Source organism: Salmo salar, chromosome ssa07, assembly GCF_905237065.1.
Source record: "Salmo salar chromosome ssa07, Ssal_v3.1, whole genome shotgun sequence".
Taxonomy (NCBI): domain Eukaryota; kingdom Metazoa; phylum Chordata; class Actinopteri; order Salmoniformes; family Salmonidae; genus Salmo; species Salmo salar.
Window position 1 is genome coordinate 1,245,876 of NC_059448.1, and position 69,125 is coordinate 1,315,000.

The 69,125-nt window shown below is 44.7% G+C and overlaps 1 protein-coding gene across 2 annotated transcripts; it reads right to left on the reverse strand.

The window, feature by feature from the left end:
• Positions 1–21,989: 21,989 nt before the first annotated feature.
• Positions 21,990–57,647, reverse strand: LOC123743719 (beta-enolase-like). 2 transcript variants are annotated; one of them, XM_045721393.1, is made up of 11 exons: positions 57,542–57,647; positions 44,569–44,658; positions 44,260–44,355; positions 37,162–37,290; positions 36,365–36,498; positions 35,578–35,797; positions 34,743–34,940; positions 34,292–34,368; positions 24,478–24,602; positions 23,594–23,761; positions 21,990–22,274 (listed from the first exon to the last, which is right to left on the reverse strand). In XM_045721393.1, exons 2-11 carry the CDS (start codon positions 44,651–44,653, stop codon positions 22,205–22,207), a joined length of 1,302 nt encoding a protein of 433 aa, XP_045577349.1. In that variant the 5' UTR covers positions 44,654–44,658; positions 57,542–57,647; the 3' UTR covers positions 21,990–22,204. The 2 variants fall into 2 exon arrangements, with proteins under 2 accessions (XP_045577349.1, XP_045577350.1); XM_045721394.1 differs by having other exon boundaries at positions 44,569–44,654; positions 57,542–57,560.
• Between the last annotated feature and the right edge of the window lie 11,478 nt (positions 57,648–69,125).

A 69,125-nucleotide genomic window follows, 5' to 3' on the forward strand; every position in this document is an offset into this window, starting at 1 on the left:
TATGTAGTGGTGATGGACCCTGGTCTATATAGTTATAGATCATATGTAGTGGTGATGGACCCTGGTCTATATAGTAGTAGATCATATGTAGTGGTGATGGACCCTGGTCTATATAGTAGTAGATCATATGTAGTGGTGATGGACCCTGGTCTATATAGTAGTAGATCATATGTAGTGGTGATGGACCCTGGTCTATATAGTAGTAGATCATATGTAGTGGTGATGGACCCTGGTCTATATAGTAGTAGATCATATGTAGTGGTGATGGACCCTGGTCTATATAATAGTAGATCATATGTAGTGGTGATGGACCCTGGTCTATATAGTAGTAGATCATATGTAGTGGTGATGGACCCTGGTCTATATAGTAGTAGATCATATGTAGTGGTGATGGACCCTGGTTTATATAGTAGATCATATGTAGTGGTGATGGACCCTGGTCTATATAGTAGTAGATCATATGTAGTGGTGATGGACCCTGGTCTATATAGTAGTAGATCATATGTAGTGGTGATGGACCCTGGTCTATATAGTAGTAGATCATATGTAGTGGTGATGGACCCTGGTCGATATAGTAGATCATATGTAGTGGTGATGGACCCTGGTCTATATAGTAGTAGATCATATGTAGTGGTGATGGACCCTGGTCTATATAGTAGATCATATGTAGTGGTGATGGACCCTGGTCTATATAGTAGTAGATCATATGTAGTGGTGATGGACCCTGGTCTATATAGTAGTAGATCATATGTAGTGGTGATGGACCCTGGTCTATATAGTAGTAGATCATATGAAGTGGTGATGGACCCTGGTCTATATAGTAGTAGATCATATGTAGTGGTGATGGACCCTGGTCTATATAGTAGATCATATGAAGTGGTGATGGACCCTGGTCTATATAGTAGATAATATGTAGTGGTGATGGACCCTGGTCTATATAGTAGCAGATCACATGTAGTGGTGATGGACCCTGGTCTATATTGTAGATCATATGAAGTGGTGATAGACCCTGGTCTATATAGTAGTAGATCATATGTAGTGGTGATGGACCCTGGTCTATATAGTAGTAGATCATATGTAGTGGTGATGGACCCTGGTCTATATAGTAGTAGATCATTTGTAGTGGTGATGGACCCTGGTCTATATAGTAGTAGATCATATGTAGTGGTGATGGACACTGGTCTATATAGTATATCATATGTAGTGGTGATGGACCCTGGTCGATATAGTAGATCATATGTAGTGGTGATGGACCCTGGTCTATATAGTAGTAGATCATATGTAGTGGTGATGGACCCTGGACTATATAATAGTTGATCATATGTAGTGGTGATGGACCCTGGTCTATATAGTAGTAGATCATATGTAGTGGTGATGGACCCTGGTCTATATAGTAGTAGATCATATGTAGTGGTGATGGACCCTGGTCTATATAGTAGTAGATCATATGTAGTGGTGATGGACCCTGGTCTATATAGTAGTAGATCATATGTAGTGGTGATGGACCCTGGTCTATATAGTAGTAGATCATATGTAGTGGTGATGGACCCTGGTCTATATAGTAGTAGATCATATGTAGTGGTGATGGACCCTGGTCTATATAGTAGTAGATCATATGTAGTGGTGATGGACCCTGGTCTATATAGTAGTAGATCATATGTAGTGGTGATGGACCCTGGACTATATAGTAGTAGATCATATGTAGTGGTGATGGACCCTGGTCTATATAGTAGTAGATCATATGATGTGGTGATGGACCCTGGTCTATATAGTAGTAGATCATATGTAGTGGTGATGGACCCGGGTCTATATAGTAGTAGATCATATGTAGTGGTGATGGACCCTGGTCTATATAGTAGTAGATCATATGTAGTGGTGATGGACCCTGGTCTATATAGTACATCATATGTAGTGGTGATGGACCCTGGTCTATATAGTAGTAGATCATATGTAGTGGTGATGGACCCTGGTCTATGTAGTAGTAGATCATATGTAGTGGTGATGGACCCTGGTCTATATAGTAGTAGATCATATGTAGTGGTGATGGACCCTGGTCTATATAGTAGATCATATGTAGTGGTGATGGACCCTGGACTATATAGTAGATCATATGAAGTGGTGATGGACCCTGGTCTATATAGTAGATCATATGAAGTGGTGATGGACCCTGGTCTATATAGTAGTAGATCATATGTAGTGGTGATGGACCCTGGTCTATATAGTAGATCATATGAAGTGGTGATGGACCCTGGTCTATATAGTAGATAATATGTAGTGGTGATGGACCCTGGTCTATATAGTAGCAGATCACATGTAGTGATGATGGACCCTGAACTATATTGTAGATCATATGAAGTGGTGATGGACCCTGGTCTATATAGTAGTAGATCATATGAAGTGGTGATGGACCCTGGTCTATATAGTAGTAGATCATATGTAGTGGTGATGGACCCTGGTCTATATAGTAGTAGATCATATGAAGTGGTGATGGACCCTGGTCTATATAGTAGTAGATCATATGTAGTGGTGATGGACCCTGGTCTATATAGTATTAGATCATATGTAGTGGTGATGGACCCTGGTCTATATAGTAGTAGATCATATGTAGTGGTGATGGACCCTGGTCTATATAGTAGTAGATCATATGTAGTGGTGATGGACCCTGGTCTATATAGTAGTAGATCATATGTAGTGGTGATGGACCCTGGTCTATATAGTAGTAGATCATATGATGTGGTGATGGACACTGGTCAATATAGTAGTAGATCATATGTAGTGGTGATGGACCCTGGTCTATATAGTAGTAGATCATATGATGTGGTGATGGACCCTGGTCTATATAGTAGTAGATCATATGTAGTGGTGATGGACCATGGTCTATATAGTAGTAGATCATATGTAGTGGTGATGGACCCTGGACTATATAGTAGTAGATCATATGATGTGGTGATGGACCCTGGTCTATATGGTAGTAGATCATATGTAGTGGTGATGGACCCTGGTCTATATAGTAGTAGATCATATGTAGTGGTGATGGACCCTGGTCTATATAGTAGTAGATCATATGTAGTGGTGATGGACCCTGGTCTATATAGTAGTAGATCATATGATGTGGTGATGGACACTGGTCAATATAGTAGTAGATCATATGTAGTGGTGATGGACCCTGGTCTATATAGTAGTAGATCATATGATGTGGTGATGGACCCTGGTCTATATAGTAGTAGATCATATGTAGTGGTGATGGACCCTGGTCTATATAGTAGTAGATCATATGTAGTGGTGATGGACCCTGGACTATATAGTAGTAGATCATATGATGTGGTGATGGACCCTGGTCTATATGGTAGTAGATCATATGTAGTGGTGATGGACCCTGGTCTATATAGTAGTAGATCATATGTAGTGGTGATGGACCCTGGTCTATATAGTAGTAGATCATATGTAGTGGTGATGGACCCTGGTCTATATAGTAGTAGATCATATGTAGTGGTGATGGACCCTGGTCTATGTAGTAGTAGATCATATGTAGTGGTGATGGACCCTGGTCTATATAGTAGTAGATCATATGTAGTGGTGATGGACCCTGGTCTATATAGTAGATCATATGTAGTGGTGATGGACCCTGGTCTATATAGTAGTAGATCATATGTAGTGGTGATGGACCCTGGTCTATATAGTAGTTGATCATATGTAGTGGTGATGGACCCTGGTCTATATAGTAGTAGATCATATGTAGTGGTGATAAACCCTGGACTATATAGTAGATAATATGAAGTGGTGATGGACCCTGGTCTATATAGTAGTAGATCATATGTAGTGGTGATGGACCCTGGTCTATATAGTAGTAGATCATATGTAGTGGTGATGGACCCTGGTCTATATAGTAGTAGATCATATGTAGTGGTGATGGACCCTGGTCTATATAGTAGTAGATCATATGTAGTGGTGATGGACCCTGGTCTATATAGTAGTAGATCATATGTAGTGGTGATGGACCCTGGTCTATATAGTAGTAGATCATATGTAGTGGTGATGGACCCTGGTCTATATAGTAGTAGATCATATGTAGTGGTGATGGACCCTGGTCTATATAGTAGTAGATCATATGTAGTGGTGATGGACCCTGGTCTATATAGTTATAGATCATATGTAGTGGTGATGGACCCTGGTCTATATAGTAGTAGATCATATGTAGTGGTGATGGACCCTGGTCTATATAGTAGTAGATCATATGTAGTGGTGATGGACCCTGGTCTATATAGTAGTAGATCATATGTAGTGGTGATGGACCCTGGTCTATATAGTAGTAGATCATATGTAGTGGTGATGGACCCTGGTCTATATAGTAGTAGATCATATGTAGTGGTGATGGACCCCGGGTCTATATAGTAGTAGATCATATGTAGTGGTGATGGACCCTGGTCTATATAGTAGTAGATCATATGTAGTGGTGATGGACCCTGGTCTATATAGTACATCATATGTAGTGGTGATGGACCCTGGTCTATATAGTAGTAGATCATATGTAGTGGTGATGGACCCTGGTCTATGTAGTAGTAGATCATATGTAGTGGTGATGGACCCTGGTCTATATAGTAGTAGATCATATGTAGTGGTGATGGACCCTGGTCTATATAGTAGTAGATCATTTGTAGTGGTGATGGACCCTGGTCTATATAGTAGTAGATCATATGTAGTGGTGATGGACACTGGTCTATATAGTATATCATATGTAGTGGTGATGGACCCTGGTCGATATAGTAGATCATATGTAGTGGTGATGGACCCTGGTCTATATAGTAGTAGATCATATGTAGTGGTGATGGACCCTGGACTATATAATAGTTGATCATATGTAGTGGTGATGGACCCTGGTCTATATAGTAGATCATATGTAGTGGTGATGGACCCTGGTCTATATAGTAGTAGATCATATGTAGTGGTGATGGACCCTGGTCTATATAGTAGTAGATCATATGTAGTGGTGATGGACCCTGGTCTATATAGTAGTAGATCATATGTAGTGGTGATGGACCCTGGTCTATATAGTAGTAGATCATATGTAGTGGTGATGGACCCTGGTCTATATAGTAGTAGATCATATGTAGTGGTGATGGACCCTGGTCTATATAGTAGTAGATCATATGTAGTGGTGATGGACCCTGGTCTATATAGTAGTAGATCATATGTAGTGGTGATGGACCCTGGTCTATATAGTAGTAGATCATATGTAGTGGTGATGGACCCTGGTCTATATAGTAGTAGATCATATGTAGTGGTGATGGACCCTTGTCTATATAGTTATAGATCATATGTAGTGGTGATGGACCCTGGTCTATATAGTAGTAGATCATATGTAGTGGTGATGGACCCTGGTCTATATAGTAGTAGATCATATGATGTGGTGATGGACCCTGGTCTATATAGTAGTAGATCATATGTAGTGGTGATGGACCCCGGGTCTATATAGTAGTAGATCATATGTAGTGGTGATGGACCCTGGTCTATATAGTAGTAGATCATATGTAGTGGTGATGGACCCTGGTCTATATAGTACATCATATGTAGTGGTGATGGACCCTGGTCTATATAGTAGTAGATCATATGTAGTGGTGATGGACCCTGGTCTATGTAGTAGTAGATCATATGTAGTGGTGATGGACCCTGGTCTATATAGTAGTAGATCATATGTAGTGGTGATGGACCCTGGTCTATATAGTAGATCATATGTAGTGGTGATGGACCCTGGACTATATAGTAGATCATATGAAGTGGTGATGGACCCTGGTATATATAGTAGATCATATGAAGTGGTGATGGACCCTGGTCTATATAGTAGTAGATCATATGTAGTGGTGATGGACCCTGGTCTATATAGTAGATCATATGAAGTGGTGATGGACCCTGGTCTATATAGTAGATAATATGTAGTGGTGATGGACCCTGGTCTATATAGTAGCAGATCACATGTAGTGATGATGGACCCTGAACTATATTGTAGATCATATGAAGTGGTGATGGACCCTGGTCTATATAGTAGTAGATCATATGAAGTGGTGATGGACCCTGGTCTATATAGTAGTAGATCATATGTAGTGGTGATGGACCCTGGTCTATATAGTAGTAGATCATATGAAGTGGTGATGGACCCTGGTCTATATAGTAGTAGATCATATGTAGTGGTGATGGACCCTGGACTATATAGTAGATCATATGTAGTGGTGATGGACCCTGGTCTATATAGTAGTAGATCATATGTAGTGGTGATGGACCCTGGTCTATATAGTATTAGATCATATGTAGTGGTGATGGACCCTGGTCTATATAGTAGTAGATCATATGTAGTGGTGATGGACCCTGGTCTATATAGTAGTAGATCATATGTAGTGGTGATGGACCCTGGTCTATATAGTATATCATATGTAGTGGTGATGGACCCTGGTCGATATAGTAGATCATATGTAGTGGTGATGGACCCTGGTCTATATAGTAGTAGATCATATGTAGTGGTGATGGACCCTGGTCTATATAGTAGATCATATGTAGTGGTGATGGACCCTGGTCTATATAGTAGTAGATCATATGTAGTGGTGATGGACCCTGGTCTATATAGTAGTAGATCATATGTAGTGGTGATGGACCCTGGTCTATATAGTAGTAGATCATATGTAGTGGTGATGGACCCTGGTCTATATAGTAGTAGATCATATGTAGTGGTGATGGACCCTGGTCTATATAGTAGTAGATCATATGTAGTGGTGATGGACCCTGGTCTATATAGTAGTAGATCATATGTAGTGGTGATGGACCCTGGTCTATATAGTAGTAGATCATATGTAGTGGTGATGGACCCTGGTCTATATAGTAGTAGATCATATGATGTGGTGATGGACACTGGTCAATATAGTAGTAGATCATATGTAGTGGTGATGGACCCTGGTCTATATAGTAGTAGATCATATGATGTGGTGATGGACCCTGGTCTATATAGTAGTAGATCATATGTAGTGGTGATGGACCATGGTCTATATAGTAGTAGATCATATGTAGTGGTGATGGACCCTGGACTATATAGTAGTAGATCATATGATGTGGTGATGGACCCTGGTCTATATGGTAGTAGATCATATGTAGTGGTGATGGACCCTGGTCTATATAGTAGTAGATCATATGTAGTGGTGATGGACCCTGGTCTATATAGTAGTAGATCATATGTAGTGGTGATGGACCCTGGTCTATATAGTAGTAGATCATATGATGTGGTGATGGACACTGGTCAATATAGTAGTAGATCATATGTAGTGGTGATGGACCCTGGTCTATATAGTAGTAGATCATATGATGTGGTGATGGACCCTGGTCTATATAGTAGTAGATCATATGTAGTGGTGATGGACCCTGGTCTATATAGTAGTAGATCATATGTAGTGGTGATGGACCCTGGACTATATAGTAGTAGATCATATGATGTGGTGATGGACCCTGGTCTATATGGTAGTAGATCATATGTAGTGGTGATGGACCCTGGTCTATATAGTAGTAGATCATATGTAGTGGTGATGGACCCTGGTCTATATAGTAGTAGATCATATGTAGTGGTGATGGACCCTGGTCTATATAGTAGTAGATCATATGTAGTGGTGATGGACCCTGGTCTATGTAGTAGTAGATCATATGTAGTGGTGATGGACCCTGGTCTATATAGTAGTAGATCATATGTAGTGGTGATGGACCCTGGTCTATATAGTAGATCATATGTAGTGGTGATGGACCCTGGTCTATATAGTAGTAGATCATATGTAGTGGTGATGGACCCTGGTCTATATAGTAGTAGATCATATGTAGTGGTGATAAACCCTGGACTATATAGTAGATAATATGAAGTGGTGATGGACCCTGGTCTATATAGTAGTAGATCATATGATGTGGTGATGGACCCTGGTCTATATAGTAGTAGATCATATGTAGTGGTGATGGACCCTGGTCTATATAGTAGTAGATCATATGTAGTGGTGATGGACCCTGGTCTATATAGTAGTAGATCATATGATGTGGTGATGGACCCTGGTCTATATAGTAGTAGATCATATGTAGTGGTGATGGACCCTGGTCTATATATTAGTAGATCATATGTAGTGGTGATGGACCCTGGTCTATATAGTAGTAGATCATATGTAGTGGTGATGGACCCTGTTCTATATAGTACATCATATGTAGTGGTGATGGACCCTGGTCTATATAGTAGTAGATCATATGTAGTGGTGATGGACCCTGGTCTATGTAGTAGTACATCATATGTAGTGGTGATGGACCCTGGTCTATATAGTAGTAGATCATATGTAGTGGTGATGGACCCTGGTCTATATAGTAGATCATATGTAGTGGTGATGGACCCTGGACTATATAGTAGATCATATGAAGTGGTGATGGACCCTGGTCTATATAGTAGATCATATGAAGTGGTGATGGACCCTGGTCTATATAGTAGTAGATCATATGTAGTGGTGATGGACCCTGGTCTATATAGTAGATCATATGAAGTGGTGATGGACCCTGGTCTATATAGTAGATAATATGTAGTGGTGATGGACACTAGTCTATATAGTAGTAGATCATATGTAGTGGTGATGGACCCTGGTCTATATAGTAGTAGATCATATGTAGTGGTGATGGACCCTGGTCTATATAGTAGTAGATCATATGTAGTGGTGATGGACCCTGGTCTATATAGTAGTAGATCATATGTAGTGGTGATGGACCCTGGTCTATATAGTAGTAGATCATATGTAGTGGTGATGGACCCTGGTCTATATAGTAGTAGATCATATGTAGTGGTGATGGACCCTGGTCTATATAGTAGTAGATCATATGTAGTGGTGATGGACCTTGGTCTATATAGTAGTAGATCATATGTAGTGGTGATGGACCCTGGTCTATATAGTTATAGATCATATGTAGTGGTGATGGACCCTGGTCTATATAGTAGTAGATCATATGTAGTGGTGATGGACCCTGGTCTATATAGTAGTAGATCATATGATGTGGTGATGGACCCTGGTCTATATAGTAGTAGATCATATGTAGTGGTGATGGACCCGGGTCTATATAGTAGTAGATCATATGTAGTGGTGATGGACCCTGGTCTATATAGTAGTAGATCATATGTAGTGGTGATGGACCCTGGTCTATATAGTACATCATATGTAGTGGTGATGGACCCTGGTCTATATAGTAGTAGATCATATGTAGTGGTGATGGACCCTGGTCTATGTAGTAGTAGATCATATGTAGTGGTGATGGACCCTGGTCTATATAGTAGTAGATCATATGTAGTGGTGATGGACCCTGGTCTATATAGTAGTAGATCATATGAAGTGGTGATGGACCCTGGTCTATATAGTAGATCATATGAAGTGGTGATGGACCCTGGTCTATATAGTAGTAGATCATATGTAGTGGTGATGGACCCTGGTCTATATAGTAGATCATATGAAGTGGTGATGGACCCTGGTCTATATAGTAGATAATATGTAGTGGTGATGGACCCTGGTCTATATAGTAGCAGATCACATGTAGTGATGATGGACCCTGGTCTATATTGTAGATCATATGAAGTGGTGATGGACCCTGGTCTATATAGTAGTAGATCATATGAAGTGGTGATGGACCCTGGTCTATATAGTAGTAGATCATATGTAGTGGTGATGGACCCTGGTCTATATAGTAGTAGATCATATGAAGTGGTGATGGACCCTGGTCTATATAGTAGTAGATCATATGTAGTGGTGATGGACCCTGGACTATATAGTAGATCATATGTAGTGGTGATGGACCCTGGTCTATATAGTAGTAGATCATATGTAGTGGTGATGGACCCTGGTCTATATAGTATTAGATCATATGTAGTGGTGATGGACCCTGGTCTATATAGTAGTAGATCATATGTAGTGGTGATGGACCCTGGTCTATATAGTAGTAGATCATATGTAGTGGTGATGGACCCTGGTCTATATAGTATATCATATGTAGTGGTGATGGACCCTGGTCGATATAGTAGATCATATGTAGTGGTGATGGACCCTGGTCTATATAGTAGTAGATCATATGTAGTGGTGATGGACCCTGGTCTATATAGTAGTAGATCATATGAAGTGGTGATGGACCCTGGTCTATATAGTAGTAGATCATATGTAGTGGTGATGGACCCTCGACTATATAGTAGATCATATGTAGTGGTGATGGACCCTGGTCTATATAGTAGTAGATCATATGTAGTGGTGATGGACCCTGGTCTATATAGTAGTAGATCATATGTAGTGGTGATGGACCCTGGTCTATATAGTAGTAGATCATATGTAGTGGTGATGGACCCTGGTCTATATAGTAGTAGATCATATGTAGTGGTGATGGACCCTTGTCTATATAGTTATAGATCATATGTAGTGGTGATGGACCCTGGTCTATATAGTAGTAGATCATATGTAGTGGTGATGGACCCTGGTCTATATAGTAGTAGATCATATGATGTGGTGATGGACCCTGGTCTATATAGTAGTAGATCATATGTAGTGGTGATGGACCCCGGGTCTATATAGTAGTAGATCATATGTAGTGGTGATGGACCCTGGTCTATATAGTAGTAGATCATATGTAGTGGTGATGGACCCTGGTCTATATAGTACATCATATGTAGTGGTGATGGACCCTGGTCTATATAGTAGTAGATCATATGTAGTGGTGATGGACCCTGGTCTATGTAGTAGTAGATCATATGTAGTGGTGATGGACCCTGGTCTATATAGTAGTAGATCATATGTAGTGGTGATGGACCCTGGTCTATATAGTAGATCATATGTAGTGGTGATGGACCCTGGACTATATAGTAGATCATATGAAGTGGTGATGGACCCTGGTCTATATAGTAGATCATATGAAGTGGTGATGGACCCTGGTCTATATAGTAGTAGATCATATGTAGTGGTGATGGACCCTGGTCTATATAGTAGATCATATGAAGTGGTGATGGACCCTGGTCTATATAGTAGATAATATGTAGTGGTGATGGACCCTGGTCTATATAGTAGCAGATCACATGTAGTGATGATGGACCCTGAACTATATTGTAGATCATATGAAGTGGTGATGGACCCTGGTCTATATAGTAGTAGATCATATGAAGTGGTGATGGACCCTGGTCTATATAGTAGTAGATCATATGTAGTGGTGATGGACCCTGGTCTATATAGTAGTAGATCATATGAAGTGGTGATGGACCCTGGTCTATATAGTAGTAGATCATATGTAGTGGTGATGGACCCTGGACTATATAGTAGATCATATGTAGTGGTGATGGACCCTGGTCTATATAGTAGTAGATCATATGTAGTGGTGATGGACCCTGGTCTATATAGTATTAGATCATATGTAGTGGTGATGGACCCTGGTCTATATAGTAGTAGATCATATGTAGTGGTGATGGACCCTGGTCTATATAGTAGTAGATCATATGTAGTGGTGATGGACCCTGGTCTATATAGTATATCATATGTAGTGGTGATGGACCCTGGTCGATATAGTAGATCATATGTAGTGGTGATGGACCCTGGTCTATATAGTAGTAGATCATATGTAGTGGTGATGGACCCTGGTCTATATAGTAGATCATATGTAGTGGTGATGGACCCTGGTCTATATAGTAGTAGATCATATGTAGTGGTGATGGACCCTGGTCTATATAGTAGTAGATCATATGTAGTGGTGATGGACCCTGGTCTATATAGTAGTAGATCATATGTAGTGGTGATGGACCCTGGTCTATATAGTAGTAGATCATATGTAGTGGTGATGGACCCTGGTCTATATAGTAGTAGATCATATGTAGTGGTGATGGACCCTGGTCTATATAGTAGTAGATCATATGTAGTGGTGATGGACCCTGGTCTATATAGTAGTAGATCATATGTAGTGGTGATGGACCCTGGTCTATATAGTAGTAGATCATATGATGTGGTGATGGACACTGGTCAATATAGTAGTAGATCATATGTAGTGGTGATGGACCCTGGTCTATATAGTAGTAGATCATATGATGTGGTGATGGACCCTGGTCTATATAGTAGTAGATCATATGTAGTGGTGATGGACCATGGTCTATATAGTAGTAGATCATATGTAGTGGTGATGGACCCTGGACTATATAGTAGTAGATCATATGATGTGGTGATGGACCCTGGTCTATATGGTAGTAGATCATATGTAGTGGTGATGGACCCTGGTCTATATAGTAGTAGATCATATGTAGTGGTGATGGACCCTGGTCTATATAGTAGTAGATCATATGTAGTGGTGATGGACCCTGGTCTATATAGTAGTAGATCATATGATGTGGTGATGGACACTGGTCAATATAGTAGTAGATCATATGTAGTGGTGATGGACCCTGGTCTATATAGTAGTAGATCATATGATGTGGTGATGGACCCTGGTCTATATAGTAGTAGATCATATGTAGTGGTGATGGACCCTGGTCTATATAGTAGTAGATCATATGTAGTGGTGATGGACCCTGGACTATATAGTAGTAGATCATATGATGTGGTGATGGACCCTGGTCTATATGGTAGTAGATCATATGTAGTGGTGATGGACCCTGGTCTATATAGTAGTAGATCATATGTAGTGGTGATGGACCCTGGTCTATATAGTAGTAGATCATATGTAGTGGTGATGGACCCTGGTCTATATAGTAGTAGATCATATGTAGTGGTGATGGACCCTGGTCTATGTAGTAGTAGATCATATGTAGTGGTGATGGACCCTGGTCTATATAGTAGTAGATCATATGTAGTGGTGATGGACCCTGGTCTATATAGTAGATCATATGTAGTGGTGATGGACCCTGGTCTATATAGTAGTAGATCATATGTAGTGGTGATGGACCCTGGTCTATATAGTAGTAGATCATATGTAGTGGTGATAAACCCTGGACTATATAGTAGATAATATGAAGTGGTGATGGACCCTGGTCTATATAGTAGTAGATCATATGATGTGGTGATGGACCCTGGTCTATATAGTAGTAGATCATATGTAGTGGTGATGGACCCTGGTCTATATAGTAGTAGATCATATGTAGTGGTGATGGACCCTGGTCTATATAGTAGTAGATCATATGTAGTGGTGATGGACCCTGGTCTATATAGTAGTAGATCATATGTAGTGGTGATGGACCCTGGTCTATATAGTAGTAGATCATATGTAGTGGTGATGGACCCTGGTCTATATAGTAGTAGATCATATGTAGTGGTGATGGACCCTGTTCTATATAGTACATCATATGTAGTGGTGATGGACCCTGGTCTATATAGTAGTAGATCATATGTAGTGGTGATGGACCCTGGTCTATGTAGTAGTACATCATATGTAGTGGTGATGGACCCTGGTCTATATAGTAGTAGATCATATGTAGTGGTGATGGACCCTGGTCTATATAGTAGATCATATGTAGTGGTGATGGACCCTGGACTATATAGTAGATCATATGAAGTGGTGATGGACCCTGGTCTATATAGTAGATCATATGAAGTGGTGATGGACCCTGGTCTATATAGTAGTAGATCATATGTAGTGGTGATGGACCCTGGTCTATATAGTAGATCATATGAAGTGGTGATGGACCCTGGTCTATATAGTAGATAATATGTAGTGGTGATGGACACTGGTCTATATAGTAGTAGATCATATGTAGTGGTGATGGACCCTGGTCTATATAGTAGTAGATCATATGTAGTGGTGATGGACCCTGGTCTATATAGTAGTAGATCATATGTAGTGGTGATGGACCCTGGTCTATATAGTAGTAGATCATATGTAGTGGTGATGGACCCTGGTCTATATAGTAGTAGATCATATGTAGTGGTGATGGACCCTGGTCTATATAGTAGTAGATCATATGTAGTGGTGATGGACCCTGGTCTATATAGTAGTAGATCATATGTAGTGGTGATGGACCCTGGTCTATATAGTAGTAGATCATATGTAGTGGTGATGGACCCTGGTCTATATAGTTGTAGATCATATGTAGTGGTGATGGACCCTGGTCTATATAGTAGTAGATCATATGTAGTGGTGATGGACCCTGGTCTATATAGTAGTAGATCATATGATGTGGTGATGGACCCTGGTCTTATAGTAGTAGATCATATGTAGTGGTGATGGACCCGGGTCTATATAGTAGTAGATCATATGTAGTGGTGATGGACCCTGGTCTATATAGTAGTAGATCATATGTAGTGGTGATGGACCCTGGTCTATATAGTACATCATATGTAGTGGTGATGGACCCTGGTCTATATAGTAGTAGATCATATGTAGTGGTGATGGACCCTGGTCTATGTAGTAGTAGATCATATGTAGTGGTGATGGACCCTGGTCTATATAGTAGTAGATCATATGTAGTGGTGATGGACCCTGGTCTATATAGTAGTAGATCATATGAAGTGGTGATGGACCCTGGTCTATATAGTAGATCATATGAAGTGGTGATGGACCCTGGTCTATATAGTAGTAGATCATATGTAGTGGTGATGGACCCTGGTCTATATAGTAGATCATATGAAGTGGTGATGGACCCTGGTCTATATAGTAGATAATATGTAGTGGTGATGGACCCTGGTCTATATAGTAGCAGATCACATGTAGTGATGATGGACCCTGGTCTATATTGTAGATCATATGAAGTGGTGATGGACCCTGGTCTATATAGTAGTAGATCATATGAAGTGGTGATGGACCCTGGTCTATATAGTAGTAGATCATATGTAGTGGTGATGGACCCTGGTCTATATAGTAGTAGATCATATGAAGTGGTGATGGACCCTGGTCTATATAGTAGTAGATCATATGTAGTGGTGATGGACCCTGGACTATATAGTAGATCATATGTAGTGGTGATGGACCCTGGTCTATATAGTAGTAGATCATATGTAGTGGTGATGGACCCTGGTCTATATAGTATTAGATCATATGTAGTGGTGATGGACCCTGGTCTATATAGTAGTAGATCATATGTAGTGGTGATGGACCCTGGTCTATATAGTAGTAGATCATATGTAGTGGTGATGGACCCTGGTCTATATAGTATATCATATGTAGTGGTGATGGACCCTGGTCGATATAGTAGATCATATGTAGTGGTGATGGACCCTGGTCTATATAGTAGTAGATCATATGTAGTGGTGATGGACCCTGGACTATATAATAGTTGATCATATGTAGTGGTGATGGACCCTGGTCTATATAGTAGATCATATGTAGTGGTGATGGACCCTGGTCTATATAGTAGTAGATCATATGTAGTGGTGATGGACCCTGGTCTATATAGTAGTAGATCATATGTAGTGGTGATGGACCCTGGTCTATATAGTAGTAGATCATATGTAGTGGTGATGGACCCTGGTCTATATAGTAGTAGATCATATGTAGTGGTGATGGACCCTGGTCTATATAGTAGTAGATCATATGTAGTGGTGATGGACCCTGGTCTATATAGTAGTAGATCATATGATGTGGTGATGGACACTGGTCAATATAGTAGTAGATCATATGTAGTGGTGATGGACCCTGGTCTATATAGTAGTAGATCATATGATGTGGTGATGGACCCTGGTCTATATAGTAGTAGATCATATGTAGTGGTGATGGACCATGGTCTATATAGTAGTAGATCATATGTAGTGGTGATGGACCCTGGACTATATAGTAGATCATATGTAGTGGTGATGGACCCTGGTCTATATAGTAGTAGATCATATGTAGTGGTGATGGACCCTGGTCTATATAGTAGTAGATCATATGTAGTGGTGATGGACCCTGGTCTATATAGTAGTAGATCATATGTAGTGGTGATGGACCCTGGTCTATATAGTAGTAGATCATATGATGTGGTGATGGACACTGGTCAATATAGTAGTAGATCATATGTAGTGGTGATGGACCCTGGTCTATATAGTAGTAGATCATATGATGTGGTGATGGACCCTGGTCTATATAGTAGTAGATAATATGTAGTGGTGATGGACCCTGGTCTATATAGTAGTAGATCATATGTAGTGGTGATGGACCCTGGACTATATAGTAGTAGATCATATGATGTGGTGATGGACCCTGGTCTATATGGTAGTAGATCATATGTAGTGGTGATGGACCCTGGTCTATATAGTAGTAGATCATATGTAGTGGTGATGGACCCTGGTCTATATAGTAGTAGATCATATGTAGTGGTGATGGACCCTGGTCTATATAGTAGTAGATCATATGTAGTGGTGATGGACCCTGGTCTATGTAGTAGTAGATCATATGTAGTGGTGATGGACCCTGGTCTATATAGTAGTAGATCATATGTAGTGGTGATGGACCCTGGTCTATATAGTAGATCATATGTAGTGGTGATGGACCCTGGTCTATATAGTAGTAGATCATATGTAGTGGTGATGGACCCTGGTCTATATAGTAGTAGATCATATGTAGTGGTGATGGACCCTGGTCTATATAGTAGTAGATCATATGTAGTGGTGATGGACCCTGGTCTATAGTAGTAGATCATATGTAGTGGTGATGGACCCTGGTCTATATAGTAGTAGATCATATGTTGTGGTGATGGACCCTGGTCTATATAGTAGTAGATCATATGTAGTGGTGATGGACCCTGGTCTATATAGTAGTAGATCATATGTAGTGGTGATGGACCCTGGTCTATATAGTAGTAGATCATATGTAGTGGTGATGGACCCTGGTCTATATAGTAGTAGATCATATGTAGTGGTGATGGACCCTGGTCTATATAGTAGTAGATCATATGTAGTGGTGATGGACCCTGGTCTATATAGTAGTAGATCATATGTAGTGGTGATGGACCCTGGTCTATATAGTAGTAGATCATATGTAGTGGTGATGGACCCTGGTCTATAGTAGTAGATCATATGTAGTGGTGATGGACCCTGGTCTATATAGTAGTAGATCATATGTAGTGGTGATGGACCCTGGTCTATATAGTAGTAGATCATATGTAGTGGTGATGGACCCTGGTCTATATAGTAGTAGATCATATGTAGTGGTGATGGACCCTGGTCTATATAGTAGATCATATGTAGTGGTGATGGACCCTGGTCTATATAGTAGTAGATCATATGTAGTGGTGATGGACCCTGGTCTATATAGTAGTAGATCATATGTAGTGGTGATGGACCCTGGTCTATATAGTAGTAGATCATATGTAGTGGTGATGGACCCTGGTCTATATAGTAGTAGATCATATGTAGTGGTGATGGACCCTGGTCTATATAGTAGTAGATCATATGTAGTGGTGATGGACCCTGGTCTATATAGTAGTAGATCATATGTAGTGGTGATGGACCCTGGTCTATATAGTAGTAGATCATATGTAGTGGTGATGGACCCTGGTCTATATAGTAGTAGATCATATGTAGTGGTGATGGACCCTGGTCTATATAGTAGTAGATCATATGTAGTGGTGATGGACCCTGGTCTATATAGTAGTAGATCATATGTAGTGGTGATGGACCCTGGTCTATAGTAGTAGATCATATGTAGTGGTGATGGACCCTGGTCTATATAGTAGTAGATCATATGTAGTGGTGATGGACCCTGGTCTATATAGTAGTAGATCATATGTAGTGGTGATGGACCCTGGTCTATATAGTAGTAGATCATATGAAGTGGTGATGGACCCTGGTCTATATAGTAGTAGATCATATGTAGTGGTGATGGACCCTGGTCTATATAGTAGTAGATCATATGTAGTGGTGATGGACCCTGGTCTATATAGTAGTAGATCATATGTAGTGGTGATGGACCCTGGTCTATATAGTAGTAGATCATATGTAGTGGTGATGGACCCTGGTCTATATAGTAGTAGATCATATGTAGTGGTGATGGACCCTGGTCTATATAGTAGTAGATCATATGTAGTGGTGATGGACCCTGGTCTATATAGTAGTAGATCATATGTAGTGGTGATGGACCCTGGTCTATATAGTAGTAGATCATATGTAGTGGTGATGGACCCTGGTCTATATAGTAGTAGATCATATGTAGTGGTGATGGACCCTGGTCTATATAGTAGTAGATCATATGTAGTGGTGATGGACCCTGGTCTATATAGTAGTAGATCATATGTAGTGGTGATGGACCCTGGTCTATATAGTAGTAGATCATATGTAGTGGTGATGGACCCTGGTCTATATAGTAGTAGATCATATGTAGTGGTGATGGACCCTGGTCTATATAGTAGTAGATCATATGTAGTGGTGATGGACCCTGGTCTATATAGTAGTAGATCATATGTAGTGGTGATGGACCCTGGTCTATATAGTAGTAGATCATATGTAGTGGTGATGGACCCTGGTCTATATAGTAGTAGATCATATGTAGTGGTGATGGACCCTGGTCTATATAGTAGTAGATCATATGTAGTGGTGATGGACCCTGGTCTATAAGTAGTAGATCATATGTAGTGGTGATGGACCCTGGTCTATATAGTAGTAGATCATATGTAGTGGTGATGGACCCTGGTCTATAGTAGTAGATCATATGTAGTGGTGATGGACCCTGGTCTATAGTAGTAGATCATATGTAGTGGTGATGGACCCTGGTCTATATAGTAGTAGATCATATGTAGTGGTGATGGACCCTGGTCTATATAGTAGTAGATCATATGTAGTGGTGATGGACCCTGGTCTATATAGTAGTAGATCATATGTAGTGGTGATGGACCCTGGTCTATATAGTAGTAGATCATATGTAGTGGTGATGGACCCTGGTCTATATAGTAGTAGATCATATGTAGTGGTGATGGACCCTGGTCTATATAGTAGTAGATCATATGTAGTGGTGATGGACCCTGGTCTATATAGTAGTAGATCATATGTAGTGGTGATGGACCCTGGTCTATATAGTAGTAGATCATATGTAGTGGTGATGGACCCTGGTCTATATAGTAGTAGATCATATGTAGTGGTGATGGACCCTGGTCTATATAGTAGTAGATCATATGTAGTGGTGATGGACCCTGGTCTATATAGTAGTAGATCATATGTAGTGGTGATGGACCCTGGTCTATATAGTAGTAGATCATATGTAGTGGTGATGGACCCTGGTCTATATAGTAGTAGATCATATGTAGTGGTGATGGACCCTGGTCTATATAGTAGTAGATCATATGTAGTGGTGATGGACCCTGGTCTATATAGTAGTAGATCATATGTAGTGGTGATGGACCCTGGTCTATATAGTAGTAGATCATATGTAGTGGTGATGGACCCTGGTCTATATAGTAGTAGATCATATGTAGTGGTGATGGACCCTGGTCTATAAGTAGTAGATCATATGTAGTGGTGATGGACCCTGGTCTATATAGTAGTAGATCATATGTAGTGGTGATGGACCCTGGTCTATATAGTAGTAGATCATATGTAGTGGTGATGGACCCTGGTCTATATAGTAGATCATATGTAGTGGTGATGGACCCTGGTCTATATAGTAGTAGATCATATGTAGTGGTGATGGACCCTGGTCTATATAGTAGTAGATCATATGTAGTGGTGATGGACCCTGGTCTATAGTAGTAGATCATATGTAGTGGTGATGGACCCTGGTCTATATAGTAGTAGATCATATGTAGTGGTGATGGACCCTGGTCTATATAGTAGTAGATCATATGTAGTGGTGATGGACCCTGGTCTATATAGTAGTAGATCATATGTAGTGGTGATGGACCCTGGTCTATATAGTAGTAGATCATATGTAGTGGTGATGGACCCTGGTCTATATAGTAGTAGATCATATGTAGTGGTGATGGACCCTGGTCTATATAGTAGTAGATCATATGTAGTGGTGATGGACCCTGGTCTATATAGTAGTAGATCATATGTAGTGGTGATGGACCCTGGTCTATATAGTAGTAGATCATATGTAGTGGTGATGGACCCTGGTCTATATAGTAGTAGATCATATGTAGTGGTGATGGACCCTGGTCTATATAGTAGTAGATCATATGTAGTGGTGATGGACCCTGGTCTATATAGTAGTAGATCATATGTAGTGGTGATGGACCCTGGTCTATATAGTAGTAGATCATATGTAGTGGTGATGGACCCTGGTCTATATAGTAGTAGATCATATGTAGTGGTGATGGACCCTGGTCTATATAGTAGTAGATCATATGTAGTGGTGATGGACCCTGGTCTATATAGTAGTAGATCATATGTAGTGGTGATGGACCCTGGTCTATATAGTAGTAGATCATATGTAGTGGTGATGGACCCTGGTCTATATAGTAGTTCATAGTAGTGGTGATGGACCTGGTCTAATAGTAGATCATATGTAGTGGTGATGGACCCTGGTCTATATAGTAGTAGATCATATGTAGTGGTGATGGACCCTGGTCTATATAGTAGTAGATCATATGTAGTGGTGATGGACCCTGGTCTATATAGTAGTAGATCATATGAAGTGGTGATGGACCCTGGTCTATATAGTAGATCATATGTAGTGGTGATGGACCCTGGTCTATATAGTAGTAGATCATATGTAGTGGTGATGGACCCTGGTCTATATAGTAGTAGATCATATGTAGTGGTGATGGACCCTGGTCTATATAGTAGTAGATCATATGTAGTGGTGATGGACCCTGGTCTATATAGTAGATCATATGTAGTGGTGATGGACCCTGGTCTATATAGTAGTAGATCATATGTAGTGGTGATGGACCCTGGTCTTATAGTAGTAGATCATATGTAGTGGTGATGGACCCTGGTCTATATAGTAGATCATATGTAGTGGTGATGGACCCTGGTCTATATAGTAGTAGATCATATGTAGTGGTGATGGACCCTGGTCTATATAGTAGTAGATCATATGTAGTGGTGATGGACCCTGGTCTATATAGTAGTAGATCATATGTAGTGGTGATGGACCCTGGTCTATATAGTAGTAGATCATATGTAGTGGTGATGGACCCTGGTCTATATAGTAGTAGATCATATGTAGTGGTGATGGACCCTGGTCTATATAGTAGTAGATCATATGTAGTGGTGATGGACCCTGGTCTATATAGTAGTAGATCATATGTAGTGGTGATGGACCCTGGTCTATATAGTAGTAGATCATATGTAGTGGTGATGGACCCTGGTCTATATAGTAGTAGATCATATGTAGTGGTGATGGACCCTGGTCTATATAGTAGTAGATCATATGTAGTGGTGATGGACCCTGGTCTATATAGTAGTAGATCATATGTAGTGGTGATGGACCCTGGTCTATATAGTAGTAGATCATATGTAGTGGTGATGGACCCTGGTCTATATAGTAGTAGATCATATGTAGTGGTGATGGACCCTGGTCTATATAGTAGTAGATCATATGTAGTGGTGATGGACCCTGGTCTATATAGTAGTAGATCATATGTAGTGGTGATGGACCCTGGTCTATATAGTAGTAGATCATATGTAGTGGTGATGGACCCTGGTCTATATAGTAGTAGATCATATGAAGTGGTGATGGACCCTGGTCTATATAGTTATAGATCATATGTAGTGGTGATGGTCCCTGGTCTATATAGTAGCAGATCACATGTAGTGGTGATGGACCCTGGTCTATATTGTAGATCATATGTAGTGGTGATGGACCCTGGTCTATATAGTAGTAGATCATATGTAGTGGTGATGGACCCTGGTCTATATAGTAGTAGATCATATGTCTATATAGATCACTTCATTTGTTTTATTTTATTTTTTAAATATTTAACCCGGTAATTTGACGGAGAAAACATTTACATCAACGAGCTGGGGAATAGTTCCGTGGAGAGGAGGGGCGTGGGGTTTTGTAAGAGCCAATTGGAACCATTTACACACAGAAATAGTCATTGTTGTTGATCAGAGCAGCAGAACACAAGGACAGGAGAGCACCGCTTTAAATTTAGATTTGTTTTATTTCTCACGTTACGTCAAAACAGTCTCTCGTAACAGGGGAGGCCGGGAGGTGCGGGAGGGATGAAAGGAGGGATGAAAGGAGGGATGAAAGGAGGGATGAAAGGGCCGAAGATAAAAACATAAAAAGTGGAATTTCGTCTTCTTCTGACCCCTGACCCCAAGAGGAGGGTAGACAGTCAGCCGTGATGGAGGGTTTAGTTGATTTTGGGGTGACGGTAGTCCTTGCCTGCGAACTTGGCCTTGGCTCCAAGCTCCTCTTCAATCCTGAAGGACATAGAAGTCAGGGGTTAAAGGTCAGGATCCTTCATCTTTGCAACAGAAAATCTTTTCCAGCAGTTTGATTTGAACACATCTGGTGTGTATATATATATATAGTCTAGTCCACATACACTAGCTACTGCAGCGCGACCCCTACAGGAATACTCTAGCTACTGCACCCGGACTCAGTTAATAATGTTATACTGACCCCTACAGGAATACTCTAGCTACTGCAGCCTTATGGTAGACTGACCCCTACAGGAATACTCTAGCTACTGCAGCCTTATGGTAGACTGACCCCTACAGGAATACTCTAGCTACTGCAGCCTTATGGTAGACTGGTATACACTACAGTAGTAACTTAGTATAAAGTCAGTCAGGCTGCAGTAGCTAGTGTATTCCTGTAGGGGTCAGTGTATTGTAAGGCTACAGTAGCTAGTGTATTCCTGTAGGGGTCAGTATAACATTATTAACTGAGTCAGGGTGCAGTAGCTAGTGTATTCCTGTAGGGGTCAGTGTATTGTAAGGCTACAGTATATTAACTGCAGTAGCAGGTGTATTCCTGTAGGGGTCAGTGTATTGTAAGGCTACAGTATATTAACTGCAGTAGCAGGTGTATTCCTGTAGGGGTCAGTCTACCATAAGGCTGCAGTAGCTAGTGTATTCCTGTAGGGGTCAGTGTACCATAAGGCTGCAGTATATTAACTGCAGTAGCAGGTGTATTCCTGTAGGGGTCAGTGTATTGTAAGGCTGCAGTATATTAACTGCAGTAGCAGGTGTATTCCTGTAGGGGTCAGTCTACCATAAGGCTGCAGTAGCAGGTGTATTCCTGTAGGGGTCAGTCTACCATAAGGCTGCAGTAGCAGGTGTATTCCTGTAGGGGTCAGTCTACCATAAGGCTGCAGTAGCTAGTGTATTCCTGTAGGGGTCAGTCTACCATAAGGCTGCAGTAGCTAGTGTATTCCTGTAGGGGTCAGTATAACATTATTAACTGAGTCCGGCTGCAGTAGCAGGTGTATTCCTGTAGGGGTCAGTCTACCATAAGGCTGCAGTAGCAGGTGTATTCCTGTAGGGGCCAGTGTATTGTAAGGCTACAGTATATTAATGCAGGTACCTTGGGAGACTGCAGTAGCAGGTGTATTCCTGTAGGGGCCAGTGTATTGTAAGGCTACAGTATATTAACTGCAGTAGCAGGTGTATTCCTGTAGGGGTCAGTGTACCATAAGGCTGCAGTATATTAACTGAGTCAGGGTGCAGTAGCAGGTGTATTCCTGTAGGGGTCAGTATGGTATTAACTAGGGTTAACTAGGGTTGGTGTAACTGACCTCATCAGCTGGTTGTATTTGGCCAGACGCTCTGATCTACAGGGGGCACCAGTCTTGATCTGTCCAGTGCAGAGTCCGACCACCAGGTCAGCGATGAAGGTATCCTCTGTCTCTCCGGAACGATGAGACACCATCACACCCCATCCGTTAGACTGGGCCAGTTTACACCTGTTATACACAGAGAATAGATACCATCACACCCCATCCGTTAGACTGGGCCAGTTTACACCTGTTATACACAGAGAATAGATACCATCCATTAGACTGGGCCAGTTTACACCTGTAATAATAATAATACAAAATCATTGTTTAAACTTCTAAAGTACTTTTCATAATGGAAAGAAATCTCAAAGCAAAAAATGAACTAATACTATATAATGAGAAGCTTAGTCGCTACTACACCTGTTACACATAAGAGATGGTCAATTTAGCCCTGTAATATAGTCCCTGTAGCGCAGCTCCAGCAGGGGGCCCTGTAATATAGTGCCTGTAGCGCAGCTCCAGCAGGGGGGCCCTGTAATATAGTGCCTGTAGCGCAGCTCCAGCAGGGGGCCGTGTAATATGGTGCCTGTAGTGCAGCTCCAGCAGGGGGCCCTGTAATATAGTGCCTGTAGCGCAGCTCCAGCAGGGGGCCCTGTAATATGGTCCCTGTGTTGCAGCTCCAACAGGAGCCCTGTAGCCTAGTCCCTATGATGCAGCTCTGCAAGGGGGCCCTGTAGCCTCGTCCCTGTGATGCAGCTCTGCAAGGGGGCCCTGTAGCCTAGTCCCTGTAGTGCAGCTCTGCGAGGGAGCCCTGTAGCCTAGTTCCTGTGATCCAGCACTGCAAGGGGGGCCCTGTAGCCTAGTCCCTGTAGTGCAGCTCTGCGAGGGGGCCCTATACTTACGCCTTGATGGACTCTGTGACGGAGCCGATCTGGTTGACCTTGAGGAGCAGGCAGTTACAGGCCTTCTTCTCCACGGCCTGCTGGATACGCTTGGGGTTGGTCACGGTCAGATCATCACCCACCACCTGTAGAATAACATACAGATCGGTTAACATATACACTGAGTGTACAAAACATTATGAACACCTACTCTTTCCATGACATAGACTGACCAGGTGAATCCAGGTGAAAGCTATGATCTCTTATTGACGTCAGTTTGTTAATCAATCGGAGGAAACAGGTTAATGAAGGATTTTTTTTTGTTGCCTCAACACAATTGAGACATGGATTGTGTATGTGTGCCATTCAGAGGGTGAACGGACAAGACACACGATTGAAGTGCCTTTGAACGGGGTATGGTGGTAGCTGAATGGGGTATGGTGGTAGCTGAATGGGGTATGGTGGTAGCTGAATGGGGTATGGTGGTAGCTGAATGGGGTATGGTGGTAGCTGAACGGGGTATGGTGGTAGGTGAACGGGGTATGGTGGTAGGTGAACGGGGTATGGTGGTAGCTGAATGGGGTATGGTGGTAGCTGAATGGGGTATGGTGGTAGCTGAATGGGGTATGGTGGTAGCTGAACGGGGTATGGTGGTAGGTGAACGGGGTATGGTGGTAGCTGAATGGGGTATGGTGGTAGCTGAATGGGGTATGGTGGTAGCTGAACGGGGTATGGTGGTAGGTGAACGGGGTATGGTGGTAGGTGAACGGGGTATGGTGGTAGCTGAACGGGGTATGGTGGTAGGTGAACGGGGTATGGTGGTAGGTGAACGGGGTATGGTGGTAACTGAACGGGGTATGGTGGTAGCTGAATGGGGTATGGTGGTAGCTGAACGGGGTATGGTGGTAGATGAACGGGGTATGGTGGTAGGTGAACGGGGTATGGTGGTAGCTGAATGGGGTATGGTGGTAGGTGAACGGGGTAGTAGGTGAACGGGGTATGGTGGTAGGTGAACAGGGTATGGTGGTAGGTGAATGGGGTATGGTGGTAGGTGAACGGGGTATGGTGGTAGGTGAACGGGGTAGTAGGTGAACGGGGTATGGTGGTAGGTGAACGGGGTATGGTGGTAGGTGAATTGGGTTTGGTGGTAGGTGAACGGGGTATGGTGGTAGGTGAATGGGGTATGGTGGTAGGTGAACGGGGTATGGTGGTAGGTGAACGGGGTAGTAGGTGAACGGGGTATGGTGGTAGGTGAACAGGGTATGGTGGTAGGTGAACGGGGTATGGTGGTAGGTGAACGGGGTATGGTGGTAGCTGAATGGGGTATGGTGGTAGGTGAACGGGGTATGGTGGTAGGTGAACGGGGTATGGTGGTAGGTGAACGGGGTATGGTGGTAGGTGACGGGGTATAGTGTAGGTGAACGGGGTATGGTGGTAGGTGACGGGGGAATGGTGGTAGGTGAACGGGGTATGGTGGTAGGTGAATGGGGTATGGTGGTAGGTGAACGGGGTATGGTGGTAGGTGAACGGGGTATGGTGGTAGGTGAACGGGGTAGTAGGTGAACGGGGTATGGTGGTAGGTGAACAGGGTATGGTGGTAGGTGAATGGGGTATGGTGGTAGGTGAACGGGGTATGGTGGTAGGTGAACGGGGTAGTAGGTGAACGGGGTATGGTGGTAGGTGAATGGGGTATGGTGGTAGGTGAACGGGGTATGGGAGTAGGTGAACGGGGTATGGTGGTAGGTGAACGGGGTATGGTGGTAGGTGAACGGGGTATGGTGGTAGGTGAACAGGGTATGGTGGTAGGTGAACGGGGTATGGTGGTAGGTGAACGGGGTATGGTGGTAGGTAGACGGGGTATGGTGGTAGGTGAACGGGGTATGGTGGTAGGTGAACGGGGTATGGTGATAGATAACGGGGTATGGTGGTAGGTGAACGGGTTATGGTGGTAGGTGAACGGAGATGGTGGTAGGTGAACGGGGTATGGTGGTACGTGCCAGGTGCACCGGTTTGAGTGTGTCAAGAACTGCAATGCTGCTGGGTTTTTCACACTCAGTTTTCCAGTGTGTATCAAGAATGGTCCACCAGCCAACTTTACCAATGTCTAAGAAAGTAATACTAAGTGTATGTTGTGTAGTAAGCTGTTAGTAGCCCATATGCCTCACCTTAATAATTTAGTCTCTCTCCCCCTCTGAACTTATCCTACTGTTCTGATTTGGTGCTGCAAATGCAGCCTACAGCCTGTTCTAGAGAAATGTCATCATTGAATATTGTAAGAGTTTTCATTGTCTGCTTATATGCCCCTTTTATTTTATCCTATGGTTCTGACTTGGTGTACACGGAGAACACTGTAAGAACGGCCCATGTTCTGAATTCTGTTGCTGTACATTTCAAAAAGTGCTGAACAAATAGTTATATCAACTACACATTAACGGCTTGCCTCTTATCCGCTCATCGTTCCTTTATGCCATAGTTTGTACATCTCATATTGCTTATCTACGACTCTCTCATTAGTATCTCATTCATCATTTTAGGCAATGTTGGAATGATGCATTTCATTGTTTTGCTTACTTTGTGTATTATAATTTGCTCATGTGCTTTTCTGGGTCTGGAACCATGAAGAGGGGATACTATATAATGTTGTTGGGTCTAGAACCATGAAGAGGGGATACTATATAATGTTGTTGGGTCCATGAAGAGGGGATACTATATAATGTTGTTGGGTCTGGAACCATGAAGAGGGGATACTATATAATGTTGTTGGGTCTGTAACCATGAAGAGGGGATACTATATAATGTTGTTGGGTCTGTAACCATGAAGAGGGGATACTATATAATGTTGTTGGGTCTGTAACCATGAAGAGGGGATACTATATAATGTTGTTGGGTCTAGAACCATGAAGAGGGGATACTATATAATGTTGTTGGGTCTGTAACCATGAAGAGGGGATACTATATAATGTTGTTGGGTCTGTAACCATGAAGAGGGGATACTATATAATGTTGTTGGGTCCATGAAGAGGGGATACTATATAATGTTGTTGGGTCTGTAACCATGAAGAGGGGATACTATATAATGTTGTTGGGTCTAGAACCATGAAGAGGGGATACTCTATAATGTTGTTGGGTCTGTAACCATGAAGAGGGGATACTATATAATGTTGTTGGGTCTGTAACCATGAAGAGGGGATACTATATAATGTTGTTGGGTCCATGAAGAGGGGATACTATATAATGTTGTTGGGTCTGTAACCATGAAGAGGGGATACTATATAATGTTGTTGGGTCCATGAAGAGGGGATACTATATAATGTTGTTGGGTCTAGAACCATGAAGAGGGGATACTATATAATGTTGTTGGGTCTGTAACCATGAAGAGGGGATACTATATAATGTTGTTGGGTCTGTAACCATGAAGAGGGGATACTATATAATGTTGTTGGGTCTGTAACCATGAAGAGGGGATACTATATAATGTTGTTGGGTCCATGAAGAGGGGATACTATATAATGTTGTTGGGTCTGTAACCATGAAGAGGGGATACTATATAATGTTGTTGGGTCTAGAACCATGAAGAGGGGATACTCTATAATGTTGTTGGGTCTGTAACCATGAAGAGGGGATACTATATAATGTTGTTGGGTCTGTAACCATGAAGAGGGGATACTATATAATGTTGTTGGGTCTGTAACCATGAAGAGGGGATACTATATAATGTTGTTGGGTCCATGAAGAGGGGATACTATATAATGTTGTTGGGTCTGTAACCATGAAGAGGGGATACTATATAATGTTGTTGGGTCTAGAACCATGAAGAGGGGATACTCTATAATGTTGTTGGGTCTGTAACCATGAAGAGGGGATACTATATAATGTTGTTGGGTCTGTAACCATGAAGAGGGGATACTATATAATGTTGTTGGGTCCATGAAGAGGGGATACTATATAATGTTGTTGGGTCTGTAACCATGAAGAGGGGATACTATATAATGTTGTTGGGTCCATGAAGAGGGGATACTATATAATGTTGTTGGGTTCAAAAATCAAAACTCATTTCGGTATTCGTTATTATTAAGAAGAATGTGTTTTTTATCGAGTTACACAAATCCACAAGGAGTCAGTAGAAACCATATTAGTTTAAGCAAGTACATACCTGTACATAGCCCATCTGTACATAGCCCATCTGTACATAGCCCATCTGTACATAGCCCATCTGTAAATAGCCCATCTGTAAATAGCCCACCCAACTTCCTCATCCCCATACTGTATTTATTTATCTTGCTCCTTTGCACCCCAGTATCTCTACTTGCACATTCATCTTCTGCACATCTACCACTCCAGTATTTAATTGCTAAATTGTAATTATTTCGCCTCTATGGCCTATTTATTGCCTTACCTCCCTTATCTTACCTCATTTGCACTCACTGTATATAGACTTTTCTATTGTGTTATTGTCTGTACGTTTGTTTATGTGTAACTCTGTGTTGTTGTTTACTCCATGTGTAACTCTGTTGTTGTTTGTGTCGCACTGCTGTGCTTTATCTTGGCCAGGTCGCAGTTGTAAATGAGAACTTGTTCACAACTGGTTAAATAAAGGTGAAATAAAGGCTGAATGAAGTGTTTCGCTGCCAGACAAGGCTCCGCTGATCGCCAGGTGTAGCTGTGGTAAGGATTCACCTCCATGGTGCTGACAGGAAATCTCTGCTGTTGGGACAGCTTTATGTAGAGACCCTAACAGCTTTATGGAGGCCCTATGTAGAAGCCCTAACAGCTTTATGTAGAGGCCCTAACAGCTTTATGTAGAGACCCTAACAGCTTAATGTAGAGGCCCTAACAGCTTTATGTAGAGGCCCTATCAGCTTTATGTAGAGGCCCTAACAGCTTTATGTAGAGGCCCTAACAGCTTTATGTAGAGGCCCTAACAGCTTTATGTAGAGGCCCTAACAGCTTTATGTAGAGGCCCTAACAGCTTTATGTAGAGACCCTAACAGCTTTATGGAGGCCCTATGTAGAGGCCCTAACAGCTTAATGTAGAGGCCCTAACAGCTTTATGTAGAGGCCCTAACAGCTTTATGTAGAGGCCCTAACAGCTTTATGTAGAGGCCCTAACAGCTTTATGTAGAGGCCCTAACAGCTTTATGTAGAGGCCCTAACAGCTTTATGTAGAGACCCTAACAGCTTTATGGAGGCCCTATGTAGAGGCCCTAACAGCTTAATGTAGAGGCCCTAACAGCTTTATGTAGAGGCCCTAACAGCTTTATGTAGAGGCCCTAACAGCTTTATGTAGAGGCCCTAACAGCTTTATGGAGGCCCTAACAGCTTTATGTAGAGGCCCTAACAGCTTAATGTAGAGGCCCTAACAGCTTTATGTAGAGGCCCTAACAGCTTTATGTAGAGACCCTAACAGCTTTATGTAGAGGCCCTAACAGCTTTATGTAAAGGCCCTAACAGCTTTATGTAGAGGCCCTAACAGCTTTATGGAGGCCCTAACAGCTTTATGTAGAGGCCCTAACAGCTTTATGTAGAGACCCTAACAGCTTTATGTAGAGGCCCTAACAGCTTAATGTAGAGGCCCTAACAGCTTTATGTAGAGGCCCTAACAGCTTTATGGAGGCCCTAACAGCTTTATGTAGAGGCCCTAACAGCTTTATGTAGAGACCCTAACAGCTTTATGTAGAGGCCCTATGTAGAGACCCTAACAGCTTTATGTAGAGGCCCTAACAGCTTTATGTAGAGGCCCTAACAGCTTTATGTAGAGGCCCTAACAGCTTTATGTAGAGGCCCTAACAGCTTTATGTAGAGGCCCTAACAGCTTTATGTAGAGGCCCTAACAGCTTTATGTAGAGACCCTAACAGCTTTATGTAGAGGCCCTATGTAGAGACCCTAACAGCTTTATGTAGAGGCCCTAACAGCTTTATGTAGAGGCCCTAACAGCTTTATGTAGAGGCCCTAACAGCTTTATGGAGGCCCTAACAGCTTTATGTAGAGGCCCTAACAGCTTTATGTAGAGGCCCTAACAGCTTTATGTAGAGGCCCTAACAGCTTTATGTAGAGGCCCTAACAGCTTTATGTAGAGGCCCTAACAGCTTTATGGAGGCCCTAACAGCTTTATGGAGGCCCTAACAGCTTTATGTAGAGGCCCTAACAGCTTTATGTAGAGGCCCTAACAGCTTTATGTAGAGGCCCTAACAGCTTTATGTAGAGGCCCTAACAGCTTTATGTAGAGGCCCTAACAGCTTAATGTAGAGGCCCTAACAGCTTTATGTAGAGGCCCTAACAGCTTGTGGGCTTTATGTAGAGGCCCTAACAGCTTGTGGGCTTTATGTAGAGGCCCTAACAGCTTGTGGGCACCGTTTGTCACCGTTATAGTGCAATTAATGTATTGTTTTGAGTTGTGACTTAGCTGGCATGCATCAAAAAATTAAAAATGGTTTGTTCACCAAGATTTTAATGTGAAAATTGCCACGTCGGCCAGCTAAACATGTAGTAAGGATGGTCGAATTACAGACCGTGGTGGGGCCCATTGATCAGTTAATATACTAGAAACTGCAAACATTTGCCTGAACCCCATGCCCCCTATAGATATAGGAACCCACAGAGTTAGACCCCCTATAGATATAGGAACCCACAGAGTTAGACCCCCTATAGATCTAGGAACCCACAGAGTTAGACCCCCCCCCCTATAGATATAGGAACCCACAGAGTTAGACCCCCCCCTATAGATCTAGGAACCCACAGAGTTAGACCCCCTATAGATATAGGAACCCACAGAGTTAGACCCCCCCCTATAGATCTAGGAACCCACAGAGTTAGACCCCCTATAGATATAGGAACCCACAGAGTTAGACCCCCCTATAGATATAGGAACCCACAGAGTTAGACCCCCTATAGATATAGGAACCCACAGAGTTAGACCCCCCTATAGATCTAGGAACCCACAGAGTTAGACCCCCTATAGATCTAGGAACCCACAGAGTTAGACCCCCTATAGATATAGGAACCCACAGAGTTAGACCCCCTATAGATATAGGAACCCACAGAGTTAGACCCCCGATAGATATAGGAACCCACAGAGTTAGACCCTATAGATATAGGAACCCACAGAGTTAGACCCCCTATAGATATAGGAACCCACAGAGTTAGACCCCCTATAGATATAGGAACCCACAGAGTTAGACCCCCTATAGATCTAGGAACCCACAGAGTTAGACCCCCCCTATAGATATAGGAACCCACAGAGTTAGACCCCCTATAGATATAGGAACCCACAGAGTTAGACCCCCTATAGATCTAGGAACCCACAGAGTTAGACCCCCCCCTATAGATCTAGGAACCCACAGAGTTAGACCCCCTATAGATATAGGAACCCACAGAGTTAGACCCCCTATAGATATAGGAACCCACAGAGTTAGACCCCCTATAGATATAGGAACCCACAGAGTTAGACCCCCTATAGATATAGGAACCCACAGAGTTAGACCCCCTATAGATATAGGAACCCACAGAGTTAGACCCCCCCCTATAGATATAGGAACCCACAGAGTTAGACCCCCTATAGATATAGGAACCCACAGAGTTAGACCCCCCCTATAGATATAGGAACCCACAGAGTTAGACCCCCTATAGATATAGGAACCCACAGAGTTAGACCCCCTATAGATCTAGGAACCCACAGAGTTAGACCCCCCTATAGATATAGGAACCCACAGAGTTAGACCCCCCCTATAGATATAGGAACCCACAGAGTTAGACCCCCCCTATAGATATAGGAACCCACAGAGTTAGACCCCCTATAGATATAGGAACCCACAGAGTTAGACCCCCTATAGATATAGGAACCCACAGAGTTAGACCCCCTATAGATATAGGAACCCACAGAGTTAGACTCCCTATAGATATAGGAACCCACAGAGTTAGACCCCCTATAGATATAGGAACCCACAGAGTTAGACCCCCCTATAGATATAGGAACCCACAGAGTTAGACCCCCCTATAGATATAGGAACCCACAGAGTTAGACCCCCCCTATAGATATAGGAACCCACAGAGTTAGACCCCCCTATAGATATAGGAACCCACAGAGTTAGACCCCCCTATAGATATAGGAACCCACAGAGTTAGACCCCCTATAGATATAGGAACCCACAGAGTTAGACCCCCTATAGATATAGGAACCCACAGAGTTAGACCCCCTATAGATATAGGAACCCACAGAGTTAGACCCCCTATAGATATAGGAACCCACAGAGTTAGACCCCCTATAGATATAGGAACCCACAGAGTTAGACCCCCTATAGATCTAGGAACCCACAGAGTTAGACCCCCTATAGATCTAGGAACCCACAGAGTTAGACCCCCTATAGATCTAGGAACCCACAGAGTTAGACCCCCTATAGATCTAGGAACCCACAGAGTTAGACCCCCTATAGATCTAGGAACCCACAGAGTTAGACCGCCTATAGATCTAGGAACCCACAGAGTTAGACCCCCTATAGATCTAGGAACCCACAGAGTTAGACCCCCTATAGATCTAGGAACCCACAGAGTTAGACCCCCTATAGATATAGGAACCCACAGAGTTAGACCCCCTATAGATATAGGAACCCACAGAGTTAGACCCCCTATAGATATAGGAACCCACAGAGTTAGACCCCCTATAGATATAGGAACCCACAGAGTTAGACCCCCCCTACAGATATAGTAACCCACAGAGTTAGACCCCCTATAGATATAGGAACCCACAGAGTTAGACCCCCTATAGATCTAGGAACCCACAGAGTTAGACCCCCTATAGATCTAGGAACCCACAGAGTTAGACCCCCTATAGATCTAGGAACCCACAGAGTTAGACCCCCCCTATAGATATAGGAACCCACAGAGTTAGACCCCCCCTATAGATATAGGAACCCACAGAGTTAGACCCCCTATAGATATAGGAACCCACAGAGTTAGACCCCCTATAGATATAGGAACCCACAGAGTTAGACCCCCTATAGATATAGGAACCCACAGAGTTAGACCCCCTATAGATATAGGAACCCACAGAGTTAGACCCCCTATAGATATAGGAACCCACAGAGTTAGACCCCCTATAGATATAGGAACCCACAGAGTTAGACCCCCTATAGATATAGGAACCCACAGAGTTAGACCCCCTATAGATATAGGAACCCACAGAGTTAGACCCCCTATAGATATAGGAACCCACAGAGTTAGACCCCCTATAGATATAGGAACCCACAGAGTTAGACCCCCTATAGATATAGGAACCCACAGAGTTAGACCCCCTATAGATATAGGAACCAAAAGAGTTAGACCCCCTATAGATATAGGAACTCACAGAGTTAGACCCCCTATAGATATAGGAACCCACAGAGTTAGACCCCCTATAGATATAGGAACCCACAGAGATAGACCCCCTATAGATATAGGAACCCACAGAGTTAGACCCCCCCTATAGATATAGGAACCCACAGAGTTAGACCCCCTATAGATATAGGAACCCACAGAGTTAGACCCCCTATAGATATAGGAACCCACAGAGTTAGACCCCCTATAGATATAGGAACCCACAGAGTTAGACCCCCTATAGATATAGGAACCCACAGAGTTAGACCCCCTATAGATATAGGAACCCACAGAGTTAGACCCCTATAGATATAGGAACCCACAGAGATAGACCCCCTATAGATATAGGAACCCACAGAGTTAGACTCCCCCTATAGATATAGGAACCCACAGAGTTAGACCCCCTATAGATATAGGAACCCACAGAGTTAGACCCCCTATAGATATAGGAAGGGCTGAAGATAAACGAACAATGACAGGGCCCACCTGGATGTCGACGGCGGCGGTGAACTTTGTCCATGCAGCCCAATCATCCTGATCGAAGGGATCCTCAATGGACTGGACTGGAGAGGAGGAGGACGAGGAGCGGAGAGGAGGACGAGGGGAGAGGAGGACGAGGAGCGGAGAGGAGGACGAGGGGAGAGGAGGAGAGGAGGACGAGGAGAGGAGGGAGAGGAGGACGAGGAGAGGAGGAAGAGGAGGACGAGGAGAGGAGGGAGAGGAGGACGAGGACAGGAGGACGAGGACAGGAGGACGAGGACAGGAGGGGAGGATGAGGAGAGGAGGAGGACGAGGAGAGGAGGACGAGGAGAGGAGGACGAGGAGGACGAGGACGAGGAGGACGAGGAGAACAGGAGGACGAGGAGAGGAGGACGAGGAGGAGTTAGAGAGGAAGGGTGTATATACAGCGTGTGTGTGCCTGTGTTTCTCTACGTACCGGGATATCCCTTGATGAAGCTCTTGTACAGATCTCCCAGCTGATCCCCGGTGATGTACCTGGCAGGGTCGTCAGGTGACTTGAAGTCCAGGTCGTACTTTCCTGCCTTGTAGAACTCAGAGGCAGCCACGTCCATGCCGATGATGATCTTGTCTGGGTAGCCGGCCTTCTCAATGGCTGTCTTCAGGAGCTCCAGAGCTGAAGGGAGAAGAAAGGGTTAAAGTATCACACACCTCCGCCAGGGGGCCCTTTAGAATAGTCCCTGTGGTGCAGCTCCACAAGGGGGCCCTGGAGTAATAGTGCCTGTGGTGCAACCTTAACAGTGGGTCCTATAGTAATAGTCCCTGTGGCGCAGCTCCACAAGGGGGCCCTGTAGTAATAGTGCCTGTGGTGCAACCTTAACAGTGGACCCTATAGTAATAGTCCCTGTGGCGCAGCTCCACCAAGGTGCCCTATAGTAATAGTCCCTGTGGCGCAGCTCCACCAGGGGGCCCTATAGTAATAGTCCCTGTGGCGCAGCTCCACCAGGGTACCCTATAGTAATAGTCCCTGTGGCGCAGCTCCACCAGGGTGCCCTATATTAATAGTCCCAGTGCCGCAGCTCCACCAGGGGGCCCTATAGTAATAGCCCCTGTGGCGCAGCTCCACCAGGGGGCCCTATAGTAATAGTCCCTGTGGCGCAGCTCCACCAGGGGGCCCTATAGTAATAGTCCCTGTGGCGCAGCTCCACCAGGGGGCCCTATAGTAATAGTCCCTGTGGCGCAGCTCCACCAGGGGGCCCTATAGTAATAGTCCCTGTGGCGCAGCTCCACCAGGGCGCCCTATAAGCTCTTACCCTCGTTGTTCTCCAGGATGTTGGGGCGGCCGCCCTCATCGCCCACGTTGGTGGCATCCTTTCCGTACTTGGCCTTGATCACGTTCTTCAGGTTGTGGTAAACCTCAGCTCCGATCCTCATGGCCTCGTGGAAGTTAGACGCTCCGATGGGCAGGATCATGAACTCCTGCATGGCCAGCTTGTTCCCAGCATGGCTACCACCGTTGATCACATTGAAGGCCTGGCGAGAGGGCAGGCAAGTACAAATATTTTCTAGTTTGATATGCTAGCCATTTTATTTATCTTTCATTTCATAGCTGACAATATACTGTACATCAAGTATAAAGGTAGTTGTAAATATGAAGGTATATGTACTCACGGGGCAGGGGTCAGGGTTAACGGTTAAAGGTGTACTCACGGGACAGGGGTCAGGGTTAAAGGTTAAAGGTGTACTCACGGGACAGGGGTCAGGGTTAAAGGTTAAAGGTGTACTCACGGGACAGGGGTCAGGGTTAAAGGTTAAAGGTGTACTCACGGGGCAGGGGTCAGGGTTAAAGGTTAAAGGTGTACTCTCGGGGCAGGGGTCAGGGTTAAAGGTTAAAGGTGTACTCACGGGACAGGGGTCAAGGTAAAAGGTTAAAGGTGTACTCACGGGACAGGGGTCAGGGTTAAAGGTTAAAGGTGTACTCACGGGGCAGGGGTCAGGGTTAAAGGTTAAAGGTGTACTCACGGGACAGGGGTCAGGGTTAAAGGTTAAAGGTGTACTCACGGGGCAGGGGTCAGGGTTAAAGGTTAAAGGTGTACTCACGGGGCAGGGCAGGATGACGTCCTTGTGTCCGGCCAGGTCAGCGATGTGACGGTACAGGGGCACTCCCTTCTCTGCTGCTCCTGCCTTGCAGACTGCCAGAGAAACGCCCAGGATGGCGTTGGCTCCAAACTTAGCTACAGGAGGAGGAGGGGAGTGAGGCAGGGGGAGGAAGGAAGGAGAGGGGGGGGGCAGGAGGAAGGGGGAGGGGGAGAGGCAAGAGGGAGGGGGGGGCAGGAGGAAGGGGGAGGGGGGAGAGGCAAGAGGGGGGGGCAGGAGGAGACAGGAAGGAGAGGAGGGCAGGAGGAGGAAGGAAGGAGAGGGGGGCAGGAGGGGGGACAGGAGGAGGAAGGAAGGAGAGGGGGGCAGGAGGAGGAAGGAAGGAGAAGGGGGGCAGGAGGAGGAAGGAAGGAGAGGGGGGGCAGGAGGAGGAAGGAAGGAAAGGGGGGTCAGGAAAGAGAGGGGGGGCAGGAGGATGAGGGAGGTGAGGGAGGGCAGGAAGAGGCAGGAGGGTGAGGAGTGAGGGGCAGGTGGAAGGGGGGGGGAGACTGTGTGAATATGCATACTGCTAAGAGTTTACTCTGACAGTGTAAAGCCTCATGTATTTTAATTTGAACAACACCGATGCAATATCAAAAAGCCCGCTCCCGTCTGCACGACACTTTTCCTAGAAGATGCGGACGCAGACGAGGAATCCTGCGCTGATGGGAGTGGACGTTCGATAGAAGCAGAAGGTTTAAATTGGGCTTAAAGTGCTCGAAAATCTGAATGTCAATTAAGGCAAAGGAGAAGAGACATACACTTGTTCTCAGTTCCGTCCAACTCCAGCATGAAATGGTCGATCTTCTCCTGGTCAACAACGCTGAACTTCTTCTCGATCAGTTTGGCAGCGATGTCCTTGTTTACGTGATCCACAGCCTTAACGGTACCTTTAAAGATATTAAAGAGATAGAACACACTGTTAGATCACTGAGAAACCGATCAGACTACTCTATAGTCCAGAACCTCTACCCTATAGTCCAGAACCTTTACAGTTCAGAACCTCTACTCTACAGTCCAGAACCTCTACCCTATAGTCCAGAACCTTTACAGTCCAGAACCTCTACAGTCCAGAACCTCTACTCTATAGTCCAGAACCTCTACTCTATAGTCCAGAACCTTTACAGTCCAGAACCTCTACAGTTCAGAACCTCTACTCTACAGTCCAGAACCTCTACTCTATAGTCCAGAACCTCTACAGTCCAGAACCTCTACAGTCCAGAACCTCTACTCTATAGTCCAGAACCTCTACTCTATAGTCCAGAACCTCTACAGTCCAGAACCTCTACTCTACAGTCCAGTACCTCTACAGTCCAGTACCTCTACAGTCCAGAACCTCTACTCTATAGTCCAGAACCTCTACTCTATAGTCCAGAACCTCTACAGTCCAGAACCTCTACAGTTCAGAACCTCTACTCTACAGTCCAGTACCTCTACAGTCCAGAACCTCTACTCTATAGTCCAGAACCTCTACAGTCCAGAACCTCTACAGTCCAGAACCTCTACTCTATAGTCCATAACCTCTACAGTCCAGAACCTCTACAGTCCAGAACCTCTTCTCTACAGTCCAGTACCTCTACTCTACAGTTCAGAACCTCTACTCTATAGTCCAGTACCTCTACAGTCCAGTATCTCTACTCTATAGTCCAGAACCTCTACTCTACAGTCCAGTACCTCTACTCTACAGTCCAGAACCTCTACAGTCCAGAACCTCTACTCTATAGTCCAGAACCTCTACAGTCCAGAACCTCTACTCTACAGTCCAGTACCTCTACTCTACAGTCCAGTACCTCTACTCTATAGACCAGTACCTCTACTCTATAGTCCAGAACCTCTACTCTATAGTCCAGTACCTCTACAGTCCAGTACCTCTACTCTATAGTCCAGAACCTCTACTCTACAGTCCAGTACCTCTACTCTACAGTCCAGTACCTCTACTCTACAGTCCAGTACCTCTACAGTCCAGTACCTCTACTCTATAGTCCAGTACCTAAAAACCAGCCCCGTCGCGGACCACGATGTCTTGCTCCCAGACAAACTAAACAACTTCTTTGCTCGCTTTGAGGATAATACACGTACCTCTAGTCTAGTACCTCTACCCTATAGTCCAGTACCTCTACCCTCTAGTCTAGTACCTCTACCCTCTAGTCTAGTACCTCTACCCTATAGTTCAGTACCTCTACCCTATAGTTCAGTACCTCTACCCTCTAGTCCAGTACCTCTACCCTCTAGTCCAGTACCTCTACCCTATAGTTCAGTACCTCTACCCTCTAGTTCAGTACCTCTAGTCCAGTACCTCTACCCTCTAGTCCAGTACCTCTACCCTCTAGTTCAGTACCTCTAGTCCAGTACCTCTACCCTCTAGTCCAGTACCTCTACCCTATAGTCCAGTACCTCTACCCTCTAGTCCAGTACCTCTAGTCCAGTACCTCTACCCTCTAGTCTAGTACCTCTACCCTCTAGTTCAGTACCTCTACCCTCTAGTCCAGTACCTCTACCCTCTAGTCCAGTACCTCTACCCTCTAGTCCAGTACATCTGGTCTAGTACCTCTACCCTATAGTTCAGTACCTCTACCCTCTAGTCCAGTACCTCTACCCTCTAGTCCAGTACCTCTAGTCCAGTACCTCTACCCTCTAGTCCAGTACCTCTACCCTCTAGTCCAGTACCTCTAGTCCAGTACCTCTACCCTCTAGTCCAGTACCTCTACCCTCTAGTTCAGTACCTCTACCCTCTAGTCCAGTACCTCTAGTCCAGTACCTCTACCCTCTAGTCCAGTACCTCTACCCTCTAGTTCAGTACCTCTAGTCCAGTACCTCTACCCTCTAGTCCAGTACCTCTACCCTCTAGTTCAGTACCTCTAGTCCAGTACCTCTACCCTCTAGTCCAGTACCTCTACCCTATAGTCCAGTACCTCTACCCTCTAGTCCAGTACCTCTAGTCCAGTACCTCTACCCTCTAGTCTAGTACCTCTACCCTCTAGTTCAGTACCTCTACCCTCTAGTCCAGTACCTCTACCCTCTAGTCCAGTACCTCTAGTCCAGTACCTCTACCCTCTAGTTCAGTACCTCTACCCTCTAGTCCAGTACCTCTACCCTCTAGTCCAGTACCTCTACCCTCTAGTCCAGTACCTCTACCCTCTAGTCCAGTACCTCTACCCTCTAGTCTAGTACCTCTACCCTCTAGTCCAGTACCTCTAGTCTAGTACCTCTACCCTCTAGTCCAGTACCTCTAGTCTAGTACCTCTACCCTCTAGTCCAGTACCTCTACCCTCTAGTTCAGTACCTCTAGTCCAGTACCTCTAGTCCAGTACCTCTACCTTATAGTTCAGTACCTCTAGTCCAGTACCTCTACCCTCTAGTCCAGTACCTCTACCCTCTAGTCCAGTACCTCTACCCTCTAGTCCAGTACCTCTACCCTCTAGTTCAGTACCTCTAGTCCAGTACCTCTACCCTATAGTTCAGTACCTCTACCCTCTAGTCCAGTACCTCTAGTTCAGTACCTCTACCCTCTAGTCCAGTACCTCTAGTCCAGTACCTCTACCCTCTAGTCCAGTACATCTGGTCTAGTACCTCTACCCTATAGTTCAGTACCTCTACCCTCTAGTCCAGTACCTCTACCCTCTAGTCCAGTACCTCTAGTCCAGTACCTCTACCCTCTAGTTCAGTACCTCTACCCTCTAGTCCAGTACCTCTACCCTCTAGTCCAGTACCTCTACCCTCTAGTCCAGTACCTCTACCCTCTAGTCCAGTACCTCTACCCTCTAGTCCAGTACCTCTACCCTCTAGTCTAGTACCTCTACCCTCTAGTCCAGTACCTCTAGTCTAGTACCTCTACCCTCTAGTCCAGTACCTCTAGTCTAGTACCTCTACCCTCTAGTCCAGTACCTCTACCCTCTAGTTCAGTACCTCTAGTCCAGTACCTCTAGTCCAGTACCTCTACCTTATAGTTCAGTACCTCTAGTCCAGTACCTCTACCCTCTAGTCCAGTACCTCTACCCTCTAGTCCAGTACCTCTACCCTCTAGTCCAGTACCTCTACCCTCTAGTTCAGTACCTCTAGTCCAGTACCTCTACCCTATAGTTCAGTACCTCTACCCTCTAGTCCAGTACCTCTAGTTCAGTACCTCTACCCTCTAGTCCAGTACCTCTAGTCCAGTACCTCTACCCTCTAGTCCAGTACCTCTAGTTCAGTACCTCTACCCTCTAGTCCAGTACCTCTACCCTCTAGTCCAGTACCTTTAGTCCAGTACCTCTACCCTATAGTTACGTACCTCTAGTCCAGTACCTCTACCCTCTAGTCCAGTACCTCTACCCTCTAGTCCAGTACCTCTAGTCCAGTACCTCTAGTCTAGTACATCTACCCTCTAGTCCAGTACCTCTAGTCCAGTACCTCTACCCTCTAGTTCAGTACCTCTAGTCTAGTACCTCTACCCTCTAGTCCAGTACCTCTACCCTCTAGTCCAGTACCTCTACCCTCTAGTCCAGTACCTCTACCCTCTAGTCCAGTACCTCTAGTCCAGTACCTCTACCCTATAGTTCAGTACCTCTAGTCCAGTACCTCTAGTCTAGTACCTCTACCCTCTAGTCCAGTACCTCTACCCTCTAGTCCAGTACCTCTAGTCCAGTTCCTCTACCCTCTAGTCCAGTACCTCTACCCTATACTTCAGTACCTCTACCCTCTAGTCCAGTACCTCTAGTCCAGTTCCTCTACCCTCTAGTTCAGTACCTCTACCCTCTAGTCCAGTACCTCTACCCTCTAGTCCAGTACCTCTACCCTCTAGTCCAGTACCTCTAGTCTAGTACCTCTACCCTCTAGTCCAGTACCTCTACCCTCTAGTCCAGTACCTCTACCCTATAGTTCAGTACCTCTACCTCTAGTCTAGTACCTCTACCCTATAGTCCAGTACCTCTACCCTCTAGTCTAGTACCTCTACCCTCTAGTCCAGTACCTCTAGTCCAGTACCTCTACCCTCTAGTCCAGTACCTCTAGTCCAGTACCTCTACCCTCTAGTCCAGTACCTCTAGTCTAGTACCTCTACCCTCTAGTCCAGTACCTCTACCCTATAGTCCAGTACCTCTACCCTCTAGTCTAGTACCTCTACCCTCTAGTCCAGTACCTCTAGTCCAGTACCTCTACCCTCTAGTCCAGTACCTCTACCCTCTAGTCTAGTACCTCTAGTCTAGTACCTCTACCCTCTAGTCCAGTACCTCTACCCTCTAGTCCAGTACCTCTAGTCTAGTACCTCTACCCTCTAGTCCAGTACCTCTACCCTCTAGTCCAGTACCTCTAGTCCAGTACCTCTACCCTATAGTCCAGTACCTCTACCCTATAGTCCAGTACCTCTAGTCTAGTACCTCTACCCTCTAGTCCAGTACCTCTACCCTCTAGTCCAGTACCTCTACCCTCTAGTCTAGTACCTCTACCCTCTAGTCTAGTACCTCTACCCTCTAGTCCAGTACCTCTAGTCCAGTACCTCTACCCTCTAGTCCAGTACCTCTAGTCTAGTACCTCTACCCTCTAGTCCAGTACCTCTACCCTCTAGTCCAGTACCTCTAGTCCAGTACCTCTACGCTCTAGTCCAGTACCTCTAGTCCAGTACCTCTACCCTCTAGTCCAGTACCTCTACCCTCTAGTCCAGTACCTCTAGTCTAGTATCTCTACCCTATAGTCCAGTACCTCTAGTCCAGTACCTCTACCCTCTAGTCCAGTACCTCTACCCTATAGTTCAGTACCTCTAGTCTAGTACCTCTAGTCCAGTACCTCTACCCTATAGTTCAGTACCTCTAGTCCAGTTCCTCTACCCTATAGTCCAGTACCTCTAACCTCTAGTCCAGTACCTCTAGTCCAGTTCCTCTACCCTATAGTCCAGTACCTCTACCCTATAGTTCAGTACCTCTAGTCCAGTACCTCTACCCTCTAGTCCAGTACCTCTACCCTCTAGTCCAGTACCTCTAGTCCAGTACCTCTACCCTCTAGTCCAGTACCTCTACCCTCTAGTCCAGTACCTCTAGTCCAGTACCTCTACCCTCTAGTCCAGTACCTCTACCCTCTAGTTCAGTACCTCTAGTCCAGTACCTCTACCCTCTAGTCCAGTACCTCTACCCTCTAGTCCAGTACCTCTAGTTCAGTACCTCTAGTCCAGTACCTCTAGTTCAGTACCTCTAGTCTAGTACCTCTACCCTCTAGTCCAGTACCTCTAGTCCAGTACCTCTAGTTCAGTACCTCTAGTCCAGTACCTCTACCCTCTAGTCCAGTACCTCTAGTCCAGTACCTCTACCCTCTAGTCCAGTACCTCTAGTTCAGTACCTCTACCCTCTAGTCCAGTACCTCTAGTCCAGTACCTCTAGTTCAGTACCTCTACCCTCTAGTCCAGTACCTCTACCCTCTAGTCCAGTACCTCTAGTCCAGTACCTCTACCCTATAGTTCAGTACCTCTAGTCCAGTACCTCTACCCTCTAGTCCAGTACCTCTACCCTCTAGTCCAGTACCTCTAGTCTAGTACCTCTACCCTATAGTTCAGTACCTCTAGTCCAGTACCTCTACCCTCTAGTCTAGTACCTCTACCCTCTAGTCCAGTACCTCTACCCTCTAGTCCAGTACCTCTACCCTCTAGTCCAGTACCTCTACCCTCTAGTCTAGTACCTCTACCCTATAGTTCAGTACCTCTACCCTCTAGTCCAGTACCTCTACCCTCTAGTCCAGTACCTCTAGTCTAGTACCTCTACCCTCTAGTCCAGTACCTCTACCCTCTAGTCCAGTACCTCTACCCTCTAGTCCAGTACCTCTACCCTATAGTCCAGTACCTCTACTCTATAGTCCAGTACCTCTAGTCTAGTACCTCTACCCTCTAGTCTAGTACCTCTACCCTCTAGTCCAGTACCTCTACCCTATAGTTCAGTACCTCTACCCTCTAGTCCAGTACCTCTACCCTCTAGTCCAGTACCTCTAGTCTAGTACCTCTACCCTATAGTCCAGTACCTCTACCCTCTAGTCCAGTACCTCTAGTCCAGTACCTCTAGTCCAGTACCTCTACCCTCTAGTCCAGTACCTCTAGTCTAGTACCTCTACCCTCTAGTCCAGTACCTCTACTCTATAGTCCAGTACCTCTACCCTATAGTCCAGTACCTCTAGTCTAGTACCTCTACCCTATAGTCTAGTACCTCTACCCTATAGTCCAGTACCTCTACCCTATAGTTCAGTACCTCTAGTCCAGTACCTCTAGTCTAGTACCTCTAGTCTAGTACCTCTACCCCTCTAGTCCAGTACCTCAGAAGTGGAAGATTTGAGTATCTCTCATCCAGATCAACAGATCCCAGAGAGCTAGATCAGACCAAGTCAACAGATCCCAGAGAGGTAGCTCAGACCAGGTCAACAGATCCCAGAGAGGTAGCTCAGACCAGATCAACAGATCCCAGAGAGGTAGATCAGACCAGATCAACAGATCCCAGAGAGGTAGCTCAGACCAGATCAACAGATCCCAGAGAGGTAGCTCAGACCAGATCAACAGATCCCAGAGAGGTAGCTCAGACCAGATCAACAGATCCCAGAGAGGTAGATCAGACCAGATCAACAGATCCCAGAGAGGTAGCTCAGACCAGATCAACAGATCCCAGAGAGGTAGCTCAGACCAGATCAACAGATCCCAGAGAGGTAGCTCAGACCAGATCAACAGATCCCAGAGAGGTAGCTCAGACCAGATCAACAGATCCCAGAGAGGTAGCTCAGACCAGATCAACAGATCTCAGAGAGGTAGCTCAGACCAGATCAACAGATCTCAGAGAGGTAGCTCAGACCAGATCAACAGATCCCAGCGAGGTAGCTCAGACCAGATCAACAGATCCCAGAGAGACATAACTCACCTTTTCCCAGGTAGCGTGACTTGTCTCCATCTCTCAGCTCCAGAGCCTCATGGACACCGGTAGAGGCACCGCTGGGCACGGCTGCCCTGAAACGGCCTGAACACACAGAGAGAGACACATAGACACAGAGAGACAGAGAGACAGAGACACAGAGACACAGAGAGACAGAGAGAGAGAGACAGAGACACAGAGACAGAGAGAGACAGAGAGACAGAGAGAGACAGAGAGACAGAGAGAGAGAGAGAGAGAGAGGTTAAACTGCTGGGTCGGTGAACAACGTTGTGGTCCAGTATGTTTGTATGTAAACACCTTTGGCGGTGTAGAGGTCCACCTCCACGGTGGGGTTTCCTCTGGAGTCGAGGATCTCTCGGGCATGGATCTTAGTGATAGACATCCTGACTAGAGAGGAGCGATAGAAAGAGATGAGGGGGAGAGAGTGAGAGAAAGATAGGAGGGGACAGGGGGGAAGGAGAGAGAGAGAGAGGAGGGGACAGGGGGGAGGAGAGAGAGAGGAGGGGACAGGTGGAAGGAATAGGAGGGGACAGGGGGGAGGAGAGAGAGAGGAGGGGACAGGGGGAAGGAATAGGAGGGAACAGGGGGGAGGAGAGAGAGATAGGAGGGAACAGAGAGAGAGAGGAGGGGACAGGGGGAGGAGAGAGAGAGGAGGGGACAGGGGGGGAGAGAGAGAGGAGGGGACAGGGGGGGAGAGAGAGAGAGAGAGGAGGGGACAGGGGGAGGAGAGAGAGAGAGAGAGGAGGGGACAGGGGGGAGGAGAGAGAGAGGAGGGGACAGGTGGAAGGAATAGGAGGGGACAGGGGGGAGGAGAGAGAGAGGAGGGGACAGGGGGAAGGAATAGGAGGGAACAGGGGGGGAGGAGAGAGAGATAGGAGGGAACAGAGAGAGAGAGGAGGGGACAGGGGGGAGGAGAGAGAGAGGAGGGGACAGGGGGAGGAGAGAGAGGGAGGGGACAGGGGGGAGGAGAGAGAGAGAGAGAGGAGGGGACAGGGGGAGGAGAGAGAGAGAGGAGGGGACAGGGGGGAGGAGAGAGAGAGGAGGGGACAGGGGGAGGAGAGAGAGAGGAGGGGACAGGGGGGGAGGAGAGAGAGAGGAGGGGACAGGGGGGAGGAGAGAGAGAGGAGGGGACAGGGGGGAGGAGAGAGAGAGGAGGGGACAGGGGGGAGGAGAGGAAAATGAATAATCAAGTATTATATTGACCTTCAGATTTTCTCTGTTGCAGCCAATCAAAATTCAGGTCAGAGTCTCCACTCTCCTAGCAGTGTCTCCTAGCAATCTGTACTGTAGTCGGTATGTACACCTCTGGGTAGGTAGCTTAGCCACTGTGTAGGTAGCTTAGCCACTGTGTGGGTAGCTTAGCCACTGTGTGGGTAGATTAGCCACTGTGTAGGTAGCTTAGCCACTGTGTGGGTAGATTAGCCACTGTGTAGGTAGCTTAGCCACTGTGTGGGTAGATTAGCCACTGTGTAGGTAGCTTAGCCACTGTGTGGGTAGATTAGCCACTGTGTAGGTAGCTTAGCCACTGTGTGGGTAGCTTAGCCACTGTGTGGGTAGCTTAGCCACTGTGTGGGTAGCTGTGTGGGTAGCTTAGCCACTGTGTGGGCAGCTTAGCCACTGTGTAGGTAGCTTAGCCACTGCTGTGTGGGTAGCTTAGCCACTGTGTGGGTAGCTGTGTGGGTAGCTTAGCCACTGTGTGGGTAGCTGTGTGGGTAGCTTAGCCACTGTGTGGGTAGCTTAGCCACTGTGTGGGTAGCTGTGTGGGTAGCTTAGCCACTGTGTGGGTAGCTGTGTGGGTAGCTTAGCCACTGTGTGGGTAGCTTAGCCACTGTGTAGGTAGCTTAGCCACTGTGTGCGACAGACCTGACGTAGGTTAGTGTAGTATGGTTACCTGGTTACGTAGGTTAGTGTAGTATGGTTACCTGGTTACGTAGGTTAGTGTAGTATGGTTACCTGGTTACGTAGGTTAGTGTAGTATGGTTACCTGGTTACGTAGGTTAGTGTAGTATGGTTACCTGGTTACGTAGGTTAGTGTAGTATGGTTACCTGGTTACGTTGGTTAGTGTAGTATGGTTACCTGGTTACGTTGGTTAGTGTAGTATGGTTACCTGGTTACGTTGGTTAGTGTAGTATGGTTACCTGGTTACGTAGGTTAGTGTAGTATGGTTACCTGGTTACGTAGGTTAGTGTAGTATGGTTACCTGGTTACGTAGGTTAGTGTAGTATGGTTACCTGGTTACGTAGGTTAGTGTAGTATGGTTACCTGGTTACGTAGGTTAGTGTAGTATGGTTACCTGGTTACGTTGGTTAGTGTAGTATGGTTACCTGGTTACGTAGGTTAGTGTAGTATGTGTGTATTCGTGCTGAGCTAACTGTGTTGTTAGCAGTGTGTGTGTGTGTGTGTGTGTGTGCGTGCGTGCGTGCGTGCGTGTGTACGTGCTGAGCTAAGTGTGTTAGCAGGTGTGTGTGTGTGTGTGTGTGTGTGTGTGTGTGTGTGTGTGTGTGTGTGTGTGTGTAGAGTTCTAGAGCCTGTTTAATCTCTAACCTTTGACCTTTCTGTAGATTCACTAGAGGTTTCAGTGTGACCTTTCACTCGACGTTATTGTTGGCCATGGCATTACTGTATTACAGTACGCAATACAGTGTGTCTATTAATACACACACACACTGGCCCTCCCCCACACACTCAACATTCAGAACATTTGAGATTACATTCCCTATCTGGTTCTTGAGTTATCTTTTATGTCTGTCTAACTCTCTCCCTGACACTCAGACTGCCTCTCTCCCCGAGACTCTCTCTGAGACTCTGCCTCTCTCCCCGAGACTCTGCCTCTCTCCCCGAGACTCTGCCTCTCTCCCTGAGACTCTGCCTCTCTCCCCGAGACTCTGCCTCTCTCCCCGAGACTCTGCCTCTCTCCCCGAGACTCTGCCTCTCTCCCCGAGACTCTGCCTCTCTCCCGAGACTCTGCCTCTCTCCCTGAGACTCTGCCTCTCTCCCTGAGACTCTGAGACTCTGCCTCTCTCCCTGAGACTCTGCCTCTCTCCCTGAGACTCTGCCTCTCTCCCCGAGACTCTGCCTCTCTCCCTGAGACTCTGCCTCTCTCCCTGAGACTCTGAGACTCTGCCTCTCTCCCTGAGACTCTGCCTCTCTCCCTGAGACTCTGAGACTCTGCCTCTCTCCCTGAGACTCTGCCTCTCTCCCCGAGACTCTGCCTCTCTCCCTAAGACTCTGCCTCTCTCCCTGAGACTCTGAGACTCTGCCTCTCTCCCTGAGACTCTGCCTCTCTCCCTGAGACTCTGCCTCTCTCCCTGAGACTCTGCCTCTCTCCCCGAGACTCTGCCTCTCTCCCCGAGACTCCCCTTATATGACTGGGAGACAACCTTCTCATTCTCTATGTCCTCATCAACAGTTTAAAGCAATATCCTAGAGCAACATTACGATGTTATATATTTCTATATTTAAAAAAACGATACAGGTCTATTTTGTCGGTTTAGCTAAGCTAGGCTAACATGCTGTATGTCCACATCAACATTAAAACCCACATCCCAAACCTCCTCTAAATGTACCTGATCTTTATTCATTCTACACACAAACCTGTTGCAAAACACCATTCACCCTGTTGCTTTGAGACGACTGTATCGCTAGTAGATACACTGTACTACACTCTACTACACTCTACTACACTCTACTACACTCTACTACACTCTAATACACTCTACTACACTCTACTACACTCTACTACACTCTACTACACTCTACTACACTCTACTACACTCTACTACACTCTACTACACTCTACTAGACTCTACTAGACTCTACTAGACTCTACTAGACTCTACTATTCTTCCCATAGGGCTGTTCCCATAGGAGAAACTAGGGCTGTTCCCATGGGAGAAACTAGGGCTGTTCCCATGGGAGAAACTAGGGCTGTTCCCATAGCAGAAACTAGGGCTGTTCCCATAGGAGAAACTAGGGCTGTTCCCATAGGGCTGTTCCCATAGGAGAAACTAGGGCTGTTCCCATAGGAGAAACTAGGGCTGTTCCCATAGGGCTGTTCCCATAGGGCTGTTCCCATAGCAGAAACTAGGGCTGTTCCCATGGGAGAAACTAGGGCTGTTCCCATAGGGCTGTTCCCATAGGGCTGTTCCCATAGCAGAAACTAGGGCTGTTCCCATAGGAGAAACTAGGGCTGTTCCCATAGGAGAAACTAGGGCTGTTCCCATAGGGCTGTTCCCATAGGAGAAACTAGGGCTGTTCCCATGGGAGAAACTAGGGCTGTTCCCATGGGAGAAACTAGGGCTGTTCCCATGGGAGAAACTAGGGCTGTTCCCATAGGAGAAACTAGGGCTGTTCCCATAGGAGAAACTAGGGCTGTTCCCATAGGGCTGTTCCCATAGGAGAAACTAGGGCTGTTCCCATAGGAGAAACTAGGGCTGTTCCCATGGGAGAAACTAGGGCTGTTCCCATAGGAGAAACTAGGGCTGTTCCCATAGGGCTGTTCCCATAGGAGAAACTAGGGCTGTTCCCATAGGGCTGTTCCCATAGGAGAAACTAGGGCTGTTCCCATGGGAGAAACTAGGGCTGTTCCCATAGGAGAAACTAGGGCTGTTCCCATAGGAGAAACTAGAGCTGTTCCCATAGGGCTGTTCCCATAGGAGAAACTAGGGCTGTCGAAATTGTAAAAAGTGTATTTTTCCATATATCGATACATCCTATGTGTTTTAATCAAATCAACTATATGCACTGAGGTCGTCTGATGCTTTAAGCGCACTGAGGTTGTCTGATGCTTTAAGCACACAGTTTGATTAAATAATTAAGACACACAAATTATTAGAGGGAGTCCAACCGCAATTGATTTGATTGTTCCGGGCCGTGACTTGTTGCGCTGTGTTAAAAAGACAGACAGCTAGTGACTGTGTGACTAGCACCCTTTCTCTCTGTCCGTGTTGCTGCAGCTAGTGACTGTGTGACTAGCACCCTTTCTCTCTGTCCGTGTTGCTGCAGCTAGTGACTGTGTGACTAGCACCCTTTCTCTCTGTCCGTGTTGCTGCAGCTAGTGACTGTGTGACTAGCACCCTTTCTCTCTGTCCGTGTTGCTGCAGCTAGTGACTGTGGTGACTAGCACCCTTTCTCTCTGTCCGTGTTGCTGCAGCTAGTGACTGTGTGACTAGCACCCTTTCTCTCTGTCCGTGTTGCTGCAGCTAGTGACTGTGTGACTAGCACCCTTTCTCTCTGTCCGTGTTGCTGCAGCTAGTGACTGTGTGACTAGCACATTTCTCCCTGTCCGTGTTGCTGAAGCTGCAACATAATCGCAGCCATTTCTGACTGAAAAGTTCAGTTCCCTACCTTCCCTATTTACGTGACACATGTAAGCATCGCATCGCCCTATCACAATCACATCAATAAATTGGTTATAACAAACTCTGAACACTGTAACACACGTGACAGCAAAATGGATGCAGAGGACGTGGCAAATAAACCAAAAAACGGGGGAATGTTTACTGGTTGCTCAGGAGGTAAAGGGGAAGTCAGATGTGTGGAATAAATTTGACTGGTTGTGGAAAAATACTGGAGATCAAGAAAAAATAAGGTGAGGGAACAAACGCTTGCGTGCATTTTATGTGACAAACACGTGCTGTTAGATTACAATATCATTTCTGACTGTTTGGAACAATGTAAACACTAAATCAATTGTTAGAGCACCAGAGAGTCCTGTCACTTTTGTTTTTTTGTAAAGCCTTTATTACAGCCTTCCCTGTAGCTCAGTTGGTAGAGCATGGTGTTTGCAACGCCAGGGGTTGTGGGTTCGATTCCCACGGGGGGCCAGCACAGAAACAATTTTTTTTAATGAAATGTTCAGTCGTGATGGAATTTCTGAACTGGACATATTTATTATTCATGCTAATTATTCAATGGTGGCTTTATTTTATTTTAATTAAAATACTGGATTGCATTTCACATGAATGACTCATATGCTGCGTAAAGACTAAACAGGATGCGCTCTTAGGCCTCCAGCTACATGAAGGTTCTATACCTAGTCTACTAATGATAATGACCTGGTGGTTCTATACCTAGTCTACTAATGATAATGACCTGGTGGTTAAACAAGGCTGCTATACCTAGTCTACTAATGATAATGACCTGGTGGTTAAACAAGGCTGCTATACCTAGTCTACTAATGATAATGACCTGGTGGTTAAACAAGGCTGCTATACCTAGTCTACTAATGATAATGACATGGTGGTTCTATACCTAGTCTACTAATGATAATGTCATGGTGGTTCTATACCTAGTCTACTAATGATAATGACATGGAGGTTCTACAAGGCTGCTATACCTAGTCTACTAATGATAATGACCTGGTGGTTCTATACCTAGTCTACTAATGATAATGACCTGGTGGTTCTATACCTAGTCTACTAATGATAATGACCTGGTGGTTCTATACCTAGTCTACTAATGATAATGACCTGGTGGTTCTATACCTAGTCTACTAATGATAATGACATGGTGGTTCTATACCTAGTCTACTAATGATAATGACATGGTGGTTCTATACCTAGTCTACTAATGATAATGACATGGTGGTTCTATACCTAGTCTACTAATGATAATGACATGGTGGTTAAACAAGGCTGCTATACCTAGTCTACTAATGATAATGACATGGAGGTTATATACCTAGTCTACTAATGATAATGACATGGTGGTTCTATACCTAGTCTACTAATGATAATGACATGGTGGTTATATACTGTCTACTAATGATAATGACATGGTGGTTCTATACCTAGTCTACTAATGATAATGACATGGAGGTTAAACAAGGCTGCTATACCTAGTCTACTAATGATAATGACCTGGTGGTTCTATACCTAGTCTACTAATGATAATGACATGGAGGTGCTATGCCTAGTCTACTAATGATAATGACCTGGAGGTTCTATACCTAGTCTACTAATGATAATGACATGGAGGTTAAACAAGGCTGCTATACCTAGTCTACTAATGATAATGACCTGGTGGTTCTATACCTAGTCTACTAATGATAATGACATGGAGGTTATACACCTAGTCTACTAATGATAATGACATGGTGGTTAAACAAGGCTGCTATTACTAGTCTACTAATGATAATGACCTGGAGGTTAAACAAGGCTGCTATACCTAGTCTACTAATGATAATGACCTGGAGGTTCTATACCTAGTCTACTAATGATAATGTCATGGTGGTTCTATACCTAGTCTACTAATGATAATGACATGGTGGTTCTATACCTAGTCTACTAATGATAATGACCTGGTGGTTCTATACCTAGTCTACTAATGATAATGACATGGAAGTTCTATACCTAGTCTACTAATGATAATGACCTGGTGGTTCTATACCTAGTCTACTAATGATAATGACCTGGTGGTTCTATACCTAGTCTACTAATGATAATGACATGGTGGTTCTATACTACTAATGATAATGACATGGAGGTTCTATACCTAGTCTACTAATGATAATGACATGGAGGTTATACACCTAGTCTACTAATGATAATGACATGGAGGTTAAACAAGGCTGCTATACCTAGTCTACTAATGATAATGACATGGAGGTTATACACCTAGTCTACTAATGATAATGACATGGAGGTTATATACATAGTCTACTAATGATAATGACATGGTGGTTATATACTGTCTACTAATGATAATGACATGGTGGTTATATACTGTCTACTAATGATAATGACATGGTGGTTCTATACCTAGTCTACTAATGATAATGACATGGAGGTTCTATACCTAGTCTACTAATGATAATGACCTGGAGGTTCTATACCTAGTCTACTAATGATAATGACATGGTGGTTCTATACCTAGTCTACTAATGATAATGACATGGTGGTTCTATACCTAGTCTACTAATGATAATGACCTGGTGGTTCTATACCTAGTCTACTAATGATAATGACATGGAGGTTCTATACCTAGTCTACTAATGATAATGACCTGGTGGTTCTATACCTAGTCTACTAATGATAATGACCTGGTGGTTCTATACCTAGTCTACTAATGATAATGACCTGGTGGTTCTATACCTAGTCTACTAATGATAATGACATGGAGGTTCTATACCTAGTCTACTAATGATAATGACATGGAGGTTATACACCTAGTCTACTAATGATAATGACATGGAGGTTATATACCTAGTCTACTAATGATAATGACATGGTGGTTATATACTGTCTACTAATGATAATGACATGGTGGTTATATACTGTCTACTAATGATAATGACATGGTGGTTCTATACCTAGTCTACTAATGATAATGACATGGAGGTTCTATACCTAGTCTACTAATGATAATGACATGGTGGTTCTATACCTAGTCTACTAATGATAATGACATGGTGGTTATACACCTAGTCTACTAATGATAATGACCTGGTGGTTCTATACCTAGTCTACTAATGATAATGACATGGTGGTTCTATACCTAGTCTACTAATGATAATGACATGGTGGTTCTATACCTAGTCTACTAATGATAATGACATGGTGGTTCTATACCTAGTCTACTAATGATAATGACATGGTGGTTCTATACCTAGTCTACTAATGATAATGACATGGTGGTTCTATACCTAGTCTACTAATGATAATGACATGGAGGTTCTATACCTAGTCTACTAATGATAATGACATGGTGGTTATACAAGGCTGTTAAACTAATACTACTAATGATAATGACATGGTGGTTCTATACTAAGTCTACTAATGATAATGACATGGTGGTTCTATACCTAGTCTACTAATGATAATGACATGGTGGTTCTATACCTAGTCTACTAATGATAATGACATGGAGGTTCTATACCTAGTCTACTAATGATAATGACATGGTGGTTCTATACCTAGTCTACTAATGATAATGACATGGAGGTTCTATACCTAGTCTACTAATGATAATGACATGGTGGTTATACAAGGCTGTTAAACTAATACTACTAATGATAATGACATGGTGGTTCTATACTAAGTCTACTAATGATAATGACATGGAGGTTATACAAGGCTGCTATAATAAGTCTACTAATGATAATGATATGCCTCGTCCATTACTGTCCTGGTTAGTGATTCCTGTCTTATTTCACTGTAGAGCCTCTAGCCCTGCTCAATATGCCTTAACCAGCCATGTTGTTCCACCTCCTACATATGCGATGACATCACCTGGTTTAAACGTCTCTAGAGACTATATCTCTCTCATCATTACTCAATGCCTAGGTTTACCTCCAATGGACTCACATCCTACCATACCTTAGTCTGTACATTATGCCCTGAATCTATTCTATTGCGCCCAGAAACCTGCTCCTTTTACTCTCTGTTCCGAACGTACTAGACGACCAGTTCTGATAGCCTTTAGCCTTTAGCCGTACCCTTATCCTACTCCTCCTCTGTTCCTCTGGTGATGTAGAGGTTAACCCAGGCCCTGCAGCCCCCAGCACCACTCCCATTCCCCAAGTTCTTATAGCCTTTAGCCTTTAGCCGTACCCTTATCCTACTCCTCCTCTGGTGATGTAGAGGTTAACCCAGGCCCTGCAGCCCCAGCACCACTCCCATTCCCCAGATTCTTATAGCCTTTAGCCGTACCCTTATCCTACTCCTCCTCTGTTCCTCTGGTGATGTAGAGGTTAATCCTGATCGCGTCTGGTGGGGGTGGACAAAATCAACAGACAGGTGTCAGGACTGGGCCACCCCCACAGCCTCCACGATGGATCAGTCCACTCAGACGGACTGGTCCACCCCCACAGCCTCCACGATGGATCAGTCCACCCAGACGGACTGGGCCACCCCCACAGCCTACACGATGGATCAGTCCACCCAGACGGACTGGTCCACCCCCACAGCCTCCACGATGGATCAGTCCACTCAGACGGACTGGTCCACCCCCACAGCCTCCACGATGGATCAGTCCACTCAGACGGACTGGTCCACCCCACAGCCTCCACGATGGATCAGTCCACCCAGACGGACTGGGCCACCCCCACAGCCTCCACGATGGATCAGTCCACCCAGACGGACTGGTCCACCCCACAGCCTCCACGATGGATCAGTCCACTCAGACGGACTGGTCCACCCCCACAGCCTCCACGATGGATCAGTCCACTCAGACGGACTGGTCCACCCCCACAGCCTCCACGATGGATCAGTCCACCCAGACGGACTGGTCCACCCCCACAGCCTCCACGATGGATCAGTCCACCCAGACGGACTGGTCCACCCCCACAGCCTCCACGATGGATCAGTCCACCCAGACGGACTGGTCCACCCCCACAGCCTACACGATGGATCAGTCCACCCAGACGGACTGGTCCACCCCCACAGCCTCCACGATGGATCAGTCCACTCAGACGGACTGGTCCACCCCCACAGCCTCCACGATGGATCAGTCCACTCAGACGGACTGGTCCACCCCCACAGCCTCCACGATGGATCAGTCCACTCAGACGGACTGGTCCACCCCCACAGCCTCCACGATGGATCAGTCCACTCAGACGGACTGGTCCACCCCCACAGCCTCCACGATGGATCAGTCCACTCAGACGGACTGGTCCACCCCCACAGCCTCCACGATGGATCAGTCCACTCAGACAGGTGTCATGATTATTGTTTTGTTGCTACTGCTCAACTAAAGAAATCTTGGTCGACCAGCAGCCTATTGACCAGTAGACTAAATGGGGTCAGCCCTAGGAGAAACTAAATGGGGTCAGCGCTAGGAGAAACTCTCCTATGGGGACAGCACTAGGAGAAACTCTCCTATGGGGACAGCACTAGGAGAAACTCTCCCATGGGGTCAGCCCTAGGAGAAACTACATGGGGTCAGCACTAGGAGAAACTACATGGGGTCAGCACTAGGAGAAACTAAATGGGGTCAGCACTAGGAGAAACTACATGGGGTCAGCACTAGGAGAAACTACATGGGGTCAGCACTAGGAGAAACTACATGGGGTCAGCACTAGGAGAAACTACATGGGGTCAGCACTAGGAGAAACTACATGGGGTCAGCACTAGGAGAAACTCTCCTATGGGGTCAGCACTAGGAGAAACTACATGGGGTCAGCACTAGGAGAAACTACATGGGGTCAGCACTAGGAGAAACTACATGGGGTCAGCACTAGGAGAAACTCTCCTATGGGGACAGCGCTAGGAGAAACTACATGGGGTCAGCACTAGGAGAAACTACATGGGGTCAGCACTAGGAGAAACTCTCCTATGGGGACAGCACTAGGAGAAACTCTCCTATGGGGACAGCACTAGGAGAAACTCTCCTATGGGGTCAGCACTAGGAGAAACTACATGGGGTCAGCACTAGGAGAAACTACATGGGGTCAGCACTAGGAGAAACTACATGGGGTCAGCACTAGGAGAAACTACATGGGGACAGCACTAGGAGAAACTACATGGGGTCAGCACTAGGAGAAACTCTCCTATGGGGTCAGCACTAGGAGAAACTACATGGGGTCAGCACTAGGAGAAACTACATGGGGTCAGCCCTAGGAGAAACTACATGGGGTCAGCACTAGGAGAAACTACATGGGGTCAGCACTAGGAGAAACTCTCCTATGGGGTCAGCACTAGGAGAAACTCTCCTATGGGGACAGCGCTAGGAGAAACTCTCCTATGGGGACAGCACTAGGAGAAACTACATGGGGACAGCACTAGGAGAAACTCTCCTATGGGGACAGCGCTAGGAGAAACTCTCCTATGGGGACAGCGCTAGGAGAAACTCTCCTATGGGGACAGCACTAGGAGAAACTACATGGGGTCAGCACTAGGAGAAACTCTCCTATGGGGTCAGCACTAGGAGAAACTCTCCTATGGGGTCAGCACTAGGAGAAACTCTCCTATGGGGACAGCACTAGGAGAAACTCTCCTATGGGGACAGCACTAGGAGAAACTCTCCTATGGGGACAGCGCTAGGAGAAACTCTCCTATGGGGACAGCGCTAGGAGAAACTCTCCTATGGGGACAGCGCTAGGAGAAACTCTCCTATGGGGACAGCGCTAGGAGAAACTCTCCTATGGGGACAGCGCTAGGAGAAACTCTCCTATGGGGACAGCGCTAGGAGAAACTCTCCTATGGGGACAGCACTAGGAGAAACTCTCCTATGGGGACAGCACTAGGAGAAACTCTCCTATGGGGACAGCTGCAGAACACTTTTTTTCCTAAGAGAGGCTGAAACAACAACATTCATGTCCATCACACAAAGGACAGCCCACTGGTCTCTCTCACCCTCCCCGTTTAGATGACAGCAGACAACAGTCGTTAATAAAAGGTTCAGCTGCCCAATAACACCAACTGTGACCGGTGAGGAATCAAAACAGAGTGCGTGCTGGGTAAGTGCCCGGATACTTACAGAATGTTTGAATAGATTAGATGGTCAGGAGGAAGTATAACGGCACACAGAAATATCAAAAGAACATCACAGTGACGCAACTGAACCGGCGCAGTGCCCGACAGTGATTGTGAGACGGACTTTGACCGGCACTTTATCGGGAGATTGTGTAACAGTGTCCTCCTCCGATGCGATAGGCTACATCCTGCAAACTACATCCTGCAAACTATCTCTCTTTGTTAGATGTAGTGTAGGCCTGGACTATGATCAAATGCGCTGCAAATGTGGAAGTGAATTAAAAATCATCCCGCTACAATATTTAATTGTATGCTGGTCATAAATGTTTATTCCTAAATCCATTTTCAGGCTTAACTATACAGGCTGAAGTATAGCTCAGATCCATCTGCAGAAAGTAGCGGTCAAGTTCATTATCTGAGTTTATTCTAGACCTTCAGCTTTGTAGCTTATGAACACATGAACTATTCGTGTCCTCCGCTGAAGGTCATCACGTTGTCATTTGGCTACAAGAGGAGGTTTGTGTACAAAAAATGAAAAAATGAAAAACGAATTCAATCGCAGACGCATGAGAACTAGGCCTTACTACACTGTACGTTTCTAACAGTTGCAATGTCTAAGAACATATCCCATGGCTTCAATCCCAAACGCTAAAAATGAAAGTATTCATTGTAGGCGTGTTTATAAAGTTTATCAGTCATAGAAACATAAGCAAACAAGGCTAGAGTTGAGAGTGCCAAAGCAGAGAAACATTACATGGACAACTACACAAGTTGGTCTTTCCAAGTAAATGTTTTTGAATTTTCTATGAATGTGTATTGAGAGCGAATCGAATAATAAAAACAGAAACCATGGTACCTGAGGGGGGTTGAGGCGGCTGGCTGGCTGGCTGGCTGTCTGTCCGACTGTCCTTCTGGAAAGTGGCACCCCTGTCCCACCGCTGGTGCTTTATAGACCGCCACTAGCGGCCTGCCGCCCCCATATAAGGACAAGGGCTTAGGGACGGACGGGAAATGATCAGACACACTCAGAAATGCAGAAACTGAAAGGACGGTAAGATATGTGTTAATGTGTCGAATACATACGTTTCCCTCCAAATGATTCATCAATACATAAGATGTTTTACATTTTCTCACCAAGCGATTCATCAATATATAAGATGTTTTCTAGTTTCTCTCACCAAACGATTCATCAATATATAAGATGTTTTACATTTTCTCTCTCCAAACGATTCATCAATATATAAGATGTTTTCTAGTTTCTCTCACCAAGCGATTCATCAATACATAAGATGTTTTACATTTTCTCTCTCCAAACGATTCATCAATATATAAGATGTTTTCTAGTTTCTCTCACCAAACGATTCATCAATATATAAGATGTTTTACATTTTCTCACCAAGCGATTCATCAATATATAAGATGTTTTACATTTTCTCTCTCCAAACGATTCAACAGTATGAAAGAGGATTTGAAGAGCATCACATAATAATTCAGATTACTTTTCGAGTTCTACTGTTGACTTACAGGGGGGTTCCTATGAACACATGAATCTGATCTGATCAGGCAGAGAACAGGGGGGTTCCTATGAACACATGAATCTGATCTGATCAGGTAGAGAACAGGGGGGTTCCTATGAACACATGAATCTGATCTGATCAGGCAGAGAACAGGGGGGTTCCTATGAACACATGAATCTGATCTGATCAGGTAGAGAACAGGGGGGTTCCTATGAACACATTAATATGACCTGAGACATGGATACAGCTCTACTTTAGGACTGGATACAGCTCTACTTTAGGCCTGGATACAGCTCTACTTTAGGACTGGATACAGCTCTACTTTAGGACTGGATACAGCTCTACTTTAGGACTGGATACAGCTCTACTTTAGGCCTGGATACAGCTCTACTTTAGGACTGGATACAGCTCTAGGAATGGATACAGCTCTACTTTAGGACTGAGGAGACATGGATACAGCTCTACTTTAGGACTGGATACAGCTCTACTTTAGGACTGGATACAGCTCTACTTTAGGACTGGATACAGCTCTACTTTAGGACTGGATACAGCTCTACTTTAGGACTGAGACATGGATACAGCTCAACTTTAGGACTGGATACAGCTCTACTTTAGGACTGGATACAGCTCTACTTTAGGACTGGATACAGCTCTACTTTAGGACTGAGACATGGATACAGCTCTACTTTAGGACTGGATACAGCTCTACTTTAGGACTGGATACAGCTCTACTTTAGGCCTGGATACAGCTCTACTTTAGGACTGGATACAGCTCTACTTTAGGACTGGATACAGCTCTACTTTAGGACTGGATACAGCTCTACTTTAGGACTGAGACATGGATACAGCTCTACTTTAGGACTGGATACAGCTCTACTTTAGGACTGGATACAGCTCTACTTTAGGACTGGATACAGCTCTACTTTAGGACTGGATACAGCTCTACTTTAGGACTGGATACAGCTCTACTTTAGGCCTGGATACAGCTCTACTTTAGGACTGGATACAGCTCTACTTTAGGACTGGATACAGCTCTACTTTAGGACTGGATACAGCTCTACTTTAGGCTTGGATACAGCTCTACTTTAGGCCTGGATACAGCTCTACTTTAAGCCTGGATACAGCTCTACTTTAGGCCTGGATACAGCTCTACTTTAGGACTGGATACAGCTCTACTTTAGGACTGGATACAGCTCTACTTTAGGACTGGATACAGCTCTACTTTAGGCCTGGATACAGCTCTACTTTAGGACTGGATACAGCTCTACTTTAGGACTGGATACAGCTCTAGGACTGGATACAGCTCTACTTTAGGACTGGATACAGCTCTACTTTAGGCCTGGATACAGCTCTACATTAGGACTGGATACAGCTCTAATTTAGGACTGGATACAGCTCTACTTTAGGACTGGATACAGCTCTACTTTAGGACTGGATACAGCTCTACTCTAGGACTGGATACAGCTCTACTTTAGGACTGGATACAGCTCTACTTTAGGACTGGACACAGCTCTACTTTATGACTGGATACAGCTCTACTTTAGGACTGGATACAGCTCTACTTTAGGACTGGATACAGCTCTACTTTAGGACTGGATACAGCTCTACTTTAGGCCTGTATACAGCTCTACTTTAGGACTGGATACAGCTCTAGGAATGGATACAGCTCTACTTTAGGACTGAGGAGACATGGATACAGCTCTACTTTAGGACTGGATACAGCTCTACTTTAGGACTGGATACAGCTCTACTCTAGGACTGGATACAGCACTACTTTAGGACTGGATACAGCTCTACTTTAGGACTGGATACAGCTCTACTTTAGGCCTGGATACAGCTCTACTTTAGGACTGGATACAGCTCTAGGAATGGATACAGCTCTACTTTAGGACTGAGACATGGATACAGCTCTACTTTAGGACTGGATACAGCTCTACTTTAGGACTGGATACAGCTCTACTTTAGGACTGGATACAGCTCTACTTTAGGACTGGATACAGCTCTACTTTAGGACTGAGACATGGATACAGCTCAACTTTAGGACTGGATACAGCTCTACTTTAGGACTGGATACAGCTCTACTTTAGGACTGGATACAGCTCTACTTTAGGACTGAGACATGGATACAGCTCTACTTTAGGACTGGATACAGCTCTACTTTAGGCCTGGATACAGCTCTACTTTAGGACTGGATACAGCTCTACTTTAGGACTGGATACAGCTCTACTTTAGGACTGGATACAGCTCTACTTTAGGACTGGGACATGGATACAGCTCTACTTTAGGACTGGATACAGCTCTACTTTAGGACTGGATACAGCTCTACTTTAGGACTGGATACAGCTCTACTTTAGGACTGGATACAGCTCTACTTTAGGCCTGGATACAGCTCTACTTTAGGACTGGATACAGCTCTACTTTAGGACTGGATACAGCTCTACTTTAGGACTGGATACAGCTCTACTTTAGGACTGGATACAGCTCTACTTTAGGCCTGGATACAGCTCTACTTTAGGCCTGGATACAGCTCTACTTTAAGCCTGGATACAGCTCTACTTTAGGCCTGGATACAGCTCTACTTTAGGACTGGATACAGCTCTACTTTAGGACTGGATACAGCTCTACTTTAGGACTGGATACAGCTCTACTTTAGGCCTGGATACAGCTCTACTTTAGGACTGGATACAGCTCTACTTTAGGACTGGATACAGCTCTACTTTAGGACTGGATGCAGCTCTACTTTAGGCCTGGATACAGCTCTACTTTAGGACTGGATACAGCTCTACTTTAGGACTGGATACAGCTCTACTTTAGGCCTGGATACAGCTCTACTTTAGGACTGGATACAGCTCTAATTTAGGACTGGATACAGCTCTACTTTAGGACTGGATACAGCTCAGAGATTAGCAGTGCTCTTCTGAAGGTTCTGACAGTGAATTTAGACTTCAGATGCTTCTGGAAAACCGGTTAGTTTCATTAATCCAATCATTGATCAATGAGTTGAGTTGGAGAGGTGATGTGGTGCTTGGTTGGAACTAAACCCTGCACAAGGCCTAACTGCAGCACTTCAGGAGCCCACACTAGTAGGTAGAGGCAGTGATAATGTAGTGCTTCCTAAACTGTGGGTCGAGGCAGTGATAATGTAGTGCAGTGCTTCCTAAACTGTGGGTCGAGAAAGTGATAATGTAGTGCAGTGCTTCCTAAACTGTGGATCGAGGCAGTGATAATGTAGTGCTTCCTAAACTGTGGGTCGAGGCCCGGGTGGGTCCAAGTGAGCCGTGGGATGACATTTTTTGTGTATGGAAAAAAAATTGGGGATGGAAAAACGGTTTGTTTAAACTTAAATGATTAAACCCAAATAGAGGTAGGTAGAAAAGCTAATGGCCCTATATATTTTTTAATAATAGCCTATAATCTTGGAGAATTTACAATAAACTAAATTAAACAATCAGGCCCCCATTGATGTTTTTATAATGTTATAATTAGAACATTGCATTAGAACACTGCATTAGAACACTGCATTAGAACACTGCATTAGAACACTGCATTAGAACACTGCATTAGAACACGGCATTAGTACACTGCATTAGAACACTGCATTAGAACACTGCATTAGAACACTGCATTAGAACACGGCATTAGTACACTGCATTAGAACACTGCATTAGAACACTGCATTAGAACACGGCATTAGTACACTGCATTAGTACACTGCATTAGTACACTGCATTAGAACACTGCATTAGAACACGGCATTAGAACACGGCATTAGAACACTGTATTAGAACACTGTATTAGAACACTGCATTAGAACACTGTATTAGAACACTGCATTAGAACACTGTATTAGAACACTGTATTAGAACACTGCATTAGAACACTGCATTAGAACACTGCATTAGAACACTGCATTAGAACACGGCATTAGAACACTGTATTAGAACACGGCATTAGAACACTGCATTAGAACACTGCATTAGAACACTGCATTAGAACACTGTATTAGAACACTGCATTAGAACACTGTATTAGAACACTGCATTAGAACACTGCATTAGAACACTGCATTAGAACACTGTATTAGAACACTGCATTAGAACACTGCATTACAACACTGCATTAGAACACTGCATTACAACACTGCATTAGAACACTGCATTAGAACACTGTATTAGAACACTGCATTAGAACACTGCATTAGAACACTGTATTAGAACACTGCATTAGAACACTGTATTAGAACACTGCATTAGAACACTGTATTAGAACACTGCATTAGAACACTGCATTACAACACTGCATTAGAACACTGCATTACAACACTGCATTAGAACACTGTATTAGAACACTGTATTAGAACACTGCATTAGAACACTGCATTAGAACACTGTATTAGAACACTGCATTAGAACACTGCATTAGAACACTGTATTAGAACACGGCATTAGAACACTGCGTTAGAACACTGCATTAGAACACTGCGTTAGAACACTGCATTAGAACACTGTATTAGAACACGGCATTAGAACACTGCGTTAGCCATGGCAATGTGTAGAATTTCAGAAGATTAGCTTTAAAACTGCAACATTTTCTAACCGCTGCCAAGATGATATTTTTTGACTTATTCTTTGGTCTGTGTGTGTTTTTTTCACCGCTCAAATCCTTATGGTGGGTCGCGAAGCAAAAACGCTTGTCTCTCAGGCCGCCTTTAAGAAGCACAACACTACACTTTGAATCCATGTAGTTACCAATAACTAGTCATTCATTCTCTCCTTCTCTCCTCTTGTCAGACGCTCCCTAGCTCTCCAGCTAAGGTGTAAAGGTCAAGGTTCAGCTAAAGGTGAAATGTGAGCCGCTTTGGGTTCACAGTAAAAGGCCAGCGACCCGACAAACACACAATCGTGTACCCTTTTCACTGTACTGTAAGTGGTGCGCAAAGGCCAGTGCACCAACACGCACGCACGCACGCACGCACGCACGCACGACACACACACACACACACACACACACACACACACACACACACACACACACACATCTTACCCTTTGCCAGTCCCCTCAGCAACACCCCCTACCCTTTACTACTGGGTACAAAAATATATTTAACCCTCCTACTCTCCTTGTGACCAGATAGTTAGATACTTTACAGAGAGATGCATAGTTAGACAGAGAGAGTGTGAATGGGTACAGACAGAGAGAGTTTTAATGGGTACAGACAGAGAGAGTGTTAATGGGTACAGACAGAGAGAGTTTTAATGGGTACAGACAGAGAGAGTGTTAATGGGTACAGACAGAGAGAGTGTTAATGGGTACAGACAGAGAGAGTTTTAATGGGTACAGACAGAGAGAGTGTTAATGGGTACAGACAGAGAGAGTTTTAATGGGTACAGACAGAGAGAGTTTTAATGGGTACATAGAGATAAGTAGTTAGACAGAGAGAGTGTTAATGGGTACATAGAGATAAGTAGTTAGACAGAGAGTGTGTTAATGGGTACAGACAGAGAGAGTGTTAATGGGTACAGACAGAGAGAGTGTTAATGGGTACAGACAGATATGTAGTTAGTTACAGTCAGAGAGTTTTAATGGGTACAGACAGAGAGAGTTTTAATGGGTACATAGAGATAAGTAGTTAGACAGAGAGTGTTAATGGGTACAGAGAGAGAGAGTGTTAATGGGTACAGACAGAGAGAGTGTTAATGGGTACAGACAGATATGTAGTTAGTTACAGTCAGAGAGTTTTAATGGGTACAGACAGAGAGAGTTTTAATGGGTACATAGAGATAAGTAGTTAGACAGAGAGAGTTTTAATGGGTACAGACAGAGAGAGTGTTAATGGGTACAGACAGAGAGAGTTTTAATGGGTACATAGAGATAAGTAGTTAGACAGAGAGAGTTTTAATGGGTACAGACAGAGAGAGTGTTAATGGGTACAGACAGAGAGAGTGTTAATGGGTACAGACAGATATGTAGTTAGTTACAGTCAGATAGTTTTAATGGGTACAGACAGAGAGTGGTTTAATGGGTACATAGAGATAAGTAGTTAGACAGAGAGAGTTTTAATGGGTACAGACAGAGAGAGTGTTAATGGGTACAGACAGAGAGAGTTTTAATGGGTACATAGAGATAAGTAGTTAGACAGAGAGAGTTTTAATGGGTACAGACAGAGAGAGTTTTAATGGGTACAGACAGAGACAGTTTTAATGGGTACATAGAGATAAGTAGTTAGACAGAGAGTGTTAATGGGTACATAGAGATAAGTAGTTAGACAGAGAGAGTGTTAATGGGTACAGACAGATATGTAGTTAGTTACAGTCAGAGAGTTTTAATGGGTACAGACAGAGAGAGTTTTAATGGGTACATAGAGATAAGTAGTTAGACAGAGAGTTTTAATGGGTACAGACAGAGAGAGTGTTAATGGGTACAGACAGAGAGAGTGTTAATGGGTACAGACAGAGAGAGTGTTAATGGGTACAGACAGAGAGAGTGTTAATGGGTACATAGAGATAAGTAGTTAGACAGAGAGTGTGTTAATGGGTACAGACAGAGAGAGTTTTAATGGGTACAGACAGAGAGAGTTTTAATGGGTACAGACAGAGAGAGTGTTAATGGGTACAGACAGAGAGAGTTTTAATGGGTACATAGAGATAAGTAGTTAGACAGAGAGTGTGTTAATGGGTACAGACAGAGAGAGTTTTAATGGGTACAGACAGAGAGAGTTTTAATGGGTACAGACAGAGAGAGTGTTAATGGGTACAGACAGAGAGAGTTTTAATGGGTACATAGAGATAAGTAGTTAGACAGAGAGTGTTAATGGGTAAATAAACTCAGCGGAAACGAAACGTCCCTTTTTCAGGCCCCATCTTTGAAAGATAATTGGTAAAAATCCAAGTAACTTCACAGATCTTCATTGTAAAGGGTTTAAACACTGTTTCCCATGCTTGTTCAATGAACCATAAACAATAAATGAACATGGACCTGTGGCACGGTCGTTAAGACACTAACAGCTTACAGACGGTAGGCAATTAAGATCACAGTTATGAAAACTTAGGACACTAAATAGGCCTTTCTACTGACTCTGAAAAACACCAAAAGAAAGATGCCCAAGGTCCCAACTTATCTGTGTGAAGAGCAAAGAGCCCGGATCTCAATCCCATTGAGCACCTCTGGGACCTGTTCGATCGGAGGGTGAGGGCTAGGTCCAATCCCCCCAGAAATGTCCGGGAACTTGCAGGTGCCTTGGTGGAAGAGTGTGGTAACATCACGCAGCAAGAACTGGCAAATCTGGTGCAGTCCTTGAGGAGGAGATGCACTGCAGTACTTAATGCAGCTGGTGGCCACACCAGATACTGACTGTTACTTTTGATTTTGACCCCCCCCTTTGTTCAGGGACACATTATTCCATTTCTGTTAGTCACATGTCTGTGGAACTTGTTCAGTTTATGTCTCAGTTGTTGAATCTTATGTTCATACAAATATTTACACATGTTCAGTTTGATGAAAATAAACACAGTTGACAGTGAGAGGACGTTTATTTTGTTGCTGAGTTTAGATATACGTAGTTAGTTACAGACAGAGAGAGTGTGAATGGGTACAGACAGAGAGAGTGTGAATGGGTACAGACAGAGAGAGTGTGAATGGGTACAGACAGAGAGAGTGTGAATGGGTACAGACAGAGAGAGTATGAATGGGTACAGACAGAGAGAGTGTGAATGGGTACACACAGAGAGAGTGTGAATGGGTACAGACAGAGAGAGTGTGAATGGGTACACACAGAGAGAGTGTGAATGGGTACAGACAGAGAGAGTGTGAATGGGTACACACAGAGAGAGTGTGAATGGGTACAGACAGAGAGAGTGTGAATGGGTACACACAGAGAGAGTGTGAATGGGTACAGACAGAGAGAGTGTGAATGGGTACAGACAGAGAGTGTGTGAATGGGTACAGAGAGAGAGTGTGAATGGGTACAGACAGAGAGAGTGTGAATGGGTACACACAGAGAGAGTGTGAATGGGTACAGACAGAGAGAGTGTGAATGGGTACAGACAGAGAGTGTGTGAATGGGTACAGACAGAGAGAGTGTGAATGGGTACAGACAGAGAGAGTGTGAATGGGTACAGACAGAGAGTGTGTGAATGGGTACAGACAGAGAGAGTGTGAATGGGTACAGACAGAGAGAGTGTGAATGGGTACAGACAGAGAGAGTGTGAATGGGTACAGACAGAGAGAGTGTGAATGGGTACAGACAGAGAGAGTGTGAATGGGTACACACAGAGAGAGTGTGAATGGGTACAGACAGAGAGAGTGTGAATGGGTACAGACAGAGAGAGTGTGAATGGGTACAGACAGAGAGAGTGTGAATGGGTAGAGACAGAGAGAGTGTGAATGGGTACAGACAGAGAGAGTGTGAATGGGTACAGACAGAGAGAGTGTGAATGGGTACAGACAGAGAGAGTGTGAATGGGTACAGACAGAGAGAGTGTGAATGGGTACAGACAGAGAGAGTGTGAATGGGTACAGACAGAGAGAGTGTGAATGGGTACAGACAGAGAGAGTGTGAATGGGTACAGACAGAGATAGTGTGAATGGGTACAGACAGAGAGAGTGTGAATGGGTACAGACAGAGAGAGTGTGAATGGGTACAGACAGAGAGAGTGTGAATGGGTACAGACAGAGAGAGTGTGAATGGGTACAGACAGAGAGAGTGTGAATGGGTACACACAGAGAGAGTGTGAATGGGTACAGACAGAGAGAGTGTGAATGGGTACAGACAGAGAGAGTGTGAATGGGTACAGACAGAGAGAGTGTGAATGGGTACAGACAGAGAGAGTGTGAATGGGTACAGACAGAGAGAGTATGAATGGGTACAGACAGAGAGAGTGTGAATGGGTACACACAGAGAGAGTGTGAATGGGTACAGACAGAGAGAGTGTGAATGGGTACAGACAGAGAGAGTGTGAATGGGTACAGACAGAGAGAGTGTGAATGGGTACAGACAGAGAGAGTGTGAATGGGTACAGACAGAGATAGTGTGAATGGGTACAGACAGAGAGAGTGTGAATGGGTACAGACAGAGAGAGTGTGAATGGGTACAGACAGAGAGAGTGTGAATGGGTACAGACAGAGAGAGTGTGAATGGGTACAGACAGAGAGAGTGTGAATGGGTACAGACAGAGAGAGTGTGAATGGGTACAGACAGAGAGAGTGTTACGTTACAGCCTTATTCTAACATGGATTAAGTTAATGTTTTTCCTCATCAATCTACAAACAATACATCATAATGACATCACAATACCCCATAATGACAAAGCAAAAACAGGTTTTTATAAATGTTTGCAAATGTATTAAAAACAAAAACATAAGTACTTTATTTACATAAGTATTCAGACCCTTTGCTATGAGACTCGAAATTGAGCTCAGGTGCATCCTGTTTCCATTGATCATCCTTCAGATGTTTCTACAACTTGATTGGAGTCCACCTGTGGTAAATTCAATTGATTGGACATGATTTGGAAAGGCACACACCTGTCTATATAAGGTCCCACAGTTGACAGCGCATGTCAGAGCAAAAACCAAGCCATGAGGTCGAAGGAATTGTCCATAGAGCTCCGAGACAGGATTGTGTCGAGGCACAGATCTGGGGAAGGGAACCAAAACATTTCTGCAGCATTGAAGGTCCCAAGGACACAGTGGCCTCCATCATTCTTAAATGGAAGAAGTTTGGAACCACCAAGACTCTTCCTAGAGCTGGCCGCCCTGTGGAGAAGGGCCTTGGTCAGGGAGGTGACCAAGAACCCGATGGTCACTCTAACAGAGCTCCAGAGTTCCTCTGTGGAGATGGGAGAACCTTCCAAAAGGACAACCATCTCTGCATCACTCCACCAATCAGGCTTTTATGGTAGAGTGGCCAGACGGAAGCCACTCCTCAGTAAAAGGCACATGACAGCTCACTTGGAGTTTGCCAAAAGGCACCTAAAGGACTCTCAGACCATGAGAAACAAGATTCTCTGGTCTGATGAAACCAAGATTGAACTATTTGGCCTGAATGCCAAGCGTCACGTCTGGAGGAAACCTGGCACCATCCCTACGGTGAAGCATGGTGGTGGCAGCATCATGCTGTGGGGATGTTTTTCAGCTGCAGGGACTGGGAGACTAGTCAGGATCGAGGGAAAGATGAACCGAGCAAAGTAAAGAGATACTTGATGAAAACCTGCTCCAGAGCACTCAGGACCTCAGACTGGGGTGAAGGTTCATCCATCAACAGGACAACGACCCTAAGCACACAGCCAAGACAACTCAGGAGTGGCTTCAGGACAAGTCTCTGAATGTCCTTGAGTGGCCCAGCCAGAGCCCGGACTTGAACCCGATCGAACATCTCTGGAGAGACCTGAAAATAGCTGTGCAGCGACGCTCCCCATCCAACCTGACAGAGCTTGAGAGGATCTGCAGAGAAGAATGGGAGAAACTCCCCAAATACAGGTGTGCCAAGCTTGTAGCGTCATACCCAAGAAGACTCAACGCTGTAATCGCTGCCAAAGGTGCTTCAACAAAGTACTGAGTAAAGGGCCTGAATACTTATGTAAATGTGATATTTCCGTTTTTATTTAATACATTCGCAAAAAAATTGGAGTGTAGACTGAGTGTAGTATTGAGTGTAGACAGATGAGGGGGGGAAAACGATTTAATCCATTTTAAAATAAGGCTGTAACGTAACAAAATCTGGAAAAGTCAAGAGGTCTGAATACTTTCCGAATGCGCTGTAAGTAGTTAGTTGTACATATGTAACTGTTGAGTTGGTTAACAGCCCTCAGGGTGAACACTGCAGCGTGACCTGGTAATACATATGGATATAGCGAAAGACAGAGACAGAGAGATAAACAGAGAGAGAGAGAGAGAGATAAACAGAGAGAGAGAGAGAGAGATAAA

Bases quoted from the DNA above. Each gene is read 5' to 3' on its own strand.
- LOC123743719 (XM_045721393.1), bottom strand. From the start codon at position 44,653: ATGTCTATCACTAAGATCCATGCCCGAGAGATCCTCGACTCCAGAGGA. The intron at 44,356-44,568 runs GTGTTTACATAC...CTGTGTGTTCAG, and splicing joins GGACCTCTACACCGCCAAAG to GCCGTTTCAGGGCAGCCGTG. The intron at 35,798-36,364 runs GTGAGTACACCT...CCCTCTCGCCAG, and splicing joins ACGTCATCCTGCCCTGCCCC to GCCTTCAATGTGATCAACGG.